We start from the raw sequence: 72,089 nt of genomic DNA on the forward strand, positions 1-72,089 counted from the left end.
TCAAAAAAGTTTGGAAATGTCCAATTTTACGTGCAAAAGGTACAGGAACACTGGTACAGATGATGCTCCTAAGTGCCAAGAACAATTTTCGACAAAGTCACTGAGTTCATCGAAGAAGAAAATTAGTGAAGGATTGATGGTGGCCGGCCAGAGTGGCCGAGCGGTTCTGGGCGCTACAGTCCGGAACCGCGCGACGGCTACGGTCGCAGGTTCGAATCCTTCCTCGGGCATGGATGTGTGTGATGTCCTTAGTTTAGTTAGGTTTAAGTATTTCTAAGTTCTAGGAGACTGATGACCTCAGAAGTTAAGCCCCATAGCGTTCAGAGCCATTTGAACCATTGTGATTGATGGTGCTGTATTCTGTACCAAGGACGAGTCCTCCAGCGGCTTTAGTTTAGCTGACTTAGAAATACTTGCCCATGTGATTAATGTTTCATGTGCATGTGGTAATTGTGTGTCAAAGGGCCTTAGACAGTTGCACAATATGGTGTTAGGTATGTGAAGTACACTCCTGGAAATTGAAATAAGAACACCGTGAATTCATTGTCCCAGGAAGGGGAAACTTTATTGACACATTCCTGGGGTCAGATACATCACATGATCACACTGACAGAACCACAGGCACATAGACACAGGCAACAGAGCATGCACAATGTCGGCACTAGTACAGTGTATATCCACCTTTCGCAGCAATGCAGGCTGCTATTCTCCCATGGAGACGATCGTAGAGATGCTGGATGTAGTCCTGTGGAACGGCTTGCCATGCCATTTCCACCTGGCGCCTCAGTTGGACCAGCGTTCGTGCTGGACGTGCAGACCGCGTGAGACGACGCTTCATCCAGTCCCAAACATGCTCAATGGGGGACAGATCCGGAGATCTTGCTGTCCAGGGTAGTTGACTTACACCTTCTAGAGCACGTTGGGTGGCACGGGATACATGCGGACGTGCATTGTCCTGTTGGAACAGCAAGTTCCCTTGCCGGTCTAGGAATGGTAGAACGATGGGTTCGATGACGGTTTGGATGTACCGTGCACTATTCAGTGTCCCCTCGACGATCACCAGTGGTGTACGGCCAGTGTAGGAGATCGCTCCCCTCACCATGATACCGGGTGTTGGCCCTGTGTGCCTCGGTCGTATGCAGTCCTGATTGTGGCGCCCACCTGCACGGCGCCAAACACGCATACGACCATCATTGGCACCAAGGCAGAAGCGACTCTCATCGCTGAAGACGACACGTCTCCATTCGTCCCTCCCCTCCATTCACGCCTGTCGCGACACCACTGGAGGCGGGCTGCACGATGTTGGGGCGTGAGCGAAAAACGGCCTAACGGTGTGCGGGACCGTAGTCCAGCTTCATGGAGACGGTTGCGAATGGTCCTCGCCGATACCCCAGGAGCAACAGTGTCCCTAATTTGCTGGGAAGTGGCGGTGCGGTCCCCTACGGCACTGCGTAGGATCCTACGGTCTTGGCGTGCATCCGTGCGTCGCTGCGGTCCGGTCCCAGGTCGACGGGCACGTGCACCTTCCGCCGACCACTGGCGACAACATCGATGTACTGTGGAGACCTCACGCCCCACGTGTTGAGCAATTCGGCGGTACGTCCACCCGGCCTCCCGCATGCCCACTATACGCCCTCGCTCAAAGTCCGTCAACTGCACATACGGTTCACGTCCACGCTGTCGCGGCATGCTACCAGTGTTAAAGACTGCGATGGAGCTCCGTATGCCACGGCAAACTGGCTGACACTGACGGCGGCGGTGCACAAATGCTGCGCAGCTAGCGCCATTCGACGGCCAACACCGCGGTTCCTGGTGTGTCCGCTGTGCCGTGCGTGTGATCACTGCTTGTACAGCCCTCTCGCACTGTCCGGAGCAAGTATGGTGGGTCTGACACACCGGTGTCAATGTGTTCTTTTTTCCATTTCCAGTAGTGTATATAGGTGATGGAGATTCCAGTGCTTTTAAGAGGGTTTTAGAAGCCAAGTTTGTGACTCACAAACTAAAACTGAAAAAAATGGAATGTGTGGGGTATGTCCAAAAGCGTATGGGAGGTAGACTTCTCATACTGAAGAAAGAAATGGAAGACACGAAACTAGAAGATAGAAAGCACAAACAGGTATTAAAAGATTGACAGGCAAGACAATTCACCCTTTGCAAACATATTATAGAAAAACTACCAGGAATACCACATGGTTTGCCACTTGCTGTTTTAGATGTTACAAATCCAACTTTCAGGTACCTAACCACTCCTGAACTGCTGAGAAAATGTGTACATGGGAAAACGTGGAATACAAATGAGGGCTACAGTACCTTATATGGATGCATTATCCAAAAACTGTATTTGTGTACTCAATTGTTGTGGAGGTAGCTGCACGTGATTCCTGTCTAGTGTTCAATAGTGGAAATGTAACTAGGATTAAGTGCCTGCAGAGACTAGGCTTCCATCCAGGTGCATTCACTGTGAAGATACTCAGAAGAATCGATGGAGTGCAACTGGACAAAACACAGGCGGCAGAAGAGAGAATGCAAAAGTTGGCTAGGCAAAGGAGGCAGGGGCAGAGATCACTCCAGGAAGACGAGGAAAAGAATAAAATGGTTCAAATGGCTCTGAGTACTATGGGACTTAACATCTGAGGTCATCAGTTCCCTAGAACTTAGAACTACTTAAACCTAACTATCCTAAGGACATCACACACAATTACCACATGCACATGAAACATTAATCACATGGGCAAGTATTTCTAAGTCAGCTAAACTAAAGCCGCTGGAGGACTCGTCCTTGGTACAGAATACAGCACCATCAATCACAATGGTTCAAATGGCTCTGAACGCTATGGGGCTTAACTTCTGAGGTCATCAGTCTCCTAGAACTTAGAAATACTTAAACCTAACTAAACTAAGGACATCACACACATCCATGCCCGAGGCAGGATTCGAACCTGCGACCGTAGCGGTCGGCCGGTTCCTGACTGAAGCGCCTAGAACCGCTCGGCCACATCGACCGGCGGAAAAGAATAAAGATAATGGATATGGGCAGCACTAGTCACTAGAGATGTAACAATATTTTTAAAAATTGTAATAAAAACTGAAAATGCGAATTGCCGTAAACTACCTTTTTGAGTTATAATGTACTTGTTCTCAGAAACTATGAAAGATAACATCCTGAAATTTGGCGTAAGAGAATAAATTAGTGACTTGCCAACGGCTTTCAAAAAATGCACCTCTCAAGCAAATTACAGGAGAACCAACGCTTATTTATATTGTGGCACTTAATGGCTTAAATTAGCAGACACTGTTTATTTGACCGCCGTGTGCAGTTTCAGATCTCGCTTGAAGTAACCCTGTAGCCGCTCCTGTGTGGCCAATAAATTAATCATCCCCGGCTGAGGTGTCGCTGTCATCTCTACCTGTCGCAGATCTCGTACATATCGACAGCACACGTCACTCGCTGCTGGGATCTGTCCCCGTGCACGTGTATTTTATGCGTGCTGGTCCCCTACAGCTCTTCACTCTCCCATCCAATATTTGTAATTCATTCTCGTCCACATGTATAATTGCGTCCACACAGCGTTAATCAGATTTCGCTACACTGGCTTTGCCCTTTTTTTGCGCTTTGGATAAATGATATAGCGCTATGGAAAGCATTTACTGATCAGCCCTGTCAGCATTAGCATTTACTCAGCTCACTAAAATTCCAATATTCGGCGCTGTAGTTACTCTAATTTTAAGGACGTTACAAGCCAGTCTAATGTGAAGTTGTCCTCCACTCTTCTCCTGTCCTTCCGCAATATTTTCAGTTGGATTTCTTCAATAATCAATTAAATTATTCCAGAGTTTCGCTCCCAAAAAAATTTCAACTTTTAGTTCATCTGGCATGTTTTCTGTATACTTACGTATTCGTTAACCTTCGAATTTCAATGAATGTCGCACTGGTTAAACTAGTGCATTTTCTAATAATAATAAAAAGGCTATTCTACTTCGATTGCAACCTCTTTTAAGATTAAAAAATAATGTTTCATGGTAAATCTAGTGATAGTTTTCTTAATTTACTTGCTACAGGGAACATGCTTAAGGACTCTTTATATCTTCTCGTTACTGTGAATTTCAGTAGTCCTAAAAATGAGATGCCTACGTTTTGCGTTGTTTGCAACACATTTTTCTCGCAGGTCTGTATGATTCGCACAGTGCCACTGCCGCTTTCTCCCTATCGTACCACTATCACCTTATCACAGTGTAGTAGGTGGAATCATAAGATTTGATTTCCCTCCTCATAAACACGATTGTGTGAATCATCTCTATCTGTGCCTTTCTCATAAGGTCATTCACTACATTTCTTCAAGTTGTCTATTTGATTTTTTCGAGTCCTTCCTCGGGCATGGGTGTGTGTGTTGTCCTTAGCGTAAGTTAGTTTCAGTTAGATTAAGTAGTTCGTAGGCCTAGGAACCCATGACCTCAGCAGTTTGGTCCCATAGTCCTTACGACAAATTTAAAATTTTGATTTGTTTCACTATAGGTTTCCTAAGATACATTTCTTATACCCTTGTACTTTTTCAGAATCATCTAGGTATCGGTATTATTCCTTAAGTTTCTTTTTTTCTTTTTTTTTCAGAGCACACATCTATTTGTCTGACGTGCGTATTTTTCTACATTAGTAGTTCCGTGTTTATGTTTCTACACTCCACACGTTTCATATGTTTAAGAATACTGTCTGCTGCTTAACTGTCCTGACGTACTATCTATCTTCCCCTTAATAGTTTTGAACTTTTCACAATCTCAAAACTACTTTGCCATTGTCCAGTCCTCAGCAAAAGGCTGTTGCTACGTCACTTGAACGATTGTTTACCACTATTTATTTTCGGATCATCTATCTCAGCGCTCGTTTTTGTGGTCGAAAACTTGTTGTGACTCTTTCTGCAGGAATGACACATTCACCTCTTACTTGCTCATTTTCCTCAGTTCGTTTTACACACCGTTTCACATTTTCTGCTAAATCACTTTCCTTTTTCTCTCTGTAACATTCCTATTACATCGAAAGGCTTCTGTATCTCATGAGGTGCGTTAATTCCTTACAAGTACATTTTGCTCTTGGAAGTCATTTTCTGTGTCACAAAAATGAATTTGTAACATCGTTGACATGACCCATCTTGGGATATACTCTGTTCTGTAAATTAGTTTGTCCCAGAGAATTCTACAGCGTAGGAAGCCATCCTGTATCACACTGTCTGTACGAAGAAACGCCAAGTATTTATTTATTTAACATTTCATCTCTTTATTCAGTGTTCTTAATTATCATTATATATTTAATGTATATCATTAAAATGTCTTAAAATCCACGCTGGTATTTCACCGGAAGTTGAGGGTCTATCTATATACCCAAGTAAGCCCGTCCGGTTAGCCGCACGGTCTAACGCGCTGCTTCCCAAGCAGGAAGGCGTGTCGGTCCCCGCCACAAATCCTCCCGGCGGATGAGTGTCGAGGTCTGGTGTGCCGGCCAGTCTGTGGATGGTTCTTAGGCGGTTTTCCATCTGCCTTGGCGTATGTGGGCTGGTTCCCCTTCTTACACCTCAGTTACACTATGTCAGCGATGGCAGCGCAAACACTTTCTCCACGCACGCGCACAACATAATTACTCTACCATGCTGACATTGTGGCTACAGTCATCTGATATGAGACGTTCCCAGGGGGGTCGACTGGGGGCCGAACCGCACAATAGCCCTGGGTTCGGTGTGGGGCGGCGGAGGGGTGAGTGGATTGCTGTAGCCTGTTGTAGGGTTGTGTACCACTGAGGCTACCGCGGGGACGAAGCCTAAGAAACGGTTCAAATGGCTCTGAGCACCATGGGACTTAACTTCTGAGGTCATCAGTCCCCTAGAACTTAGAACTACTTAAACCTAACTAACCTAAGGACATCACATACATCCATGCCCGAGGCATGATTCGAACCTGCGACCGGAGCGGTTGCGCGGTTCCAGTCTGTAGCGCCTAGAACCGCTCGACCACACAGGCCGGCGGACGAAACCTATTCGTCGTTTCTAGGTCCGCAGTTCAATACAAAACAATACAATACATCCAAGCAACTCCTCTCACTACTGCATAAACGCACATTACCTCAGGAAGATTATTTAGCACTATTTTATATTATTGTCATCAATGCTGTATTTTTACTCTTTCTTACATATCTTTTCATTTTCACTTATATTTAATGACGTTACAGCAATCCATGTTAAGTGTCTGAATCAGCCAGATCAAATCTTTCTGGAATCGCGAGCTCTGTTTCTTACGACCCGTAATGAAATCATTGTTGGTAAATAGAATAGGTACAGGAAGTAACATAATGCAGACGCTTTGTGTTAAAATACAGCTATCGCTTTATAAACGAACGAATTTCAGTAGCTTCAAGGACACAAAATATGCAAAGGAAGGAAGATTAGGTTTTAACGTCCCATTGACAATGAGAGCGTTATATACGGACATCAATACTGAATCGGCAAAGAATGGGATAGGAAATCGGTTGTGTCGTTCTAAAGAAACCATCTCGGTATTCTCCTTTAGGTAAATTACGAGAAACCTAAATCTAGATGGTCGGACGCGGATTTGAACTGCTGTCCCCTGAATACGAGTCCAGTGTTTTACCATCGCGCCATCTCGCTCGATACACACTATTCGAGAGTCATTTTAATAAAGTAAGTCATATGGAGTTTCAATAAAGTAAATTTGGAAACTACGTAAATGTTTGCCATCAGGAATACTGACTCTAAATTCAATCAGCAACCGTCAACAAGATGTATGTCCTACAACATTTGCACAGGTCGAAGGTCACAAACTTCAAGAAATGTATGATGCATGACACTGTGCTGTCTTTTTTTTTTCAGTCGGTTTCAGTTGTATACTATCTTCACGACAGGAATAAAATTACGAAGGTATCATATGTAGTACATGTCTGGAGATAAATTTAGCGAGGAATACATGAATGCTGCTAAGATCGAGACACAGTACATAAATCAATTTCAACAATAAACATGACTAAAAAGGAAGGTGTTAATCTTCTGTTTGACCACATTTGTTGTTGAAGTGCCAGCCTGCTTAGCTGACTGGTAACTTGCTTGACTCCCATACAGTGGGCCTGGGTTCATCACCGGCAGGCGAGTCGCCCAATGTGGCGGCCAAACTCCCCCAGATAGGGAATTCCAGCCAGCCATACAATAATTTGATTTTTGTTGTTTTTGAAGTCGAGTTACCTAATGTCTTCAGCTCTTAGTGGCAGTTCTTGTATTCCATGTGAAACGTCCCGTTAGAAAAATTGTACAAGACTGTGCTTAAACTGACACACAATGTTTTTAGCGCAACGCAATCTGACTTTCAAAAATCCCTACAAAAGAACGGCTCTGACTAACATTAACCTATACCTTTCACAAATCACTTACCTCACCAAAAATCTTCGTTACTCGAACTACTGCAATACAGCGAGCGCCACTACTGCCAGCTAAATAAAAGATTCAAACTACTGAAGGCACTAACTACTGATAGGCATAGTTAGGAAATGAAAGATTTTGACAGCGAACAAACAATGTATTTACCTTAATAGTGTTGAAAAGTCATAATATACATAGCAGTTCATGACATCCAGTCTTACAAATTTCAAAACTCCGCCATCTCTCTCCCCACATCCACCACTGCTGGCGGCTCACCTCCAACTGCGCAACGCTAAGCGCTGTTCACATACAGCTGCCCAACACTATAATGGTAGACAACAATGCAAACTAACCACAGACTGCACACAGCACAGCCAGTGATTTTCATACAGAGCGCTACGTGGCATTACCAATATAAAAACCTAAACAGCCTACTTACATAGCCCACATGCTCCCCACAAAAAATTTTACAAATTGTTTTGGGCACTGGCCAACACAGATTTGAAAAAATTTTCATAATTATAATTACAATAACAAAGAAATCAAATGCACACACTTATTGATACAATGTTGGTCAAAAGCAAAAATTTTCTCAAAGTCCATAAAGACAGTCCTGATCGTTCATCACAGTAAAATAGCAGTGTTTTTCTCAATGTCTGAGCAGTAAAAGAAAATGCACACAGAAGTAGAGGATTTCCGTGCAGTCTTGAAGAAGTAGTGTTGTCCTTCTAACGGAAAGACAGTGCTGACTCTTGACATGCAGGCAGGTAATGGGCCACAACAGAGCAAACCCACCGCAGAGTCAGTCGAAGTTTTGAAGAATATTGGTAGGTAGGTCATCACAGAGCAGACCCACTGTAGTCCTGGTAGAGATTATATTGTTGGTGGGCCATCAGAGGCGCAGACCCACTGTGGTCCTTGTAGAAATAATGGTATTGGTGGGGCCCAAAGATGCTGACCCACTGTAGTCCTTGTAGAGACGGCCAGCAACCATCTGTTGCGACTGTGTAGGTGCACAATCACCATCGAAGAGTCTTGCGGACAATATAGCAAGTCCATAAACCACCACTTGTGTACTCACAAAACTTTTTGGATTGTCCTTAGAACCAGCAATGCTGTTATCCAGTCCCTTGCTGAATGATCAACACACCTGCAAACACTAACAGTCCCTACTTCTCACATATTGTCCATATACTATGACCAACAGAAACATGTGCAGTGAAATGTAACTTACATGTTACTTAATTTGATGAACTGGTGTCAATTACAATTTTATAACATAAGAATACAATAACAATGGTGCAAAATACATCATTAAAGAACATAACAATACAGATAACATTTGTGGTAATGCATGCTTTACAAAAGAATAGAAATAAACATGTTCACCGGTGTTACAAGAATTATGACATAAGTACATACATAAAAGATCAGAATAACTTTTGAAACATCAACTTCACACATGAGCATTAAAACAAAACAGAATAAATAATGTCTAAACATCTTTACAAAGTAAATAACATATTATTAGAAAAATTCTACAACATAACTCTTATTAGCTAAACACATAAAGACAGGAAAAACACAAATTCACATAGTGTAATAACACAAAAGTACAGGACAGGGTTTGTTTTCAGTGTGACATTTGGTACTGCAGTCCAACCCAAAACTTCATTCCATAGATCTTTCCTCTTATTTCAACATTCGTTTCCACGAAAAAAAATCCTATCCAAGCATTCTTTCTGTATTTATATGTTCACATATTTCTTACTGCATTATTTATTTTCCATTATCTTACCTCATCATTTATTTCCAAGAAAATCCTACCTAAACTTGTTGTCCCTAAACCCTACTTTTTTGTTCATATCTTCTTTCAAAATACTTTTTTGGCCAAACCATTTTCTTATAGCTTCTCAATGCATTTCTTCCAATTCATCACAACTCGTTCTCTTATATAGAGTACCCCATCTTAAGCTAACTTAAATCTACTGTGCTCAAATGCTAAACTAAGGGACAAGGCAATGCAGCAGCATAAAACAATTAACACAAACAGCAATGAAAAAAATCCAATTTGGCAAAGCTAGCAGCAGTAAATGTAATAACTTATATCTAAACATGACAAAGCCACAAGCAGAAAAAATAGTACACTAAAGACAACAACGCAGATACGGGAAATGTCTATTCACATCTTAATGTCTATGTAAATAAAGTGGTGCACCACAACTTATTCTACCATAAAAATTACCAAGTACTTGAAAAGTAAATTATGTATGCAGTTACTGTTATTAGTCCCTTCTTACTGTGGATCATAAAATTATTATCTAACAGATCTGTTGACAGAAAGCGTTCACATTAGCAAATGCATTTAATTTTATTTTATAAAAGCAATGATGCAACACACCTGGTAAACAGATATCAAATAAAATAAGCAACTATGTACAGAGTAAAGCATAACATATCAATCAGTAGTCATGAGGCATTTCATAAGTTAGTAGAAATTCTCTCAGTTCTCGTAGAAAGATACTTGTCATAATCAGGTGTGCAGATGTACGAATATTTCCCATCAGTTTATAAGCATTTCAGTAAGTAGCACAAAGTATGAGTAATCATATGTTTTCAAGTAATGAGCGTGTCATATTTGTGATGCTCTCTACAAAGGAACGTCAATAGCAAGGTTAATGGTCTCTTTCTTTTTCTCCACCTGTGCCTCTGAAAGGCACACACTAACTGCTTTTTCCCAGGCGACTATCGCACAGCTGGGTGCCCACCACACATTACGTGAAGATCATTTAACTTTCCTACCAAAATATTTACGACAGCAGTTTCTGCTGCAGCAGCAGTCTCATATAAAAAATTTCACAGGTCGAGAATTTCCGTTACAAAGGTGTAGAAACAAAATCCTATAAATACAACAGTGTCCAAAAAATTTTCAGTGGCATTGTGATACATTCACACATGTACACACATTTCATAATTCTAAAGTACGATTCTTGGTTTCCAACATCCTTTTCCACAAATCAGGGTCCCTAACCACTACTCATTATTCCTTACCTTATTATACACATACATATTCGTCAACACTTCTTTAATATTTCATCATTAGAAATACATAGCATAATCAAATTCCTCATATACGGTATCATCATCTTATTGATCATAAACATACCTCAACAGCATAATACATATAGTCGTTTAATAATATCATAACATCTCAGTCAATTCTCAAAATCGTTGTAGATTCCTCCAATAATTTCAAAGCCTAAAAAAATTCTCTCCTCATTTCAATAGTGTCATCTACCTCAAACATACTTTAAAATCATGATCCCATACCAAATACATCATTCAGAGCTCTCATAGTATCACAATGGTTCCGAAATAAAGTACAGACGAAATACAATTTCATGAGTGTGAAGTTATCCAACTGTGTAATTGTGTAAACATCTGTCACTGACGTAGTAAAAAAAATGTTTGTTTCTCTTTTAAATAATCAGATAGCTGCGAATTCCGTGTTAGAGGAATATGGTACCGATGTGTAAAGTTGTATAAGCAAATACCATATTAGCTAGGGCTCCTTGTGCTTGCCAGACACATGGTACACAAAGTAGGCGTGTACCCCCCTGAGGATTAATGTAATTATACCCTCAGGTGTTACAGATTATTGCAATGGAATGAAATGTATCACGGAAAAACTTTGTATCATTGTACTTCAAATATCTTTAAAAATAAATGTTTTAAGTACAAAATTAATCACTCAAATACGTGTACTGTAGCGCTAAACTGTGCGTCATGTTGTAAGATAATCTCTGTGGAAGTGTCGTAGTTATCGTCCTCCGAAAGCTAAGTTCTGCAAAATTCAATGTACTTACCTCATGATAAACAAAAGTGAAATGCTTTGCATATAGATATCTTAGTTATTACGCTTATTGCCGTGATGAAGAAAGTACTGTGCTGTAACGTATTGTTGTGCTACGGAAAAGGCTGTCTCATTGTAGCTATACCACAGAAGTTACTACTAAAACATGTTTTACTTTCCAGAAGAATTCAGAAAAACTGTGCAGATATAAAACAGATACACCACAAAAGCAACATTCTAAATTGTCACTCATTAGTAGCGTCGTGATAAAATCGTGTAGCTGTCACATAAACTAACCACTGTGTCATCTGGTATCTCACAGAGAGTACTTTAAATCTAGAATATATTTTGAAGTAAACCAAAATGTTGCATTAAAATCTCATTAGCAGTACTGGTAAATGCTCTAAGTATGTGAGCCTTGTAGTCGTTACGTAATCGTGCAACTAAGAAGCAAGAATGTACACACACAATAACACTGTGTCGTCTGTTCACAATAACAATGCATTCGTAGTTTCTGTTTAAATAAGTTCTCTTGGTTCTTGACTGGATATTTAACTTCAAACATTGTTGCATGTTAACAGATTCTAAGTCTGACAAAGCATACTAGTAACGTGAAAAGAAAAATTTTATGCCAAAGACAAAGTTAAAAAGCCGATTATCTCTCAATAAACGGTCTTACATGTGAAATGTGGTGCAATCTTTTACCCTTTCTAGTGCGCAGACTTTCAACTTCAAAGCAATTATCATGTTGTATACGTCGGTAAGATATGCTAAAATTTTTCTCAAGGTTAGTGTGTATGTTACTTTTCTCTGAGCCAGCTGGCGCACGTGGCTGCCTGCGGTGCGAGTCATTGTCTGCTATCTCTTTGTTGGCGTGGGGCGTTATTGGGGTAAGGAGACCTAACTTCTACAAATTCACCTTGTCGAGAGTGCCCTGCTCTGTTTGAATCTCGCCAGTTCTGATGCAATTCAGGTCTGTCGTTACGATCATATCGTCTGTCGTCATGTCGGTACATTCCTTAGTTTCTTTCTTGTCGGTCACGTGGTGGAGAATTTCTCCCTGAATCGTAACTGCACGCTGGACCGTTGCATCTAAAGTTATTCTGTCTCCCTTGATAATAATTATTTTGGTTCCCATATTGTCTGTTTCTCTGACTGTCTTTGTGATAGTCATTACTGCAAAAGGGTGATCTTTCCCTGTAATTATTACTACTGTGCCAACGGTTGTCATACGGGTGGTGTCTGTTTTGGTCACGATTTGTGTTGTGAGAATAGCCTTGTCGTGTCCAGTTATTATTTCTTTCATCACGGAATTGTGACGGATGTGACCTGTAATTGTTGTGTTCCTGTTTTCGCGTTCCGCGATTGTCAGCGTCAATTTCCAATTCTTGTAACAGTCCCTGAAAAGCTTCAATGTCATCTTTGCAACAACCTGCCAAAATAATATGTCGTAAATGTTCAGGTAGTTTGATTAAGCAAATGCGGATAAGTTCTGAGGGGCTGTATGGGTTTGACAGGTACTGATACTTGTGCAACATGTCTTCAAAATATTTCACAAGACTGGAAAATTCAGATTGTTCGAAATGTTTCATCATTATGATGCTATGTTTTACTTGGTCTTGTGTAGCTTGAGACCAATATGCAGAGAGGAAGGCATGATAAAATTCTCCTTCACTGTGGCAATCGTGAATGACCGATCGCATTCTTACAGCTGGTTCATTCTCTAAATAGCCACACATAAATTCTAATCTGTGGTCTAATGACCAGTTGGGGGGGGGGGGGGGGACAATGAGAGAATTGATGAAGCCACGCTTGTGGATGAATGTCGTTGCCAGAATTCTTAAATGTTTTGAATTTGCGTGTAGTAATGAACAGCTTATAGTCGAAATCATCGTGTCGGCGAGTCGCATGTCGGTCATTGTTGCGTCGTTTCGGCGGTTCCATTTCAAAATTCGGTGCACCATGCTAATTTCTTTCATAATTTCCGAAATGCGCTGTGTTATTATTTTGCGGCTTTTCCGTATTTCTAAGTCCCTCTTCCCGTGTTGGAGCGCGAGTGTCCTCTGAAATACGTAACTCTTGTATTACCTGTGTCAGCTGATCTTGTACTTCCCGGATTTCTCTTTGGTGTTGTGTATTAATTTGATTCTGATTTTGTCTGAATTTCCTAACTTGTTCGTACTCTTTTGTGTCATTAAAGACTACCGGTCTTGCGTCATTCAGATTATCATCTACCTTCGTAGATAAATTATTTAGCTGATCCGAAAGTTCGACTACTTTCTCTGATAGTGAACTAATTTCCTCCATGTGTCTTTCTGAACCAATTTTCAGAGTATCTACTGTGTCCTTTAAGTTTTCCTGAGTTTTTGCAAGTTTCGTAACCGAAATGGTAGATGCGACTGAGTCAATTTTAGCTTGCAAGGTCTCATGATTTTCATGAACAATAGTTTGCAGTTCTTTTATTGCTGGTTCGTGATTCTGTAATGCATTTTTATGCCACGACAAAATAGGTTGGAAATGCTCACAAATTTGTGTTTTTACGTCATTACAGACTTTTTGACATTTCTCTTCGATTTTATGTAACTCAGTAATTAAATCTTCACGTGTTTGTTCAAGCGTGGTGTCTAAATTCCGAAGATTTTGTTCCATTGTGTCTAACTTTTGAAGCTTTTGCTGTGTTTGTCTCTGATTTTGTTCCATTGTGTCTAACTTTTGAAGATTTTGTTCCATTGTGTCTAACTGTTGCTGTGTTTGTCTCTGATTTTGTTTCATTTGCTGCATTAATTGCAATGATAATGTATTAGCTTCTGGAATTTGTTCCTCTATGCTTTTCGGCAGTGCATTTGCACAGGCAACATTTACATTTTGATGAGCTGAAAAAGTGTCTTGACTTATTTGAGAAAACGGTGAGGACCCAAAACCTGAGTCTACAGTATTTGCAATATTGTGTTCTGTCATTTCGGATTCCTGAGGCGAGCTGTTGCCGACCGATCGATCGATAATGCTTCCCTGATCACTACTTGTTTCACTGTTTACACCATTATTTGTCGCCCACTCCATTTCCCTATGCACAACTACCAAATTACTAGTTTGAACATTAGTTAATTCATTACACGGTGGCGCTAAAACACTGCTTTCGTCTTCACTGTCATTTCTCAGTTTACTTTGGAGCCTAGTATTACGTTTTTCACACGCCATTATTGTCACAATATTTCACACGACAAGACAGAAAAGCACAATTTGAAGAGCAAAAAGAGAAAACACATTAGCATAGCACTGAAAATAATATCTAGTTAATTGCAAGCGCAGCTGCGAAATACTTGGTGCAAATCTACATGCATGCCACAAGTGTTTTACTGTACAACAATGAAAATCTACAACTACAAAGGAAATTCTCTCTATAATTACGCGCTAGCAATAAACAATAGCTACACTAATTACACAAACTACAAGAAAAAATCAGAAGATTCCAGTGAGGTATCCTCGGCTGAGGGTCGACATATGAAACGTCCCCTTTGAACAATTATACGCGTACATGACTGTGCTTAAACTGACACACAATATTTTTAGCGCAACGCAATCTGACTTTCAAAAATCCCTACAAAAGAATGGCCCTGACTAACATTAACCTATACCTTTCACAAATCACTTACCTCACCAAAAATCTTCGTTACTCGAACTACTGCAATACAGCGAGCGCCACTACTGCCAGCTAAATAAAAGATTCAAACTACTGAAGGCACTAACTACTGATAGGCATAGTTAGGAAATGAAAGATTTTGATAGAGAACAAACAATGTATTTACCTTAATAGTGTTGAAAAGTCATAATATACATAGCAGTTCATGACATCCAGTCTTACAAATTTCAAAACTCCGCCATCTCTCCCCCCACATCCACCACTGCTGGCGGCTCACCTCCAACTGCGCAACGCTAAGCGCTGTTCACATACAGCTGCCCAACACTACAATGGTAGACAACAATGCACCAAAATCTCCCACTAATCCTTCATAACACTTCTTATAACTGTGTCACTTTATATTGATACGTGTATGTATGTATTAAACCGGGGACCTAGAAACGACGGAGAGACTTTGTCCCGCCATAGCCCTCAGTGGTTCACAACCCCACAACAGGGCTACAGTAGCCCACCCACCCCACCGCCGGCCCACACTGAACCCAGGGTTATTGTGTGGTTTGACCCCAGTGAAACCCGCGAGAACATCTCATACCAGACGAGTGTAACTCCAAATATTTGCGTGGTAGAGTAATTATAGTGTACGCGTACGTGGAAGTGGTGTTTGCGCAGCAGTCGCCGACATAATGTAACTGAGGCGGAATAAGGGGAACCAGCCAGCATTCACCGAGGTAGATGGAAAACCGCCTTAAAAACCATCCACAGGCTGCCCGGCACACCGGACCGCGACACTAAATCGCCGGACGGATTCGTGCTGGGGGCCGGGCACGCCTACCTGGTTGGGAAGCAGCGCGTTAGACCGAGCGGCTATCCGGGTGGGATTACGTATCTGTACCTCTAGACATCTGATTAGCACTCACTCCACTCGGGTTTCTGTCAGTTTAGTCCACTTCCAGAGCAAGATTCCATTACCTTCACAAAGTTGATATTTTGTTCATATTCAGTTTGATTGTAATTAGTGCTTTCCAGTGAACAGCTAGATAATAATTTGAACCTTCTTACGAACTGAGTACAAGATTCACAGAGACAACCTTCCCCTCAAAGCATAATTGCTCGTTACAGTCATTAAAAAATTCTGGGTTATTTGTTATGCAGTGGTCCTATGAATTTCTCAACCAGTGATGGCCGTTGTCGGCTAGTTGTGCGGGACCTGTGGCTAGGTCCCTTTCTTCCAATGTTTTGAAGAACTTCAGCGGCTTTACCCCTGGTGTCATGATGTGGAGAATGACTGCATATCACGACTGGTAGTGACTGACGTAACTATAACGATAAAACAGAACGTCACGAACATCCTGCGCCTTCATACACTATGTGATCAAAAGTATCCGGACACTTGGCTGAAAATGACTTACAAGATCGTGGCGCCCTCCATCGGTAACGCTGGAATTCAATATGGTGTTGGCCCGCCCTTAGCCTTGATGACAGCTTCCACTCTCGCAGGCATACGTTCAGTCAGGTGCTGGAAAGTTTCTCGGGGAATGGCAGCCCATTCTTTACGGAGTGCTGCACTGAGGACAGGTATCGACGTCCGTCGGTGGGGCCTGGCACGAAGTCGGCGTTCCAAAACATGCCAGAGGATTCAGGGATGGACTCTGTGCAGGTCAGTCCATTACAGGGATGTTGTTGTCGTGTAACCACTCCGCTAAAGGCTGTGCATTTCGAACAGGTGCTCGATCGTGTTGAAAGATGCAGTCGCCATCCCCGAATTGCTGTTCAGCAGTGGGAAGCAATAAGGTGCTTAAAATATCAATGTAGGCCTGTGCTGTGATAGTGCCACGAAAAACAACAAGGGACGCTAGCCCTCTCCATGAAAAGCACGACCACACCAAAACACTACAGCATCCGAATTTTACTGTTGGCAGTACACACGCTGGTAGATGACGTTCACCGAGCATTCACCATACCCACACTGATGACCTTAGCAGTTATGTCCCATAAGATTTGACACACATTTTGAACACCACACCCACACCCTGCCATCGGATTTCCACATTGTGTACCGTGATTAGTCACTCCACACAACGTTTTTCCACTGTTCAATCGTCCAACGTTAACGCTCCTTACACCAAGCGAGACCTCATTTGGCATTTACCGGCATGATACGTGGCTTATGAGCAGCCGCTCGACTATGAAATCCAAGTTTTCTCACCTCCCGCAGAACTGTCATGGTACTTGCAGTGGATCCTGATGAAGTTTGGAATTCCTATGTGATGTCTGGATAGATGTCTGCCTATTACACATTACGACCCTCTTAAAATGTCGGCATTATCTGTCAGTCAGCAGACGATTTTGGCCTACACGCTTTTGTGCTGTACATGTACCTTCACGTTTACACTTCACTATCACATAGGGAACAGTGGACCTAGGGATGTTTAGGATTGTGGAAATCTCACGTACAGGCGTATGACACCCAATCACCTGACTACGTTCGTGAGTTCGGCAGAGCGCCCCTTCTGCTCTCTCACGTTGTCTGATGACTCCTGGGGTCGCTGATATGTAGTACTTGGCAGTACGTGGCAGCAAAATGCACCTAATATGAAAAACGTATGTTTCTGGGGGAGTCCGGATACTTTTGATTCACATAGAGTAGAAAGAGGGGCGTGGCAGGCGCAGACGCTCAAACTCTTTTATAAAACATTTCTAGCCAGAATTCGATTATGTTATCTCTCGTTGATAGTATCTGGGTCCATTTTACAGCAGGACAATGTTCATCTTTAAGTGGTACGTGTCTCCATGAGCCACATACGTAATTTTTAGCCACTTCCGTGGCCAGCAAGTTCCTCGTATTTGTCCCAAATTGAACATGTGTGGGACCAGCTCGGACATCACCTCCGTCCCAGTGCCAGTATCCAGTATATCAACAACACAACAGTTGTGTGCCAATTTGGCTCATCAGAGGATACAACGTCCTTATGACACCCTTCCCGAAGTAATTCGAGCGTGCATCCAGGCCAGAGGGTATTCAACGTCATGCTGGTAATGGGCTCATACTGCCATGATCATCGTAAATTTGACTCAATTTACCGAAATACACTGTCCAGTCACGTTAATGTGCAATACCTATTCACAGACGGCAGGTGACAGCACCTGTAGTGAAGAGTACATAAAGCGTGTCGGGAAGGACGCGGAAAACAGTGCACTCGTTATCATAATGAGGAATATGGAGCGATTTATCGGACGTCCAAAAGGACATGATCATTGGCTTAGAGCCATGGGTAGAAGCATTTCTAAAAAAAATGGGTTTGTTTTTAAAATGTTCCCGTTGTGCTTTTTGCCAAAATGGCGCTTTTCAAAGCTGGTGCCGAGGCAAATGTTGCACCATAGGCAATAGATGACAGGGGTGAACCATGGCAAGTGTTGACTAACTGACTGCCCACGTCAAGCAAGGGGCTACCAACAGTGTTTCCTCAACGACCACTCAGCGAACTCCCAACCACACACAACACAACGATGGCAATCTACGCGGATGACACAGCCATCCTCGTGCAAGATTGGAAACCATCAAACATTACGTCACGCTTACAGACTGCACTCAGAGTGGCTGAGCCTTGGCTGGAGAAATGGCGTGTTAGAGTAAACGTCGACAAGTGCTAAGCCGTTCTGTTCACTAGAAGACCGAAGCAACTGCGCAGCACCGATACTGCAGACCAATAACTCTACATGCATGCCCAATACGTTTCCGTGAGAAAGTCAAATACCTCGGTGTCTGGGTGGACCCGAAATTACTCTGGGGGAGGACCACATACAACACGTGACCAACCGAGCAAGCGCGAGGCTCAGACAGCTCTACCCTATGCTCAACAGGCGTAGCACACTGAACAGAACGGTGTCGAGGTCCATGTACATGACACTTATTCGACCCCTGATGACGTACGCAGCTCCTGTCTGGGAATACGCTGCGCCCACACGCCTGCGCCGTCTGCAGCTCATACAAAACAAAGTACTCAAAATCATAAGAAATGCTCCACGATGCACACCCATCGCGGACCTTCACCGGGAATACCGACTTGAGACTCTCACGGAGGTAATCCACAAACTCACCACAAGGCTATACAGAAACTCCACACATTTGCAGAACCAGTTTATTCTGAATCTGGGGAACTACGACCACAACCATAGATGGAAACATAAAAGACATACATGTAAGGACCTAACATCTATGGCCAAGCACACCCAAACACAACGGTACAGGTGATCCCCTGTTAATCAGACGCCATTACTGGATATCTTGCTGGAACACACTGCCGAATAACTGGCACCACGCAGAGAAGCCTTACTGTATACTGCGTGCAGACAAGCTCCAGCCCCCCCCCCCTCCCCACGCACACAGTGAGATGATCTATGGCCGATCCCCCACTACTATATAACAATCTTGATTGTTCCAGGAATGCAGCGGCTGCAGCAAACTGGGATACATCGCCATCGGTTGCCACGATAATGATGCATGATTCCCATACTAACAAACCCAACCTTGCATGAACTATCGCAGCTAGTAAGCCACTACTGCTCTTACTACCCATCCCACTGTCGCAGAGGTTTTTTTCCCACGGCACGAGCCTTGGCACTTTTTTCCCTCTGCTCTTCAAATTGCTATCCTCATTCACGTTTCGTCCACTATCTATCACCTGATGGACCGTGTTAATGCGTGGTCTTACCCAGGAGCACGGATAACATCACGCCGGCCGGTGTGGCCGTGCGGTTCTAAGCGCGTCAGTTTGGAACCGCGTGACCGCTACGGTCGCAGGTTCGAATCCTGCCTCGGGCATGGATGTGTGTGAAGTCCTTAGGTTAGTTAGGTTTAAGTAGTTCTAAGTTCTAGGGGACTGATGACCTCAGTAGTTAAGTCCCATAGTGCTCAGAGCCATTTGAACCATTTTTTGATAACATCACAGCCCAGCATCCTGTGATCCACTTATTAGATAACTAACATGTTGACGGAGGTGACAGTAGAACTTTCGGTCTGGTGCGGGCGTGGAGGGGCCCCATCTCTATTTTGATGCTGAGTATATGCCTCTGCAGCACCCAAGTTGACTGCAGTTCATCGGTGACAATGGCTGGAATTTGCACTCTGTACAGCATCTGGACGTCCACTGAGTGGCGAATGGTGACCTTTTCAGCTGAATCACGTTTTATGCTCCGTTGGTTAGATGGTCATTGGCGTGTACGGCGCGAAAGCGTGAAAGCGAGGGTGCAGACCTGAGCACGGAGCGTTATGGTTTGGGTAATGTTTTCATGGCATTCCCTGAATCATCTCGCCACTCTGGACGACACATTGCATCATCAAAAGCATTCATCTATCCTTGGGAACCATGTTCACCCTGCGCGCAGTTTGGTATTTCCTAGGCACGATGGAATCTACCAACAGGACAACGCTACGTGTCACACAGCTCAGAATATGGGCGTGGTTCGAAGAGCACCAGGATGAGTTTAGCGTACGTCCCTGGCGACCAAATTCCCCGGATTTATACCCAATCGAGAATATGTGAGACCACCTCGATCAGGCTGTTTGCGCCATGGAGCCTCAACCGAGAACCCAGTGCAGCTGGCCATGACATTGGATATGTCATGGCTCCATGTCCTTGCCGGCACCTTCCAGAATCTCAGTCCTTCTTCCAGCACGTCTCGCAGTTCTACGCGTTGTAAAATGTGGTTATTGATCCGTCTGACACGTGGTCACATTAACATGACTGGGCAGTGTAATATGACACACCCTCTCCGTGAATTTTCATTTCGTGTCCTCCTCCCGCTCCGGGTGCTTCACTTATTTGCCAGACAATGTGAATGTGACTTTTCCGGCAGTGAAAATTTACATTTTACAGTTCTTCTTCATTATAGGAGCCACTCATACACAGAACGACGGTCCTCTGAAACGCCGAAAACACCCTACCACTTGCGCCGCATCAGGAAGTGGACGTTGTAAAATATAGTATGACACAGCAGTATGCCCTGCAACGAGATTTGCCGGGGCACAGCCACGAGAGTTCCGTGCTTGCCTTCCTGTAAGCTTTACATGGTCCGAAGACGTGGCAGCAGACGTTTTGTTAATAGCCCCTGCAGGCAAAAATACATTTGGTACCAAGACTTCTAACGGAAATGTAATTAAAGGATATAGCCGCTTTCTGATCCATGTCCTGTTAAGGCAGTGGAACGAGCTGGCAGTCTGATTTGACATTTATACCGTATAGCAATTTCTTGTTGTGTGTATAAAGGGACCACGCCTGTATAATTCAGTCAGAATATGATAGACCCATTGGAGAATCATTCCCTTTGTTGCTTCGTCAATAATCCTGCCTTATATCAATAGATGATGTAATCGGTCCTGAACCAATGAAGACAGCTGCGTTAATGGCGTTGCCGGACAAACAGCTTCTTCCATTGTCTCGCGGCACTTTCTGTTGACAGTGGTAATGCCCACTTTATTCTTTGACCTCAAGCTTGCATTGAGTAGATTTACTGATGAAGAGTTGGAAGAGCAACACGATAACACTGTTCCCGCAGTGACGGCACTCACATCACAGTTCAGGTGTTTAATCTGAGGATTGATGGACTACTCTGTGTTTGATACTTTTGCATCTGTACATTGGCGCTTACAAGAAACCCATTCCTTCAGTGGTGGAACCGATCCTGTCTCTGTTAGATATCCCGGAACACCTGATTTGGAAGAGAAACTGTTATACCGGCAATCGATACGTAGTACGACCTTTGAAAAAATTCCAAACAACATCATCTACGTCTACATCCATGCTCTCGAAACCACTGTGAAGTGCATGTCACAGAGCACGTCCCATCGTACCATTTATTAGGCTTCTTGAGGTTTCATTCACTTACGTGGCGCGAGAATAATGACTACTTAAAAGTCTCTGTGCTCGCTGTAATTCATTTAATCTCGTCTTCACGATCCCTTCGGGAACGACACGTAGGAATTTGTAGTATAACCCTAGATTAATCATTTAAAGCTGGTTCTTGAAACAATGCATGTAGGTTTTCTCGGCATAGTTTGCGTCTATCTTCAGCCGTTTGCCAGTTCTGTTCCTTCAGCTTCTCTGTGACACAATCGCGATGGTTGAATAAACCTGTAAACATTCGTGCAGTTCTTGTCTGTATCTGTTCAATATCCCCTGCTACTCCTATTTGCTAAGCGCCCCGCAGACTTGAGAAATACTCTAGGATGAGTCGCACAAGTGATTTGTAAGCAGTCTCTTTTGTAAACTGATGAATTTTTCTACTAATAAACCGAAGTCTGCCACGTGCTTCACCTACGTCTGTGCCTATATGATTGTTCCATTTCATATTCCTACGATGTATTACACCCAATTATTTGTATGAGTTGACCGATTTCAATTGTGATTCGATGCTGTAGTCTAGGATGCATTTTTCTAAGAGGTGTACAATTTTAAATTTCAGAACATGTAAAGAAATTTGTCAGTCCTTACACCATTTTGAAACCTTGTCATGATCCGACTGAGTATTTGAGTAGGATCCTTCAGACAGTACTTCATTATAGATAACTTGATCATATACGAAAAGTCTCTTACTATTTACATTGTCCGCAAGGTCAACATGAACAGCAAGGGTCCCAACACACTCCTCCTGGGACTCACCCGTAGTTACTTCTAAATCCGTCAATGATTTTCCATCCAGGATAACAAGTGCTGCGTCCTCCCTAACAAGAAATCCTCAGTCGAGTCACAAATTTCTATTCATAACCAAGACGATCACACTTTTGATGTAAATGTTGGTGTGATACAGAGTTAAATGCTTTTCGAAAGACGAGAAATACTGCAACTACCTGACTGCCTCGATCCACGGCTTTCAAGACGTCATGTGAGAAAAATGCGATTTGGTTCCACATGTTCGATGTTTTCGGAATCCATTCTGGTTGGTATGGAGGAGGTCATTCTATTCGAGATACGCACTTGTTTTTTGATTTAACAAGAATAGTTGCACCTATACCGACCACATAAGGTGCATTATTGCCAACAGCTGATTTCTCACGTCAAGTAGAGTTTGTAAATTGGTTCTTATACCAATGGACACAACACCTCAAATTTCCTACTTTAGTGTTGTTTACAGACCAAACCATGTTTACATTGCATTTCGGTCACCAGACATAACACCAACGATCTATTTCTTCTGGGGGCATGTGAAGAGCTCAGTTAAAGACGCACCAGTGGATATTGGCTTGGATGTAATTGCTAGGATTGCCGCAATCAAGTAGTACGCCATAGGATTCTAGGGCGTGTAACATAGTCGATGGTGTATTGCTGTACACCCTGCCGTACTTATTCAACATTAAGCACAACAATATACAATACGATGAAAACTCACAAATACAGATGAGCCAAAACTACCAAGAAAATCTCGCTATGACTGTATGGGGTGATAATGTGAAATGACCTTACATAATTCCATATAAACTGAACGGAGTCGTATACAGAGCGTTCTTTAGACACGTCTTCACACGGTTCCTAGAAGATGTGCCGCTGGAAATCCATCAGGTTATGTGCTTTGAACATGACGGGTCGGCAGTACTCTGCACTCGATATCACCATGTTGATATCCTGTGCGGAGGAGAATGAATAGGTTGTGGTGATTCTGTTTCATTGCATTTCGGTCACCAGACATAACACCAACGATCTATTTCTTCTGGAGGCATGTGAAGAGCTCAGTTAAAGACGCACCAGTGGATATTGGCTTGGATGTAATTGCTAGGATTGCAGCAATCAAGTAGTACGCCATAGGATTCTAGGGCGTGTAACATAGTCGATGGTGTATTGCTGTACACCCTGCCGTGGTCATGGTTGTAAACATTTTGTGCAATACCTATAAGAGGAGCAGTTCTATATTTGTAACATACTGTACTGAAAATTGACAGAACATGTTACGTAAATTGTGATAAAAGTGCATTGTTTCAACTGAGAGTTGTTTTCTGTTGTATTTAGATGATTGCACATTAGAGACTTTATCATTGTTGTGAACGTATTGGGGTAACAAACGGAATAAATTGTATAAGGTGACCATATTCTCGGAGACCTCGGATGTCACCTCTCATTTTTATTAATGCACAAATAATTAAAATTCTTCACAAATAAATAAAAATATAAATTCCCCCCTGAACGCATTGTCGCGTTATGTATCTCGCCGATTATAAAAATTCTGAGAAAAAATGAAATGTTCAGAAGATTATTACACTTTTCTACCGATCACGTGAAAGATCACTTTTGTTGCTGTTAGGCAATGTCTGCTGCGCACTTTATGACAGTATTGGCGTGAGAGTGTGTGCAAAGTATTGATAGAATTATTACCTGTAATAGAATTTCGTGGGTGCAAGAAATACGCGAATGTCAAGTAAAACGAAAAAATACAGAAGTGATGATAATGTTCGACAAAATGTGTAACGTGGTTGAAATGCCTAGGCTAGCAGGACAGAGCGGATTAAGTTGTAGAAAGGGGCCAAAATAAGTTGCTGTCAGTTGCACTAAACATACAAACTTTATTTATCAATAAACAATATCATAACAAGGATTCAAAACACTCAAAATTTTAGTCGACCTCCTTTGATTAACTTTAGATCGGCTGGAGGCCACACTCAAAATCCAAGACACACTGTCTCAGCAAGAAACTGAAGTACAAGGTTCTTCTGGAGGTTTCACCCAAGAATATTTACTAAATCTTTAATCTAAACAGGCTGAAGGCCTTAGCAATTTAATTTTAATGGAACTTGGCTGCATATTAAGCAATAAGAAGAGTTTCAATCAAAAGGCAGAAAGCCAAAATATTTCATGCAAAATTCGGCTGATGGCCCCATACAAAAGCATAACAATCTTATGCCTTAAGGGCAAGACAAGAAAATTAATTTAAGAAATATTGATACTCGCCTGAAGGCCACACACATCAACCAAATAACTAAAACCCAAGCAGGGAAATTACTGTGACACACAAGGAACGGCACTCAGAAGTTTCCAAGGGTCGTCCTGGGAATGTAACACTAACGCCCGTTTAGGTGAGACAGGCAGCCTGTCCAACGACTTCTTAATCTGAAGGCAACCCAAGCGGCAGACAGCCGACCGGCCAATGAACAAAATCAGTTCCGCTCCACACAACCAGCAAAACGACCACAAAATTTCAATATAACGACACACAGAATATTGGCACCCACAACGACCAACAACACCTCAGCTATCGAACTACACGCCGCGCTGGACAGCAACAACATGGCGAGAAAAATAGACTGCCGAAAATTACGTCATCGACCAGGGCAGGTAATCGGAACGTCAGCGGCCACAAGGCAGAAGATACCGCTGTTCAACTTCAATAACAGGGAATAAATTAAGTTAAATTCCACAAGAAGACGGCTGGAATCTTAGCCAACTTGAATACACACACGTTATTGCTCGCGGGAATGTGCCAAAAGCGACAACCAGGATCGAACGAAGAAATGTAAACAGTTGAGGCTCGATAGTAGGTTAAGTGAGGACTCAACTTTCATGTCCAAGATCGGTGGGCGACGAACATCTTAGCACTCGCAAGCAGCAACTCACACTCCAAACGCGCGTGCAGACCGCCAGCGGCCCTGCCAGATTACGCGCGACGGAGGCTTCCTCGCTGCTCCACGCCAACCGACCGACTGCCCAGGCCCGGAAACGGTGAAAGGACCAAATATACGTCGGCCGATGAGACGACCAACCGAACGACCAACCAACGCTCGTCCCACTCCAATCTCCCTCCGTCGGACAGATCATGTGTGTCGCCAGTGGTCGGCGAGCACTGGCTGTCCGCGCCTTACTGGCGCTCCGTCCCCGACTTCACTGCTGCTGCGTCCCGACTGCACTGCTGGTCCGTCTCCAACTGACTGCCAGACACACGCCGACCCCGAAATACAATCGGTCGTCTCAGAGATGCTGCTGCTGAAGCTCAGGGGCAAGTAAAGCAGGAAGTTAGCGACGCCAGTAAATGGAATAAGAAAACGAGGTGGCAGTACCGTAATAGAAGACGACAAACAATAAATGGCATGAACAAGAGCCGTGCACAGCTTAGTGGTTAATCACAATTATGCAATCGGTACTAATTTTGTGTATTAACAGTTGGTCCCAACAAAAAAAGTTAACAATAATAATTTACAACTCAAAACGACTAATTACGAGTATCTTCTTTAATTTAATCATCTTGCCACAAAATGTCAGCACTAAAGGAGCGAGGCACTCGAACAGGTTCACCGCCATTTTTCAGGTGGAACAGATCTCATTATTGGCATGCTCCTCAACCATCTCTTGGAGCGTAGAAGACGGATCACGACACACATTTTACGCCAAAAATAGTGGGAGTCAGTGCTCAGCAACAAATATTGCATGTTGCAGTTTCTCTCACTAACATTTTCTTTTGCATTCAGATGAGATCACTCAATAACAAAACAGTTGCACAAGTAAAAAGTTTAAAAAAAGTTGCAGTGCATAAACATTAACAGACTTTTTTGTACTATAGAGCAAACATTCAAAAGTGATACAATTAATTAACTATACACAAATTGCATTAACAATTTCACATCGCAGATTGCAGTCGTAGTGTAATTACTATCACATTATTACTCTGTAATGAACCGCCGGAGGCCACAACTGCTTGCGATACTCAGAAAATATTTCTGAACGTTTGCCGAAATTTTACTGATGTAGTTCGAGCTCTACCTGTATTTTGAATATATGTGTGGATAACACATCCTTTGTGTCAGAAACCAGTAAATACCAAGAAAATTCATGGAACAGTTTCCGTGGCAATGGCGGTAAAATTATTTCGTCCCCTGTCAGTGATATCAGGCTGCATGACAGCTACGTTCAAGGTAAATCCACTACCGTTTATTAATATTATAACAGTAGAAATAATTATTCAAAGTTCTGAAATTCCGATGGTGTGTAGGATAGTGGACAAGAAGTCAGCACCACTTTTCCACTGTCTCTGTCCATGCCTTCCAAGCTTACTACTCTCAGATTCCCGCTGGAGGTTGAACGTAAATATGCATCTGCACTAATGGTTGTGCATTCGTAGCCCATCGAGGCATTCCAATTATATGAATGCATGGTATCTGTTCTTTTGGACAAGTCTGAAAGAACAGACACCAAGTGGAAACCACAGCTGTGATACATATTGACACATATTTTTTAAACTGAAGGTGGAAGGAGGAGAAACGAATGGAAAGAGAAGGAACTGTGGATAAGCGGTGGCGCTAGGTGGGAATGCGGGTCGGCCGAGGAGCGTGTCAACACAGTCTGCACACGTGTCCCAATGGTTAACACAGGAGATTCCGGATTCGAGACCCGGTACGGCACTCATTATCACTCATCGCTGCTGATTCCACATTAAGTCCCGATTCAGCTGATATCATAAGTTCCTTCCCTTTCCTTCACTCCCTCCACCTTCAGTTTACACGATATGTATCACAGCTACAGATTATGAAGGATGTCTGCCCTTTCAGACATGTCAGAAAGAACATACACCACGTATTCCTCTAAGATATAAGTGATTAATGCTGTGATTAATACTGCAAAAACCACGTTCACGTGGACCTCACAGGTGGTCACTCTCGTATTACGCCATACATACTGAAGCGCCCTCAAGTGACGTAGAAGAAGAATGCAAGTGCCATCTTCCGAGAAAAAAAGGATCATTGTTTATTTCTTGATCTTCATGTAACCGCGACTTTACAGGTGTCACTCGCAACAGTTTATTCAACATTCTATTTAACTGCTTCCTTTTTAATCGCTCTGCAGATAAGACTGCTGCCTGTAACTCAGCACCTCCTTTATGTCCAGGCTACAACACCCCACTCAGTCTCCCAGTTCTTATGCGACGTCTTTTGTCTACAGTAATTAGACTATAGGACTGGTGTACAAGTCATACTTGAAGGCTGAGGTCAGAGAGTGGAAACACAACCGAATTTTCATGGATTCCAACACTGGGCCGAAAGGAAAATCATCTGAAACAGAATGGAATCTGTGGATGTCACAAAACACCAACGAACCGAGTAGAAAACAGACTGGCTTACCTCCAGAATCCAAACTAAGGAAAGGAAACACATATGACACTTACACGGTTCAGTTTGAAAAAGGAGATAAGGCGTCACGACCCGAAATCAATATGATAAGTTTTGCAGCAGCATTGGAATGTGGAGTGAAAATGTCTGGGAGTTGTGAGGACGCTAATATTTTTTCCTAGATGACATAACTGTGTTACAAAAATGAAACTGACCCTAACTTATACACCAGAAATCCGCCTGGTATTAAGAAACAACAATAATAAAATGAGAGTAAAATACGCTCAAAGGCTAAATTACAGTCAACGAAGCAACATTAAAAGAATAAAGGCTGTTTGTCACCTAGCCGGCTGGAGTGGCCGAGTGGTTCTAGGCACAACAGCCCGGAACCGCGCGACCCCAACGGTCGCAGGTTCGAATCCTGCCTCGGGCATGGATGGTTCAAATGGCTCTGAGCACAATGGCACTTAACTTCTGAGGTCATCAGTCCCCTAGAACTTAGAACTACTTAAACCTAACTAACCTGCCCGAGGCAAGAATCGAACCTACGACCGTAGCGGTCGCGCGGTTCCAGACTGTAGCGCCTAGAACCGCTCGTCCACTCTAGTTGACGGGCATGGATGTGTGTGATGTCCTTAGGTTAGTTAGGTTTAAGTAGTTCTAAGTTCTAGGGGACTGATGACCTCAGAAGATAAGTCCCATAGTGCTCAGAGCCATTTTTTTGTCTGTCACCTAACTTATTTCAACAGGAAATCTGACACATCACAACAAAATATCATCACTTGTGGTGGTCTGCCTATCGGGTGGTGAATACTGAATGTTATTACACTGTCTGCCTACCTTTCATACACCGCCGATCTTGTTCCAGGTGAGATCATCCGCAATTTGGGCCTAAAATAAACTCCCAGTGAATGCGCAATGGTTAATTAAAATGATGGCCCTGACTAAAACGTTCTGCATTGTATTGTGTTAATGTCAGCTAATCTCTTTCCCAACAAGCTAAATGTAAAAGTTTCAATTCTCTAAGAGTCCCTGCAGTTTACAGAAAAAAGGTCCTGCTTTGTTCATAACTATTTTTCCCACGGTAAAATAAAATTGTTCAGTGTATTTAGCCTCAAATAAGTCATCGTACTGCAGTACTATCATTGAAACATCATCAAACCACAAATCACAACCAAAGAACTGTCGTAATTTAGTTCTGGTACATTCCGAAAAACGCTTGTTACGCGAAATCCAGCATTTATTTACCTATCTTTGAAGTGTTTCAAATATTTCAGGATTCAGATCAATAAATTAGAACAACTGTCTCGTCCTGGTACAACATAAATATATTACGTTAATCTATCTAATAAACAAACGCGGGACTTAGGGTACATTATTTCATGTCTCTGGTTCAACAGCAGTGGCGCCCTGACACTCATGCTGGCAGAGTATTGCCACTCTCCTGTTGCTGCTCATGCAGCCCAAGCCAGGTAATTTCACCTTCCCCAGCAGCTCTCAGTACTGCATGGCGCCGTATTATTCACTTCCTAGTACATATTTTCACGCACATTAACTCATGACACATCTCTTACTTCATTAGGCCACTCAGCAGTATATGAAGTGTGATTCAGCTGCCGTTACCTGTGGATTTTATGGAACCTCCAACGCCTTCAAATGCAACGTGCAGGAATTTTCATGTTCTCTCGCATGCTACGTGCTAATTATTAGCCCTAAAAACTAACCATAACCTTTTTGGGAAATTCAGTGTAGTTAAATTTTGTACTGGCATATATTTTTGCTACAGGCCACAGTTTTCGAATTATTCAAGAAAAACGTACGAAAGTTACCTTCACACGCGTTTTTCTTGAGTAACTCGAAAACCGTGGCCTCCAGCGAAAATTAAATTTCCTACAAAAATTTCTATTAATTTTTTCTGTAGGACTAATAGTTTACATGTAGCGACAGAGAGAATATGAAAACCTCTCGTGTGGTTCTTGATGGCGCTACAGGGAGCACAAAACCCAAACGCAGGGGCAGATGAATCATTCTGTATATTCACCTCTCATTATCAACTGTAATAGGAATAAGATCACTATAGTAACGGCCGCTCTAGGCTAAATGTTACAAAGTGAACTAAAGTACATCAGCATTCCACAATAAGCACTGCCAGATGGCACATATAAACTTTGATAGAGCATCGGAGAGGATCAGGAGTGTTTCATTTGAGAATCATAAGTACTGAGCACAAGGCACAGCCATTGCCAGTGTCCTTTAATCACAAAAATTCTGCAGGCAGCCGGCCGGAGTGGCCGTGCGGTTCTAGGTGCTACAGTCTGGAGCCGCGAGACCGCTACGGTCGCAGGTTCGTATCCTGCCCCGGGCATGGATGTGTGTGATGTCCTTAGGTTAGTTAGGTTTAAGTAGGTCTAAGTTCTAGAGGAATGATGACCTCAGAAGTTGAGTCCCATAGTGCTCAGAGCCATTTGAACCATTTTCTGCAGGCAGCAGGGGCCATACAGGCCGTAACACTTCCACTGACGTTCTTCTACGCAGTCCCGGCCACCGCTCTCCCCCATTACTCGATCGTCTTCCCACTAAGCGGCCAGCAACCAGCCGACAGCCGCCAAGCGTCTTTCTTGTGCGTCTTCCGCGGTCCACTGGTTCCTCTGTCACTGGTAAAACTCCGCAGGGTCAATCCAGACGCTACCTCCTGGACACCGGTGCCAGCCCCCTTTGACTTTCCAGTGCTCTCTTGCATGCAGTGAGAAAACTGCATGCTGATTTGACACTGGAGATCAGGAACGGAGCAACTAAGAGACTTGTGTTGAGGGTTGCATAATCTACAAATCAAGGCGCCGCTGTTGCATCAGTGCTATATCGTCTTTCTTATGTCCCGCTGTAGTTCCGCAAGTAGGAATAATCGGTGCACCGAGGCGCTGCGGTGGCTTCATACTCGCCCACTCTCTCTTACTAGTCGTGACTTAGTACAGATGTTGAATAGACGAGCTTGCTGTTGTCAAGTGGCAGTGACAAGGCGAAACGAACGACTGCGACTGTCGAGATCAGACGGATTTTAACGAAGTTGTGTTTTATGACACTGCGGAGTATGTAAGGCGAAAAAACGTTATGCAAAGCGTATGATTGCAAATGTTTAATGTTTTCAACAGGTGAGTTTTAACCACCAGCTGTTTTATTTAACCTGTATACCATAGACCAAATTGGTTAACACATATCCTGTTTTCCTTTTAAGCTGATACAACAACAAGGTTGTCACAATGAAACCAACCAAACAACAACCGCAACCCGTCTTTGAAATATTTCAGCCCGTATGTTGGGACCAACCCTCCGACTGGGGGGGGGGGGGAGGTGCCAAGTTTAATGGCTCATGTGCACGCGAAAGCGATAGTATAATTTCGGCTCAACCACTTTATAGTGTAAAACACCAAGATTGACGCGTTTCGGAAGTCAAGCTTCCATCATCAGAATAATAAAAAAGTAAAAGAACCTGTTAAAACTCGCTAAAACGGAACATGCACCAGGCACGATAAAACTGATAATAAAATTAAAACATCGTGGCTACTTCCCTTGTTGCAGCCGTGTCATCCAAGGTGCATCTCTGCATAGACGTCAAAATATAATAAATTTCTAAAATGGTGTCGCCTATGGTGTTTAACATCTACCCACAAGGCTCTCTCCTCTATCGTCGTAAACCTCCCGTGCGTCTTCGTTGATACCACACACCACGTAGCCAAACACGACACTGAAACGCGAGTGAGCTCACGCGCAAGTAAACAAGGAAGTCACAGAGATGTCCATACAAACAGATGACGTATTCATGTTCCAAGGACCTCATGAAATGATGGTATCCTGCCAATTGCTAAAAATGTAGTTACTAGAAGAAACCAGTGAAATGTTTGAAAAAGTTATTTGTATCACCAGTCAGCTGTTCATTCAGTGTGTTCTGACTATCCAAGCTATGTATCGTAATTTCCAGCTGTTCTAGTAGATCCAGCTTTTTGCCTTTCTCCTGTCTATGTAAAATAACGAGCTCCTGATCTATTCCCAACGTGGGGTGTCCCGTTTTCCAAATATGCGTGGTTACAGCTGACTTTTCGAAATTATTAAGCCGGAAAGCATCGCTATGTTCTTTGTAACGTACCTTAAAGGACCTACCAGTTTGGCCTACATAGCTTGCCTTGCACGTGTTACACTGAATTTTATAGACCCCAGCTCTCTCATATTTATCACTTTCCTGCTGTAAATTATTTCTTAGTTTAAATCGCAGCGTATTATTGGTCTGAAAAGCGGTATCAACTTTAAAAGGTTTGAAAATGTTTGCCACTTATGGGAAATATCACCGAAGTATGGTAATGTGACTCTCGTAATATTATTTGCGGTATTCTTCCTTGCATTCGCAACGTTTTGGTGATACCCGTTAGCTCTGCCTAGTTGTTTCACGATGTTCAGCTCAGTCATTCTGTCTTCTTCAAACATAGGGCCTCTAAATGCTCTATCTATCAAAGATCTAAAAGCAGAAAGTTTCTGGCTATTAGGATGGCAGGAATTTGCGCTTGCACGCCTCAGCTAATAATGCGATTTCGGTGTGTGTGTGTGTGGGGGGGGGGGGGGGCATCGCTATTATCTAACGCCAATATTATCGCAATATTGCAATATTGAATACAATCATGAAAGGTATTTCCAACTTAAAGGAAAAACAGACAAAGAATGATCAACGCATTTAACAAAGACCGAAGAAAGACTGACGCGATTACTTGACAACATTAACCCTCTTTTGACAAATCAAGTAAACAACTTGGCGAAACATTCTCAAAGCTTATTTTGCAGCACGATTGGACAATATCAGATGCCAATGCAGTCAAACATCAGATAAAAGACGTAGTGTAACATCCACGAGATAAATGTTAGCTACAGTGCGACGAGAGGAAATTATGCCTCTAACAGTTATCAACATTATGTATCCAACATATGACGATGATAAATATTAATTATTTATATAATATTTTATGATGTAATTGGATATATCGATGTGTATCATACAAAGACAGTGATAATTGTAAATTCCTTTTATGGTCTGCGTTTGTCTTCCTTTGTTTTTACCTTCCGTTGGTTGGCTTTTGTAGGTTGCGGACGCAAGACGCATATCAAACTGAGGTCTGTTAAGAAATTGTAATTAGTTGTTAATTATTACTTGAGAATAGAGTTCATTATTAGAATAGAGTTCATTAAATATGAGTGAATAATTATTTGTAACTTCAATTCCTCTCTCAATAAGCATCATCTGTGTTAATCATTTCTTTCCGCTGCAAGGAGCGCAGCCATTGATGATAACTATTTGTATCGCGTTTTTATCTGTGTTTCTTAGGAAAAAAATCAAACGTTTGCTTGATGAAAATTAGTCTCAATAGTGCACAATATGAAAGTAAAGTTTAATAAGCATTTCAAATACTTATCCTGTTAAAAGGAAAGTTCATCTAACAATAGAAAGTCTCTATAAACTGTCTGCCGCCATCTTAACAGTTATCTCAGCGGCAAATTCAAATTACGCAACTCCGCAGACATAAATGCCGAAGGTAATAAAATTGTGTAAAAGTAAATGTGCACCGGTGGTCCCGAACTCATTTTAATGAAAATAGTTCGAATCAGATTGGTTCTTTAAAAACAGTGCTCGTAGCACGATCCATATAACAAACTTTTCTTGCTGATGTATGGAGCCGAAATAAATTACGCACAAGTTGCGAAGAATATTGTTTCAGGTAATATACGTCAGTGTTGTGCGCGGATGATATTCGGTGGTTTTAATGATCATTTTGATGAAGATAACTGTTTCCATCATAATCAATAGTTGTATAGAATCTGTTGTATGAACTGTGATTTAGTGACACTTACACAACTTACAGACAACACTTTAACACAACGTTAACTTGGAGTTCTTTAGTAACTTGACCAAATCTTTAGCAGGGAGAAAAATTATTTAGTAATTACTCACTGTAATAAAATAAGATTATCATTTTCATTTACAAATTAGTTAAGTACCAAACCACTGAATAACACAGCGAACGCCACACTAGCCACAGTCTGTGAAAATATGATTACTCAGATTAAGACCAGTACTAGCGCAAACGAAGAAATACACACCAGAGTGAAGGATGTTGAATGTAAACTCAATGAGGTACACTGACATATACACGACACTGTACAGAAAGAAACTGACACACACTTTGCGAACTTCAATAAACAATTTCGGACTTGGACAGCACAGAAGAATAAAAATTTCGATACATGTTTGAATGAGAAATTGCCAGCCATAGTGCAAGACACAGTGATTGATTATATGTCAAGAAACAAACAGGTGATCGACCACACAGTACAATATACCGCATCTGAACAGACACATACATACAATCCTTCACCGACATAACAGTCTGACACGCGATTTGGTAACAACTTTTATCGTCATGAATCGCAGTGCACAGGAACACCGAACAGTGACACGAATCGACAGTTACAATTACTGCTCAGAAGACATTCACAACACCCACAAGAACACTATACATTCTCGGATCTCAGCAGGTGCAACGCCTATAAGGAAGAAGAAAGCCTGTTTAAACACAGTAAGTTTCAACCCTTTATTTCAGGAAAGAATACCATACATCCTGTGACATTCCTTAAAGTATTCAAAAACGCCTTTCCTTGCTCTAGCAGCGATAGAAAGAAAATTTCCCAAATCGTTGATTACATTCAGGGCGAAGCTGCCGTCTGCGTCTGGGCATACAAAGAGAGTGACATATGTAACACATACGAGCAATTCGAAAATGCATTCCTGGATAGATACAGGTCATAGACTGTTCAGGAACGCATTAGGAAACAAGTAATGGAACCTGAGCACTTCAATCCAAGAAACGGAAATCTTAGACGATACTTTGAGAAATATCTCAACATGACCCACATCCTCGACGAACCAGCCACACCTCGTGACATAATCCGTTCACTCAAATCCAATTTGCCATTTCCTATAAAAGAAAAATTAGTCCATCTCCCAGAAGACGACACAGAATACTTTTTAGAAAGACTTGACGCTATTGATTTACTCTACGAAGAGAACCAACAACGCCACTCCCGGAACAGAAATCATAATGTTTACGTTGCGCCTACGCCGAACTTACAGGCTAGCCAACTCAATTCAGGCGCGCAGTCAAATGTTTCTTTCGTGCAGCCACAAAATACACAGAACAAACACAATACAATGCAAATAACAACAGTCATCAAAACAACTGCACAAAAGGGGGCAATCCCTACAAAAGACGAAAATTTAATAAGTTCAGTCCCAGAAGAAATCACAATCAATACAAACAAAGCGCTAAGAACTTCCGTAATGAACAATCTTCAAACAGAAAACAGTGGCAAACACACAATACGAATTGCACACCATCACAAAACCACATGCAGAACCAAACCTTTTATCCACACAATCAATTTCGCTACAATAAACAGTAGCAGCCACCGCCGCAGCCGATACAACATAACAATTATGCAAACCAAAACTACATGACGACAGCATGTCATACATCAACACCAATATCACCCCGGAAAATGGAGACGCCAGTACCCACAGGTAAATATAACTGAAATGCAAAGCGAAACGCCACTTCCAGCTGACACTGACACAAAGAATTTAATTACCCTAGAGTTAAACTAGACGCAGTCATTACCGTGCCCCAAGGGGGGACTGAGGAATATTTCGGGGGCAGCTTCGACACGCAATAACTATTTGACATACCAAACACTAACACACTACACAGTAATACGATCAGATTCACACCACATGGATCATACACGCTATTCTTGAGATACAACGAACAAGGAAACTTGGGTGTTGACCTCACGAGTGATAACACACAGTGTCGATCTATTTATGAAAAGACCCTGTGTGATCAAAACTTACACATACACCATTGAAGTGAAGCCCCACCATATATATTTACATAAGTCTTATAACGTACCTATACCTCTACAACTTGCAGTTTGGCACTAGTTAAAGCAAATGCTAGCATGGAGAATTACAGAACTATCCACTTCATCCTCTTCTAGTCCGTTACACATAGTGAGAAAACCTAATAGAAACATACGCTTTGTACTTGATGCCAGAGCTGTTAACCAGATAATATCACCAGTCAGAACACAACCTGAGCATTTAGAGGAACAGCTACAACAATTTTTGGGGGCAAAGTACTTTTCTTCACTTGACTTGACAAATTTATTTTGGCAGGTACCTCTCACACCTGAGTTCAGGAAGTATACTGTTTTTATGTTTGCTGGTCGTACCTATCAGTTCTCTATATTCCCTTTCGGTCGGTTGATGGCATACTCATAGCCACAAAACCATGGACAGAACATGCTGAAACACTAAATACCTTACTACACAGATTTACACAAGCAGGAGTAACTGTAAACGTTAATAAGTCAAATGTGCCTGTTCAGAAATCAAATACCTAGGGCACATAATCAATACACAAGGCATTAGCCCAAATCCTACAAAACTTGATGCAATCAGACACTTACCAAGCCCTACCACTCAGGAACAGTTAAAATCATTCCTCGGACTATGTTATTTCTTCCGTCGTTTTCTTCCTGAACAACTTCTCAACAGTAGACGCCTCTTAAATTTGTTGAAGAAAAAGCAGATATGCATTTGAGATCAAAACTGTTAGAATGACTTTAACAGACTCAAAGAAGATTTGGTAAACTCACATATTCTTGGTCACCCAGATTGTAGCTCAGATTTCCGCATGACTTGTGATGCTTCAATGTAGTGGCCTAGGTTGTTGCCTATTCCAGATTGTCAAAACTGGTGATTCTGAGCAGATCAAAATCATTGGTTCCGCCAGCAGAACTCTTGCAGAATGTGAAATAGCGTATTCTACAAGATCGTAAGAGATGGAAAAGAGCCACCGTGGTACAACAACCGACTTAGAAAACTGCTGCGGAAGCAAAGGGAACTTCACAGCAAACATAAACATAGCCAAAGCCATGCAGACAAACAAAAATTACGCGAAGCGAAATGTAGTGTGAGGAGGGCTGTGCGAGAGGCGTTCAATGAATTCGAAAGCAAAGTTCTATGTACTGACTTGGCAGAAAATCCTAAGAAATTCTGGTCTTACGTCAAAGCGGTAGGTGGATCAAAACAAAATGTCCAGACACTCTGTGACCAAAATGGTACTGAAACAGAGGATGACAGACTAAAGGCCGAAACACTAAATGTCTTTTTCCAAAGCTGTTTCACAGAGGAAGATTGCACTGTGGTTCCTTCTCTAAATTGTCGCACGGATGACAAAATAGTAGATATCGAAATAGATGACAGAGGGATAGAAAAACAATTAAAATCGTTCAAAAGAGGAAAGGCCGCTGGACCTGATGGGATACCAGTTCGATTTTACACAGAGTACGCGAAGAAACTTGCCCCCCATCTTGCAGCGGTGTACCGTAGGTCTCTAGAAGAGCGAAGCGTTCCAAAGGATTGGAAAAGGGCACAGATCATCCCCGATTTCAAGAAGGGACGTCGAACAGATGTGCAGAACTATAGACCTATATCTCTAACGTCGATCAGTTGTAGAATTTTGGAACACGTATTATGTTCGAGAATAATGACTTTTCTGGAGACTAGAAATCTGCTCTGTAGGAATCGGCAAGGGTTTCGAAAAAGACGATCGTGTGAAACCCAGCTCGCGCTATTCGTCCACGAGACTCATTTTCAGACCAATTGTGTGATTGTATTGAAGAGTTCCTAGATAACAAAACGTAGCATGTCATTCTCAATGGAGAGAAATCTTCTGAAGTAAGAGTGATTTCAGGTACGCCGCAGGGGAGTGTCGCAGGACAATATACACAAATGACCTTGTGGATAACAACGGAAGTTCACTGAGGCTTTTTGCGGATGATGCTGTAGCACATCGAGAGGTTGTAACAATGGAAAATTGTACTGAAATGCAGGAGGATCTGCAACGAATTGACGCATGGTGCAGGGAATGGCAATTGAATCTCAATGTAGACAAGTATAATGTGCTGCGAATACATAGAAAGAATGATCCTTTATCATTTAGCTACAATATAGCAGATCAGCAACTGAAAGCAGTTAATTCCATAAATTATCTGGGAGTAGGCATTAGGAGTGATTTAAAATGGAATGATCATATAAAGTTGATCGTCGGTAAAGCAGATGCCAGACTGAGATTCATTGGAAGAATCCTAAGGAAATGCAATCCGAAAACAAAGGAAGTAGGTTACAGAACACTTGTTCCCCCACTGCTTGAATATTGCTCACCAATGTGAGATCCGTGCCTGATATGTTTGATAGAAGAGACAGAGAAGATCTAACGGAGAGCAGCGCGCTTCGTTACAGGATCATTTAGTAATCGCGAAAGCGTTACGGAGATGATAGTTAAACTCCAGTGGAAGACTTTGCAAGAGAGACGCTCAGTAGCTCGGTGCGGGCTTTTGTTGAAGTTTCGAGAACATACCTTCACCGCGGAGTCAAGCAGTATATTGCTCCCTCCTACGTATATCTCGCGAAGAGACCATGGGGATAAAATCAGAGAGATTAGAGCCCACACAGAGACATACCGACAATCTTTCTTTCCACAAACAAGACGAGACTGGAATAGAAGAGAGAACCGATAGACGTACTCAAAGCACCCTCCGCCACACACCGTCAGGTGGCTTGCGGAGTATGGATGTAGATGTAGATGTACAGCAGAATTAAAGACCTCATCCGTAGTCTGGGGCTTTAAGAAGTTTAATCACTACCTTCATGGCAAACACGCCAAGCTATATGCAGATCACCAAGCTCCAACCTTTCTCCTTATAGGCAAGCTTATACAGCCCAGCTTGACATGCTGGGCGCTATCTTTACAAAGTTACTTATTTGAAATAATACACATCAAAGGGAAAGATAACATCATTGCTGACACTCTCCACCAATGTTTGCACGGCAGACAATGTGTGAGGAAATAATATTGTTTAATCTTAATACTTGGAAATATTATTCATTATCTGTTTTATATTCTCATCCTCACACGCAGAAGAATATTACTAATTATATTATTTAAACAAGCCTAAGAACTACGTTCAAAGAGAGCGCTGAGGCTCCGGAGGATGTCCAAGGTCACGCTAGGCTGTGGGGAACACGCCGACCGCCGCTTCTCACTGTACAGGGCGCGGAACTGACGTTGACAGCGAGCAGAGATTTCGCCACAGGTCCTGACGCGCGACTCGGCGCGTTCCTGCGATGCGGACGCAGCATGGCTGTCACCTGGCCGCGCTGAGGAGCAGACTGAATCACTGTAAATCATCAATAAACTGATGTTCATTTAATGCTGTCTCATTGACGCCCTGGGTGCGACACACGTTGTCGCCACCGCCTCTCCGCTATACCGACCTGTACCCTAGTAGGCGGTCACACCCAGCGAACTCCTATAGTTTACAGTCACCGGTACAAGTACTTCTGGGTACACTAAAATGATTCCTCGAACCGCATTGCACGTGTTGCAACAGTGTGGTGTTTTAAATCTTCTTAGGTCAGCTTCTGCATAGATTTTATTTTTGAGTTCACCTGAAAGAAAGAGACCAGTGGCATCAAATCAAGATAACACTGAGGCCACTGATAAGATTTTCGAGTCGTATCCCGTGACTAGACAAGAGCTAGGCAAGCGCTATCCTAGGCACAAACGAGTATTTAGCTGGGCAGCCGTAGTGCTGGTACTGCAACACGAGAGCCTGAAGTATTTCGACAAGAAATTGTGTGCGTCTTTTACCCGTTTAAGTTTCTTCTGTGAAGTTAGGACAAGTCACGAACCAAAAATCCACCCTGATGTTCAAGCTGCCTCAGATAGTGCATATTCTCAGCAACTCAGTAATCCATATTTCTTGCTTTCAGCTTTCCATGCTTTGTGATGGTAGCTTCATTGGTTAAGGGTTTTTTTTTTATGAAAGTACCAACTGTCCCGATGTCGCAACAGAGCCGAGCGACAGAACTGCACGCATCTTCTGCAGTCCTGCAAGTGAATCTAGTGGGGGAGTGACGTGTGATAAGTATGGAAGCTTTTTATGCACAAAATACGAACAACACTTACTTGATTTATTCCAGCAGAACTCGCAGTTTCTTTGGAGTTAACATGGGTTATGAGCAACAGAATCAGGAGCATTTATTTCGTTCGCTCCGCTCGTTACAGGTTTGTTCCTTGCCTTCCGTATAGTATCACAGCGCCCTTCCAATAACGGTTTTCCCATATTCGCTGAATTTTCATTCTTGTTAGACACCGTCTGTCGGCGGAACGCATTTGTGCGTTGTCTTCGCGTTCCTTCACTGCTGTTTGTAAGGAAGTGGCATGTCTAGTTTCTCTCTCTTTTTTTCCCAAACTAACCAACACTCGACACTGGTGAACAAAGCAGAATTAAAGCTATAACTGCCTCAAAAAAAAGTGAAGCACCTAGAAAGGGAGGAGGAAACGAAACTTCAGAGGCCGAGAGGATATGTTTTATTATTTCCGTCATTACAAAATAGTGTCTAATTTATAAGCAACTACATGGTATGAGCCCACTTACTAGTACGACGTTGCACTCCATGTGGCCTGCATGCATGCAATTATTCAGCTGGGACTTATAAGGCCGTTGTATCGTCTTTTGAAAGAAGGTGGCCCACAAGTAACTGGTCCTTGATATCCTGGTCAGTGACAATGGGACAAAGTTGACATCCGAGTTGTCCCACACAGTTTCTATTGGGGACGCATCTGGGGATCTTGTTGGTTACGGGAGTACGTCAGCATCACGCAGACAGCTCTTAGATAAATGTGCCGTGTCCGGACGAGCATTTTCCTCTTAAAAATTGTACCATGATACTGTTCTATGAGGGCATAGGATGTCTGTGACTGTTGTGCCGTCAGAGCTCCCCGAATCACAACCATTGTGACCTGGAGTCATACCCAATGGTTCCCCACACCATGATGCCAGGAGTAATATTACTGTGTCTTTCCAGAATAATGAAAGAATCAGATCGCTCCCCAGGTCGCAAGCATACGCGCCGACAATGATCGTCTGCGATAGTGGGAAACTGCGACTCATTGTTGAATACAATGTGACGCCATTCATCGGCAGTCCACACTTCCCCGCTATGTACTACTCCAAACACAGCCCTTTGTGTTTTAGTTTAACGGCAGCCTACGCATAGGACGGCAATTCGCTAGTCAGGCTTCTGCTAGTCTACTAATGGTGTGGGATGACCCACAATGTTGTAGGGGATTGACTGCCTTTCCTCGGATGCAAGGCGCAGATGTGAAATGGTTACAATACACGTGGTGCACAATACGCCGATTATATTTTGCGTCGATCAGACGTGGTCGATGGGAATCTTGACGATGAGTGTGCCTGCCGTCATGTTCTCACAGAGTCACTCGCTGGGCGACAGTCACATCTAAATGCACAACAAATTCGGATTTGTTTGATTTCTTCAGCTGGTGAAATGGAAGCCCTTGTCACCAAGCCTGGTAACAATACAAAACACGGACAACACAAATGAGTACTGGTGGCTGTCTACCTGTCGGAAAGAATCGCAACGCAGATCACTTACGTACCCGCCGATGATGTGTACGTATAACGAACCTACACTGATATCCGACCATGTCTTCTGGATGCTTCTCTTTTTTTGTCAGGCAGTGTATTTCCTTTATCCTCCTTTTGTATCGGTATCTTGGTGTTGAAACACTGTTTCATTATTATCCGACGAGATGTAATCCGTATGCGGGAATGAAATAACGAACCTCTGTATAAGACAGTAATCGGTTACATATTCAAAAAAGATAAATCCTAAGTTCTAAATTTTGTAATTACTCTGAAACTAGTAATAGGTTTCTGAAGAAGAAAACTTCATTGAATTTCTTTCTCTCAAAACTACAACACTAACGGAGCACTTGGAAAAGCTGTAGATACCGATAGTAACATAGCCGTGAAAGAAATCTATAAGCCTAGGACTGATGGTCTCAGCACTTTGGTCCTATAGTAACTTACCACAAATTTTCAGTTGCAGCTGTTTACAACGTACCACAATGGTGTAAGGGATGTCCAAACGAACAGTTTCGCATAAGACACTTTTGGTCTATCAAGCTAGGAAATAACCTCAAATTGGCCTGCTAAAGTCTTCTAGAGCTACATCTACACACATGCTCTGCAAGTCACGTATGGAGGGTGCCCTGTACCACTACTAGGCATTTTTTTTCTGTCCCACTGGCAAAGGAAAAACAGCTATCTATATGCCTCTGTATGAGACCTAATTTCTCGTAGCTTGTCTCTGTGGTTCTTACGCAATCAGCTTAAGATGCCGATTCTCTAAGTTTTCTCAGTAATGTTCCTCGAGAAGAACGTCGTCTTCCCGCGCGGGATTCCCATTTGAGTTCCTGAAGCGTGTGTGTAATACTTGCATGTTTCTCGAACCTGTCGGTAACAATTCTAACAGCCCGCCTTTAAACAGCTTTTATGTCTTCCTTTAATTCTAAACACTCCAGCAATACTCAAGAATAGGTCGCACTAACGTCGTATATGTGGTCTCCTTTACAAATGAACCACAGTTTCCCAAAAATCTCCAAAAATTCTCCCTGATACAATCCTCTCACGCTCGTTCCACTCCATATGGCTTTGCAACGTTGCGGCCAGATATTTAAACGATGTGACCGTGTCAAGCAGGACGCTGCTAATACCTGTATTCGAACATTACTGATTTGTTTTTCCTATTCATCCGTATTAACTTACCTTTTTCTACATTTAGAGCTATCTGCCATTCATCATACCGACTAGAAGTTTTGTCTAAGCTATCTTGCATCCGTCCACAGTCACTTAACGACGAAATCTTCCCGTACACCACAGCATCAGCAAACAGCCGCAGTTTGCCGCCCACTCTGTCCGCCACATCATTTCCGTATATAGAAAATAGCGGTTCCAACACACTCCCTTGAGGCACTCCTGACCATACCCTCGACTCGCCGTCGAGGCAACATATTGGTTCCTATTGCTTAAGAAGGCTTCGAGGCACTCCCATATTTAGGAACCTATTCCGTGTGCTTATACTTTCGTTAACAGTCTGCAGTTGGGCACCGTGTCAAATGTATTTCGGGCATCTAGAAATATGGAATCTGCCTGCAGTCTTTAATCCACAGTTGGCCGTATACCATGTGAGAAAAGGGCAATCTAAAATCCGCACGAGCGATGCTTTCTAAAACCATGCCGGTCTGTAGACAGAAGCTACAGGATACGCTCGCCGCGCTTGATTTCGAATATCCTGCCTCCTATTCTGTCCGCTGTCAGTCTTAACCGTTTGAAGTTCATTTCTTTTTCCTCACTAAAATAGTCCTTGAACCTTAAGGATACTCTGATCTTGATTTTACAAATTATAGAATTGGTTTTGGTGTAAATTCTACCTCAAAATTTTGTGAATTTTAACAGCGTAAAATTAACAATCAACTCGTTTTATTTCTCTGGCCTTCTTACTGAGAAACCACTTTGCTTGTAAAGATTAATCTATACATAGACCGAATTGTGAACGTAATACATTTTTGCATAACGTCTAGACCAGTAAACGAAGACTGAAAAAGTCGATTAAGGGAAAATTTCATGTAGTGTAAAGGCGATACATTTATGAATCCAATCCCTCTTCCTCCAACATTACACAGGTCACTCACAATACCACACTTACAAATTAAACAGTTCTCAGCCATTGTTTACAGGGACATATTTTACATTATAGCTCACTTAACAAATGCAAATAAGTCTCACTTAATAAACCGAAGATAGAGGCAGTACATAAACATGAGCTCCGTAAAGGTACGTTGTATATTCACTGGAAAGGAAATGCTGGAGACGTATAGTCTGTCTGTAAACTCAAAAGGAGCAGCGCTCGTGGTGGCCGAAACTGCCTTTTCTGGAAGATCGCTTCAGCTGCTGTGCAGGAAGAGTAACAAGCAGTGTAGAACACTGCAGAGATTTTCACAGAATCTATACATATCCGTTTCTTTCGTCAGTATTATTAGTAACTCACACCTGTATTCCATACATTGAAACTCACTTTGTGAAAAATACTGCGACCCCCGCTCCTGCCCTCCGGGAGTGTGTACATACTGCGCCACAAGTGATTCATAAGGCGAGATGACGAAGGGTAGGTGTAACTCAGTGAAACACTCTGTACTTGCCTCTTGTCACGTAGCAGGGTTGACAGTCAGATTATTATTTCTTTTTTGCCTTAATTTTTACTCTCATAACTAATAATGTAATTATATGTATAAAAAAAGGATGATTCACTCGTAAAAAAAACAGATTCTGATAAACATAGTTAAGAAATGTTAAAAGACTAGTTAACATAGCATAACTTCCAGAATTTCTGAAGGTGATGAATGCAAAGTCACTGAATGATTTAAAAGTAAGAACTTCACTTGTCTCCTGTTATATCGCCTTATGAGCTCAAGTCGAGCAGATGTAAGTTTGGTAGTTGTAAATACATTTGATCGATAAAGGCTATTAGCTCCATCGTTGATTCAAACCTCAATCTATCACACTCAGGGCACATTTTACCTCAATACGGTTCTACAGACCCTACAAATGTAGGCATATTTAATATATGAGAAGAAAAGCTTTCGCGACTGCACTTTTGTCGAAAACATTCTTCGATTTCTTGCTGCGTCTTCTTGTGTGATGGTACATTTAATGAAATAACGGACGAAATGGCTGTGAGATCTCCGTTGTCTGCAAAGCGGCCACTTTTTTATGAAATATTCTTTGGAATGTGCACTGATTTTGGTTCCTCTTTAACCATCTTCATTTATCCTTATGGTGACGACACTTTTATAGTCTGACCACACGGAGTAGAAGCTCTTGAACACTTCCTTGAACGTATGAACAGTATGTACCCAGACAACCAGTTCATTGCCGAGACAGAGAAAGATGATTGCAATTTTTAGATGTTTTGGTAAAACGGAAGTCGGATGGACGTCCCGACCACTAAGCGTGCCGCAATCGACGTACATTGATTTATGTTCTAGCGCCCAGAGTTATCGTCATCCAGTCCAGAAGAGAGCAGTTTTAAATAGTCAACAAAATTCCTCTGTGTTTGAGGCCGCATTGTCATCTGTAATATCCGACTTTTCGGTGACTGTTGCAAGGAGCCTTCCTCAAGGTGTATTGCAATTAGCAATACACGCCGAGGAAGGCGCCTTGCAACAGTCGCTGAAACGTCCGAATTTTACAGATGACAACGCAGCCTCATACCCAGAAGAATTTTACTTACTGTGACAACGGCGGCGGAAGCCTACGTTTACATTTTTAAATACATTGGTACACAGAGGATGAACTTCTTGAAATGAGAACCACTTCGATTCTGAAATCATTCATGTGAAGTACGTGTTCCCAAAGAATGGCTACGATTCACGTGATATTAAATCAGCGTTCTCCATGAAAAGGAAACGTGAAAATGTAGGACATTCACGTTGTGAGCCACCGACTGTATTTCTTTCTTTCTGAGACGCCACATCCAGCAAAACAGGCAAAGTCCTGGGAAGACGAGACATAAGATCTATTTTCCAACCTGCTAGGAAGATAAAGGGTATGCTACGTCCTGTTAAGCACAGTCTCGGCCTCAGCACCCCTGTCATTTCCAACACCCCTTGTGAGTGCGGAAGCAATTCCATCGGCCACTTCACCCGCACCGTCTCCGACCGCTGTGCAGAACATCAACGGCGTATTAAAAATCGGGAACTAGAGAAGTCTGCAGTTGTCGAGCACAGCCTCACAAAGAAAAAATACTCTTTGACGAGTGAAAAGTTTTGTCCCAGACTACTGCACACTGTGATATTGCAATTGAAGAGGCTGTAGAAACAGTAATGTGCGAGAAGAACTTCAATCGTGAAATCGGATATAATCTTAGCGCTGCATGGAAGCGAGCTCCCGATGCAGAAGGGGCAGAGATATTCGTCGATATGTTTACGCTACAACGGGAATGGTGGAGCCACCAATGCAGACGTTGACAGCATGTGTAACAGCATTACTATATAAGGCCACCATGGCAGTAGTTTTGACAGTCAGTTGCTCCCGACAAGGAAGACGAAGGTAATCGACGGAAGCTCGAGGATTTCCCTGAACTGACGCGATACGAAGTTCGAGAATGTTTTATACAACATACTTAATACGTGTTCTTATCCCACTTCATATAACAATAAACATTCATTTTCTTCTATTACAAACTATTTTTAATAATCAGCTATTTTTCCAAATGCTGCAACCCGGAAACTGTTAGTACTTGTCAAAACTGAATAGGACTTTTTGTTGTGGGAAATTTAACATAGTTTAATCTTGTGCAGAGAAATGTTTTCGCTGGAACTCGAGGTTTTTCAGTTGGCGAGGACAAACGTTAAAAAAGTAACCCTTAAACGTACCCCCACCCCCAACATCGGTCATGATTTTTACTATGTTCTTCCTGATACTCCCGCCACCACTGTGAGAAAAAAAATGCAACTACACGAATTTTTCCGCTAATTTTCCTTATCTGACTGGACCAGCTTCAAGTCCTTTTTCTTTCATTATCCTCACAGAAAAGTTTTAAATTCCTAATGCGTTTTAAAAATTTTAAAAATATGCTCATAAAAGCCGGTGACGTAAAAGGGCGACAATATACAGGGTGATTCAAAAAGAATACCACAACTTTAAAATTGTGTATTTAATGAAAGAAACATAATATAACCTTCTGTTATACATCATTACAAAGAATATTTAAAAAGGTTTTTTTTCACTCAAAAATAAGTTCAGAGATGTTCAATATGGCCCCCTCCAGACACACGAGCAATATCAACCCGATACTCCAACTCGTTCCACACTCTCTGTAGCATATCAGGCGTAACAGTTTGGATAGCTGCTGTTATTTCTCGTTTCAAATCATCAATGGTGGCAGGGAGAGGTGGCCGAAACACCATATCCTTAACATACCCCCATAAGAAAAAATCGCAGGGGGTAAGATCAGGGCTTCTTGGAGGCCAGTGATGACGTGCTCTGTCACGGGCTGCCTGGCGGCCGATCCATCGCCTCGGGTAGTTGACGTTCAGGTAGTTACGGACAGATAAGTGCCAATGTGGTGGCGCTCCATCCTGCTGAAATATGAATTGTTGTGCTTCTTGTTCGAGCTGAGGGAACAGCCAATTCTCTAACATCTCCAGATACTGTAGTCCAGTTACAGTAGCACCTTCGAAGAAAAAGGGACCAAAAACTTTATTGGCTGAAATGGCGAACAAATGTACAACTAAATGAAACTTTATAGCTCCCTTAATTCGCCGACAGATAGTGCTTAGCTCTGCCTTTTGTCGTTGCAGAGTTTTAAATTCCTAAAGTTGTGGTATTCTTTTTGAATCACCCTGTATACAATCTCGTGCGGCACACTTGCGCTATAACTTACTTCACTTTTGTACTCCCATTTGAGATTCAGGTGAAATATTCGCAGTTACGAATATGGGCAACCTCCATCTGTAGAATGGAAAGGCGAAATTAAAAATCTGTGCCGGACAGGGGCTCGAAGAAAGTTTGCCCACTTGCGGCAAGCGACCGTCTTAAGAATTTCGATTATGCGTATACACTTCACAGTCCATCCCAAACTTCGATATATTGTCGTGCACGTATCATTAATCTGTTCTTGTACACTTACAGTAATTCCTGTACATGAGAGACATTTGACCAGAAGTCACTAGCATGGTATCGACGGATAAATACGATATTTCATTCCCTGTTTTTGTAAGAAGTACGATGCAATGTTCTTTCGGACATGAATGAAGCGCTTCAGTCCGGAACCGCGCTGCTGCTACGGTCGCAGGTTCGAATCCTGCCTCGGGCATGGATGTGCGTGATGTCCTTAGGTTAGTTAGGTTTAAGTAGTTCTAAGTCTAGGGGACTGATGACCTCATATGTTAGGTCCCATAATGCTTAGAGCCACTTGAACCATTTTTTGAACATGAATGAATGTCCAAAGAAACATGAAAGCATACTTCTTACAAACGCAAGCATACCAATTTGAGATTGCTTCCCCACTTGGTCCTCCTCCGTAGCCGAGTAGTCAATGTGACGGATCTCATACAGGGGCCCTGTGTTCGATTCGGAGTACTGCCATGGATTTTTCCTTGATGGAAGAACTGGGACGGGATGTACTCAGCCTCGTTACGCCAAAATAAGTCCTACCAGATTGCGAGGTAGTGGCTCCAAGGTCGAAACGTCGACAACGGCCGGGAGAGAGGTGTGCTCAACCCATGCCCGTCCATACTGCATCCGATGATGAATGGTGAGGATGACACGGCGGTCGGTCGAGTATGGCGTGGCCTTCAAGGTCTTATCGTGGAGTATCCTTTCATTTCCCCCACATAACAGAACGCTTAGCAGATGTCGTCTACACCCCGTATGGTACAACGGGTATGAAGAGCCTATGCCGTATTCTTGAGGAAGGCTTGTAGGCGCACTGCCGAAAGGGTGAGAGACCCTGAGCAGGCGCCGCGGCTGGGCCGTCATTTGCTTACAGCCGCGCACGGCGCGCGCCTATATCTCCCCATCATGCGGCGCGGCGGCGCAAAGTGCGCGGAAATCGCCCGGGAGCCCGGGCCATCACTCCTGGTCAAGACGTCTCCTTAACTCGGCCGCTCTGCGCGTCCCCCGCTTCGCGCCCCCATTTCCTGCGAGTGCTATCTCTGCCGCCCACAGCGCTCATCCGAGACTCGGACCGCAGAAAGCAGAAAATAATGGAGCCCGCAGATATGTAAGGCGGCCCATTACTTGGCAGGGCCATTTACTGAGCTAACGACGCCGCGCCCAGTCGATACTGCCGGCGTGGCGCCCGCTCCGCGAGGAGACCCCGCCACTGTTCTCGCCTCGGCGCCGATTGCTTCCCTCTCCTCCAATTGCTGCCTTAACGATTGCTTCTCTGATTACTGGAGCCCATTTTCCGCTTCTCGAGCTCCACCGAGTTCTCGAGTTGCCCTCCTGTGCACCTTGCGGACAGAATCTACCAGGACTGTGGGCAAGGCTAGTTAAGAACCATTATTAAGTGAAAATGTTTTTGAAACTGTTGCAGTATAGGTCTTGACAAAAAGATGTGACAAAATTATGTCACCTTTGTTTTCTTTATAGTTTGTTCATTGCAAGACACGTGGCAGCGTGTCGTTCATATGCTGACGGGGAAAAACTTCGTAACTCCAAGGAGATGGTAGGAGTGTTTACAGATCTGAAAGATGAAATCTATTCAAATTTCGCGCCAGTCGCATAAGAGTGACGCTAGTAGAGTCACTATAAGGGTGCAGATCAGGTTTGCTTTAAACTCACGCTATAACGGTCGTGATTGTCTTCTAGATTTGGCGTGATGAGTTGATGTTAGTCAAGAATGCCTTTAAGGCAACAAAGACGCCATCATCAACACCTCAGTGAGTTTGAACCAGGCCGTGTAATAAGGCAACGAAATGACAGATGTTCCTTCTGCTACACTGCCTAAAGACTTGGCAGGAATCCAGCTACTGTGCATGTTTACTGGCAGCGGTTCTCACGAGAATGCAAGAAGGCCGGGCTCCGAATAGTTACGTGAGCATGTTGTTCGGTGTGTGGCACTGGCGCATCGTATTGCATCTGCAGCAGCAAATTTTAGCAGCATATGCACCGCAGTGACACGACGGACGGTTACAAATCGATTATTTCAAAGATAGCTCAGAGCCAGGCGCCCTATACTGTCCATTCCACTGACCCCAAACCACCGCCATTTGCGACTTGCGAGAGCTCATATGAGGGTAATGTGGAGGTCTGTTGTGTCTTGTGATCAAAGCTGGTTCTGCCTCAGTATCAGTGATGGCTGTATGCTTGCTATAAGGGGCCAGTTGAAGGCCACCAACCAGCCTGTCTGCGTGCTAGACACACTGGACCTAAACTTGGAGTTATGCCATTTCGTATGACAGCAGGACCACTCTCGTGGTTCTCCCACACACCCAAACTACAAATTTCTACGTCAGTCTGGTGATTCATTCTGCTGTGCTGTCATTCATGAACAGCATGCCAGAGTGTGTTTTCCAACTTGATAATGCCCTCACACTAACAGCTGTTGTAACCCAATACGCTCTACAGAGTTTCAGAATGTTTCCTTGGCCTGCTCTATCACCAGGTCTGCCTCCAATTGAGCACATATGGGACATTATGGGACGATAACTCTAGCGTCATCCAAGTACAAATGGCTCTGAGCACTAGGTTAGAGAGTCTCAGGAAGCCACAGAAAGGGCGTCCGTCTAAAAGGGGCAAGGTAGAACACAGTAAGGTAGTTGTAGAAACGATCGGTATTGTAGCTGTAAATTGCCATAGCTTTGTTGCGAAAGGATCAGAGCTCCAAGCACTGAAGCTCAAATAGTTATAGGTACGGAAAGTTGGCTAAAGCTGGAAATAAGTTCAGCCGAAATTGTTTCAAACGACCTAACAGTGTTCAGGAAGGATAGACTGAATACTGTTGATGGAGGAGTATTTATTGGTGTCAGAAGTAGTTTACCGGGTAGTGAAACTGAAGTAAATAGTTCCTGCGAAATAGTATGTTAGAGGTCATACTTGAAAGTCGGACTGAACTATTAATTGGATCGTTTTACCGACCCCCGACTCAGAAGATATTGTTGCTGAACCGTTCAAAGAAAACTTGAATCTCATTTCAAATGAGTATACTGCTCATACAATTACCGTCGGTGGCGACTTGAGTCTACCCTCGATATGCTGGAAATATTATACGTTTAAAGCTGGCGACAGGCATAAAACGTCATTCGAAATTGTACTGAATGCTTTCTCAGAAAAATTATTTTGAACAATTAGTACATGAGCCCACTCTATGCGTAAATGGTTGCGAAAGCCTACTTGACCTCTTAACCCTGGACAAATAGTGAGTATCGTGACGAATACATGGATTAGCGACCACAAGGCAGTTGCTACTAGGCTGAATATTGTAACGCCCACAACCATCAAAAAGAAACGCAGAGTACATCTATTTAAAAAAGCTGATAAAAATGCTCTTTACGCCTTTTTAAGAGACAGTCTCTATTCCTTCCGTTCTGATCATGTAAGCGTAGAAAAGATGTGTAATGATTTCAAAGCGATAGTATCGACGGCAATTGAGAGATTATATCACAAATTATAAGTGATGGTACTGATCCCCCAAGGTACACAAAAAGGGTCAGATCGCTGTTGCAGAAGCAACGAAAAAAGCATGCCAAATTTAAAAGAACGCGAAGTCCCAAAGATTGACAAAGTTTTGCAAAATTTCGAAAAATAGCGCGTTCTTCAATGACAGTTGCTTATAATAATTTCCACAACGAAACTCTGTTTCGGAATCTGGCAGAAAACCCAAAGAGATTCTGGTCATACATAAAGCACACCAGAGGCAAGACGCAACCAGTACCTTCACTGATGACAGTGCCACAAAAGCAGAGTTATTAAACACGGTTTTCCTAAAATCCTTCATCAAAGAAGACGAAGTACATATTCCTGAATTCCAATCAAGAACAACTGCCAAGACGAGAAACATGAAGTAGATATCTTCAGTGTAGCAAAGCAGTTTAAATTACTTAATAAAGGCAAGGCCTCAGGTCCAGATTGTAGTCAGGTTCCTTTCAGTGTATGCTGATACAAGAAATTATATACAACCGTTCGCTCACAGAAAGATCCGCACGTAAAGACTGGAAAATTGCCTAAGTCACACCAATACCCAAAAAGGGAAATACGAGTATTCCGTTGTATTACAGGCCCATATCAAAATGGTTCAAATGGCTCTGAGCACTATGGGACTCAACTTCTGAGGTCATCAGTCGCCTAGAACTTAGAGCTAATTAAACCTAACTAACCTAAGGACATCACACACATCCATGCGCGAGGCAGGATTCGAACCTGCGACCGTAGCGGTCGCTCGGTTCCAGACTGTAGCGCCTAGAACCACACGGCCACTCCGGCCGGCATCCAAGTACAACAGGCATGGAGCTCCATCCCACAAACTGACATCCTGCACCTGTACAACTCAATGCATGGATGTTTGCATGCTCGCACTCAACATTCTGGCGGTTACACCATTTATTAATATACCAGCATTTCATATTTGCAGTGGCTTATCTCCCTGTTAGATTAATCTGCGATCTCGTAATGTTAATCATTTAAATATGTTACCGAGACAAAAGTAGGCAACGGCCTTGCCGCAGTGGATAGAATCACCGAAGTTAAGCGCTGTCGGGCGTGGCCGGCGCTTGGATGGGTGATCATCCGGGCCGCCATGCGCTGTTGCCATTTTTCGGGGTGCACTCAGCCTCGTGATGCCAATTCAGAAGCTACTCGACCGAATAGTAGCGGCTCCGGTCAAAGACAACCATCATAACGACCGAGAGAGAAGTGTGCTGGTCACATGCCCCTACTATCCGCGTCCTCGGCTGAGGATGGTCCCCATGGGCCACTTGTTACCTGAAGACGGAGAGCTTTAGACAAATATATTCCAGAAAATTCATTACTCTACATTAATTATTACTTGACGCTGCGATTTTTCTTTCGTCAGTATATTTCAGTAATGTGCAACAGCCCGATTCTCTGGATAAGTGTCTGGTTGAAGTCATGGAGTAGGAGCAAGTCAAGTGGGTCCACATCCATATTAGGACCGACCAGTGAATTTATCACAGTACAATAATCAATGGAGACAAACGAGGAAATCCAGAATCATTTTTCACACCGCAGTGGAGAATGCACTGATCAAAACTGTGTCCCAGCCTGGGATTAAAACCTGAGTCCTTTGCTGGCAAGTACTCTACCTACTGAGCTCTCTAAGGCCGACTCAACACCCTACCTCGCAGCCAGTAACTCATCTCCTACCTTCCACACTTCACGAAAGCTCTCCTGCAAAACCTTATGGATGTAGCATTCCCGGAAGAAAGGATATTGTGGAAACTTGCTTAGCCACAGCCTGGGGGATACTTTTAGGATTAATTCTCACTCTTCAGGGAAGAGTACGCTGATTTGAAGCTTCCTGCCGAATTAACCCCGCTCCTTTCATTAATAAAGCTATAAATATATGCTCATTCGTGTCATAATGACCCGAGAGGTACTTTGGGGTATACTTCTTACAAATTATTAAAAGTCATTACGACTTTAAATTTGGGTTGTATTTGTTCTGTTACGCTTACTTCTATGCTAGGATAATATAGTTTCGAAAGTATTTCCACCCACTTTTCCCACAGTTAGCACCTACAACTTGTCATTTGCTCTTCACGTTCTTCGATGACTTGCCATTGAAGCATAACGCATGTGAGATGAGACATGGAAACTCCTTGCCTTACTCTTCTTTATATGATGATTTTCTTAGTAGCCTGGTTAACGCTAATGTGTGGTGTATCATTCGCAAATACACTAAGGCGCCAAAGAAACTGATACAAGCGTAAGTCGTCAAATACAGAGATATGAACATAGGCAGAATACGAAGCTGCTGTCGGCAACGCCTATATAAGACAACAGATCTCTGCAGCAGTTGTTAGATCCGTTACTGCTGCTACAATGGCAGCCTATCAATATTTAAGTTAGTTTCAACGTGGTTTTATAGTCGGTGCACGAGCGATGGGACACAGTTTCTCCGAGGTAGCGGTGAAGTGGGGATTTTTCTCGTAGGACTATTTCACGAGTGTACAGTGACTATCAGTAATCCGGTAAAACATCAAATCTCCGACAACGCTGCGGCCGGTAAAAGATCCTGCAAGAACGAGACTACCCGACTGAAAAGACTCTTTCAACGTGTCATAAGTGCAACCATTCCGCAAACTGCTGTAGATTTCAATGCTAGGCCATCAACAAGTGTCAGCGTGCGAACCATTCAACAAAGCATCGTCGATATCGGCTTTCCGATCCGAAGGCCCACTGGTGTACCCTTGATGACTGCACGACAAAAAAGCTTCACGCCACGTCTGAGCCCGTCAACACCGACATTGGACTGTTGATGACTGAAAACTTATGCCTGCTCGGACGAGTCTCGTTTCAAATTGAGCGGATTTACGTGTACGGGTATGGAGACAACCTCATGAATCTATGAACTCTGCATGTCAGCAGGGGACTGTTGAAATAGTGGAGGCTCTGTAATGGTGTGGAGCGTGTGCAGTTAGAGTGATATGGCACCCTGATACGTCCAGATACGACTCTGGCAGATGACACGTATGTAAGCATCCTGTTTGATTACCTGCATCCATTCATGTCCATTGTGCATTCCGACAGACTTGGACAATTCCAGCAGGACAATGCGACACCCCACACGTCCAGAATTGCCACAGAGTGGCTCTAGGAACACTCTTGTGGCAACCAAACTACCCAGATATGAACATTATTGAGCATATCTGGGATGCCTAGCAACGTGCTGGTCAGAAGGGACCTCCGCCGCCTCGTTCTCTTATGGATTTATGGACAACCCTGTAGGATTCGTGGTATCATTTCCCTCAAGCACTACTTCAGACATAAGTCGACTCCATGCCACGTCGTGTTGCGGCACCTCTGCTTGCTCGCTGAGGCCCTACACGATATCAGGTAGGTGTACCAGTTTCTTTGTCTCTTCGGTGTATATTCTTCAGTATACTAAAAGAAGTTCAATCAAAACTTCTTCTATCAAAGGCTGTTAAGATATATTTGCTCTCTTGAGAACTATGATTCCCATGAAAGCGCTGAAGCATATTCATTGCTCCGTTGTAGAACGTAGTTGATTTACATTTGGTCCATTTTGCTGTGTCACTTCTAAAGTCAACTTATTGCTCTCAGTGTTTAAAATGTAATGTATTTTCAGTGCCTTTGATATTAATTTTGGAGTGTTATCTTGGTACCTCACAAAGAGGCGGCTGATAGGTCTGTACTATTTTTCGAGTGTCGTCAGTCTCGTTACTTGTGAAGTAAAAGCAACTGTAGCATTGTTCCAGTTTTGGAGAATTATCTTTCCCTGCAGACATTCAGTACACAGAACTTTCTAATCCCTGACGTGGTACAACGCATGACGCTGAAACTGTCTTAAAGAACAAGGACTGTTCGCGTAAAGCACATAGTTTTGTGATTAACTTTAACGTCACTACGCTTCGTCGCTGAAGGAAATCGTACTGAGCGCAGAATTTTCACAATTATCAACAATCCGCTGAAGCCACCTGCTATAAGTCTGAGCTGTTTTTACCACGATTTTATTAGTTCACTTTCTTGTCTGTTTAACTGTATCGCACAAATTTTGTAATTGATTGTAAACTAACTTCGCTATGAGCTAGGTACTTGAAATTTTAAACATAACTCAGAAATGGATGACAAGATAAAATTAACTCACTTCCTTGTAACGTGTGTGGCGGAAGGTACTTTGTTAACCACTGGTCATTTCCCAATTAGCCAGAGACTAGAAACTTTCATCATAATCGAGAACTAGATGATAATTTATTTTCTGAAGTGTGACGGAGGGAACTTTGCGTGCCACTACTATTTCCCACTTTTCCTTTTCCAATCGTGATGGTTCGCGGGAAGAACGATTGCTGATAACCTTTCTTCACAGTCTTTTCGCGGGATATTCTCCTGGCCCTATACAGATTCCTAACGCCATACAGATATTCTTGAAAATTTGTGAGTGTGAATTTTTAACAGCTATTTAAGTACTTGTAAGCTTTAAAATGAAAACCTTGGGCTACATACAATACATCATTTATGCAAGACTAGTTTACGTTTATACTGTTATACTACTTACTAAATGATGCGTGAACAGTTCACCTCCTTAGTATTAATTATTGCAGGCGTCTCACGTTCTTCATTTTAAATCTCACAAGTATTTTCAAAGCTATAAAAAATTCGTAGTCACAAGTTACCAGGACCATCTGTGTGGGGTCAGGAATCTGTATGGGCCAAGGAGAAATTATTCTATCCCTTTTAGTCTGATTTAAAAACGTGTTATACGAAAAATTAATTTTATTTAAATAATTATTTATATTTCATTGGTCCATCAGTTTATGCACTCAACGAATATAATGGGTTCTGGAGCACTTCCACACGAAATACTGACCGCGTTGATACACGTATACATCTCTCAACGTTTGTAAATGTGAATTCTGTGTCACTGTCCCGACTGCTGTGAGTTTTCGCTATCCTGGACGTTTTCCCGACTTTGGCCTTATTCTCGAAAACGATTAATGTTGCCGGTAAATTATTATGTACTCTCGCCTCAGAATATTTATGACGAAAATCGACTTCAACGCGTGCTTGAAAACGATAATGAAATATTGTTTCATAGAAAAAACAAGTTCCCCTTGGCGACTAAATTACATTTACAATATTCCGCTATGTCTGGTGGGTTTCGTCGCTGTTAGCATGACTACAATTCCGCCTGTTTCTAGAATACATGATTACAGGGGATCAGCATTTAGTGCAGACCAGGCAGTTGACATTCAACACAAATAAAAGTAATGGTTCAAATGGCTCTAAGCACTATGGGACTTAACATCTGAGGTCATCAGTCCCCTAGACTTAGAACTACTTAAACCTAACTAAACTAAGGACATCACACACATCCATGCCCGAGGCAGGATTCGAACCTGCGACCGTAGCGGTCGCGCGATTCCAGACTGAAGCGCCTAGAACAGCTCGGCCACTTCGCCCGGCTAAAAGTAATGTATTGCCCGTAGATAGACGTTCAATTACACGACTGGCGCTCAATCACTGGAAACAGTTACATCTGTTAAACACCCAGAATTAGGTGGCACAAGTGATTTAAAGTGCTACGACCAAATAAAACTACTTGTGTAAAAGGTAGATATCAAACTAAAAGCCAGTTTTAAGAAAAACAGTTACACTCGCAAATTTAACTTTCTGGCAAACCCTTTGGCCAAATCTTGAATTTTCCCCGTAAGTACTGGATCTCCACCAGATAGTTAACAGATATAGAAGATGTAAAACAAGATAAGGACGTATAGTCACGGGTTTACTTACTTAGCCGAGAGTGCCACTGAGACTTTCCAACTCCAGTGCAAGAAACTACAAGAGCGCATCATGGAGAGACTTTTCCTTAAAAATTGTCAGAGTTTCCTTTCGAATACCACACAATCATCGTATTACTTAGTTATATACCTAACGAAAAGACCAGAACAGTTAAACCAGTGAAATTCGACCACATTCGTGTTTTGACCAACATTCGCTTTTCCAGCATGAATGGTAAAAGGAGGAAATGAAAGTGACACTTGACGTAACCTCCTCGTTTTCTGAGTAGCCCATAGATGCAAATTTTTATGTCGGTTACAACCACAATTCGACTTAAAACTATCGTTGAGTTGATGTGCATGGCTTTTAAATCTCAATTTTACATTAAGACTGGATTCCAATCTGTTCTCTATTCAGAATTTAAGGTTAATTTTCACTGTCTTATGTCGAAGTGCATTTCAGTAATACAATCATTATGCAGGAGACAACTCTGCCTCAATTCGCTTTTCTTACCCCTCAATGACTTGATGTCCATTTACTCGAACGCTGATTGTTTTGTTAGGAACTATTGGTCCAGTCGTTAGGGAGTCGCCTCCGAGGCTCCAACAACAGCAAGACAACAGCATCCCCATCAGTTTATAAAACTGACTTAAATACAGTGCTGCTTTGGGGAATTTTCATAATAGTTTTAGCGTTGTGCTTCTTTCTGAAATGCGACGTGACTTTGTGAAACCCCGTGGTTGTTGAAAACAGTCTGTGTCGGAATTAAACGTGAGAGGGATCCACCCTTCAGAACTAGGACTGGATTGAATGTACAAAACGAATTAAATTTACGTCTTAGAAATTTGCGGCCCTAGCAGTGAATCTTGAGTCGGGGTATTCGCAATTCTTTCGTTCAAAAACCTGATCACGATAGAGGCTTTGCTAACTACTTTAATCGAAAACAGGATTTGCACAACTGAATTTATTGCACAACTTTAAATGCAAAAAACATGACATAGGGGTAACACGAAATTACTTGGCGCACAATTAAACATTGATTAAGATGAAGTTCAGATAAACAACTGTTGGCAAAGTTAATTGGTGCGGAAATGGAGCTTGCTACCACCATCTCCATTTTTTAATGAATTTACCGCTACCTGTCTACACATTTTAACAGTGATTGTATGGCGCGATACTGAAGTTATCCACGCTACTGTACAGTACTGCCGGAACTGAGAAGGCTGTTTCGTAGACGATGTTAAATCCCTAAGTGCCATTAATCCTAATGTACCAGTGCTCCAAGTTACTCTCACTGTGTTCGTTGATACAACGTGAGTAGACCGCTGACGGCGTGGAATGCGCTTTTAGAAGTGCTCTGCTACGAACTCGAAAATTGGACTCAGTCATACTCCACTGCAGAGGAGAGCTGCCTTCAAAATGTGCCGTCGCGGTTGAGTGTAACGTCACAAACGTTTCGTGCCGTCTCGGAAGCTGGAGTCCCTTTACGTATCGTGTCCGAAGCGCAACTCCTCCATTTTTAGAAGCTAGCATGAAGTCTGTCCGTATAAAAATACGGCATTTCAGTCTTTGATCGCTATTTTTTCATTTTTAATAACCGGTTTCAGGCTAGCTACCCATCTTCATATCATATATTGCAGTTACAGAGTAACTGTTATGTTATGACAGCGAACCAGTAGTTCTGTGCGGACAGGTTACTCTGTAACTGCAATATATGATCTGAAGATGGGGAGTTAGCCTGAAACCGGTTATGAAAATAAAAAAATTGCGATCAAAGACTGAAATGCCATATTCTTATTCAAAGAACGATCGCAGCTATCCCTGTAAGACAATTATGTCTAGTTTTGATAGAAGTCTGTCTGTGTTTCGCGCCTCGAAAACTTAGTCTGTCGATGCTCAAAAAGTAACACCTTCTCCACCAACGGCGTAACTATTTTGTTGTTAAAAAGCTCCCACCAGAAACCGACAAAATGCCAAACCCAATAAACTCGCTTTTCGCCCATATATTCTCCAAAAAATCAACTCAAACTGTCATATTGAAGTCACAGTACAGCCACCAAACTATGGGCTTTCTAGCTGCTCACACAATTTCCTCTTGCTATGGGAAAAGACGCGGGGAAAGAGAAGAAGGCAACTTCTTTCCCTGACGACAGCCAGGGAGCTACAGGTATCTTGTTTCCAAGTATTTTAGGATGTCTAAGAGATGTCTGTCTCCCAGAGTGATTCTTTGGCACAGCTGCCGCCCCATGTGTCACTGAATTTCCTGCTGCATAACTCAACCTTTCAGGGCATCTTACTCCAACAGGGCGCAGGCTGTAGAAAGCACCTTCCCCCAGATGGAACTCATATTGTTCCAGAGTCACTGGCTCAGCCACGCTAGTGCCGCTAGGAATTCCTCCGGTCCTCTGCTTTCATGTGGACAATACGTACACCCCAGCCACCTTTACCTGTGTCGGCCACTGGCCAATTCTTATGACACATTACCCCTTAGATGCGTGGCTACGTTTCGCTTGTTTCTCACTCAGGAAGTCCTCTCCTATGAACTGCAGCACACCACAGCTTACAGTTCATCTAAAGCTATTATTATAACAGCATGCACTAGGTTAACCGTAGTACATAAAGAAAAGTAAGTGAAACCCCTCGTTACAATCGCTGCTATACTTTTATCCAACACGAATAAATATATCTGCAGAATCTGCATAAGTTTAATCACATTAAATCAAATCTAGACACCAAGCTGAATGAAAGTGATCAGCCAAAACAGTAGGAAGCTTTTCAGCTGTAAATCTGGAGGAGGTCGTGTTTAGAAAATGATTATCTGAGTCTTTATTTATACTTGAAAACATCCCCTCGTACTGTTGTGTTCAAATGGTTGAAATGGCTCTAAGCACTATGTGGCTTAACATCTGAGGTCATCAGTCCCCTAGACTTAGAACTACTTAAACCTAACTAACCTAAGGACACCAAACACATCCATGCCCGAGGCATGATTTGAACCTGCGACAGTAGCAGCCGCATGGTTCCGAACTGAAGCACCTAGAACCTCTCGACCACAGCGGCCGACTACTGTTGTGTCACATCGACTGTGTCTCTTTGTTAGGAACCATCTGACGTGGAAACGCTGATCTGAAGACGGATGTCACTGTAAAATTAAAACCGGCGATTGCCTTCATAAAAGCAGACAAAAGAAATGCTGTTTGTTTTATGAAAATTGATTAAGAATTAAATTTTAAACAGGAAGGTAAATCTCATCCATCATGATGTAAGATGACTGTATCATCGGAGATATCAGATGTCATATTACATTTTAGTTAATGCACGTATGATTAAAATTATTTACTTGCAAATGTATATAAAAACCCCTCTGAGCTCATTGTCCCTATGATGTTGGTGTTTGATTATGGAAGTATCGTAAAGAAAAGTAATTGTCCAGAAAAGTATTGAACTTCTCCGAAGATCACGTAACAAGCACACGTTTTGTTGCTGTGAGCCCCTGCGTGCTGTTCACGCAAATACAGCATGCGACGCAAATACACTCCTGGAAATTGAAATAAGAACACCGTGAATTCATTGTCCCAGGAAGGGGAAACTTTATTGACACATTCCTGGGGTCAGATACATCACATGATCACACTGACAGAACCACAGGCACATAGACACAGGCAACAGAGCATGCACAATGTCGGCACTAGTACAGTGTATATCCACCTTTCGCAGCAATGCAGGCTGCTATTCTCCCATGGAGACGATCGTAGAGATGCTGGATGTAGTCCTGTGGAACGGCTTGCCATGCCATTTCCACCTGGCGCCTCAGTTGGACCAGCGTTCGTGCTGGACGTGCAGACCGCGTGAGACGACGCTTCATCCAGTCCCAAACATGCTCAATGGGGGACAGATCCGGAGATCTTGCTGGCCAGGGTAGTTGACTTACACCTTCTAGAGCACGTTGGGTGGCACGGGATACATGCGGACGTGCATTGTCCTGTTGGAACAGCAAGTTCCCTTGCCGGTCTAGGAATGGTAGAACGATGGGTTCGATGACGGTTTGGATGTACCGTGCACCATTCACTGTCCCCTCGACGATCACCAGTGGTGTACGGCCAGTGTAGGAGATCGCTCCCCATACCATGATGCTAGGTGTTGGCCCTGTGTGCCTCGGTCGTATGCAGTCCTGATTGTGGCGCTCACCTGCACGGCGCCAAACACGCATACGACCATCATTGGCACCAAGGCAGAAGCGACTCTCATCGCTGAAGACGACACGTCTCCATTCGTCCCTCCATTCACGCCTGTCGCGACACCACTGGAGGCGGGCTGCACGATGTTGGGGCGTGAGCGGAAGACGGCCTAACGGTGTGCGGGACCGTAGCCCAGCTTCATGGAGACGGTTGCGAATGGTCCTCGCCGATACCCCAGGAGCAACAGTGTCCCTAATTTGTTGGGAAGTGGCGGTGCGGTCCCCTACGGCACTGCGTAGGATCCTACGGTCTTGGCGTGCATCCGTGCGTCGCTGCGGTCCGGTCCCAGGTCGACGGGCACGTGCACCTTCCGCCGACCACTGGCGACAACATCGATGTACTGTGGAGACCTCACGCCCCACGTGTTGAGCAATTCGGCGGTACGTCCACCCGGCCTCCCGCATGCCCACTATACGCTCTCGCTCAAAGTCCGTCAACTGCACATACGGTTCACGTCCACGCTGTCGCGGCATGCTACCAGTGTTAAAGACTGCGATGGAGCTCCGTATGCCACGGCAAACTGGCTGACACTGACGGCGGCGGTGCACAAATGCTGCGCAGCTAGCGCCATTCGACGGCCAACACCGCGGTTCCTGGTGTGTCCGCTGTGCCGTGCGTGTGATCATTGCTTGTACAGCCCTCTCGCAGTGTCCGGAGCAAGTATGGTGGGTCTGGCACACCGGTGTCAATGTGTTCTTTTTTCCATTTCCAGGAGTGTAGATGTCCCCAGCAGAAGAAACACAAAAGTCAGTGTGAGGCAGAAGGTAGCAGTTAAGGGAGGGACGTCAGCTGGCATGAAAGTGCATGACAAGTATTGATAAAGTTAACATTTGGAATAGAACGCCGAGGATGCAGGAAAGACGTGAGTATTACAAGTAAAATAATGAAACAAGCACAGAAGTGGTGTCAGTGTGCCGAAACATGATTAACCAAGGTTATGTACTAGTACTAGTTTTGTACGTTAAAAGATGGTGCCAAAAATATGAATGGAACAATAGCAATTAGGAATTCAAAACGATTAATCGTGAATTTATTCTTTAATTTAATCACCTTCCCATAAAACGTCATCGTCAAAGGAGTGACACACTTAACTCGGACATGCTGTCAATTTTGCAGGTAAAATAGAGCACATCATTGGCATACTTTGCAAAAAATTTCATGAGTTGCCGAAGATGAGTTATGATACGCTTTTAACACAAAGATTGTGGGATTCACTGCTCAATAATAAATATTACATGTCGCAGATTCTCTCACTAACATTTCCTTTTGTAGTCAGATTAGAGCATACAAAACTAAAATCATTGCACAAAAAAGTAACAGCGAATAATCAGAAACACAGTTCCTATACTACAGAGTAAATATTCAAAATTGATTCATTTAATTGTACATGAACTGCACTAACAATTTCACATCACAGAAAAGCAGTCACCGTATACTGTTCTGCACATCATTACATGAATTTTTCATTAGTCTTCAGTTATATGTCCGACCCTCTTTAACTGAGTCTACATACCACCCATAACAAATATGAAATTCTGCAGATAGGAAAGAAGCTTTCATTGAGATTCTATTATTTCTTAGAGCGTCTATGTAGAGCCTGCAATATTTTTAAGGTTGAATTATCAGTCGTCGCGCGTGCGATGTATCTATGTTAACGTCAAGTCCAAAAACAAGTTTATAAATAATTGTAATTAATGAGCTTATTGTAAATTTTAACCCGTTATGTTATGTTTACAACAGCCTTTCATTACTGATTTACATATTTCAATAACGACAACTTTTTCAAACCGAAATTACCAACTCTTCTAACGAAGTGATCTCAATCTCATCACTTCGTGAAGGTTGCACACTAGATGTGACTAGGAAGAAAGAAGCTAACATTCCATTGGTGAAAACATGAATATTTGGAGTTTAAATACTCAAGGAAAACTCTTGTGAATGATTTAAAATGAGACACAGTATCCAGAGAAAATAAGAATTCTTATGAGGGATACAAAGCAATAGCGATCGATCGTGTATCGGTGTATACAGGGCGAACATTAATGAAACCGATAGACTTCAGGGACTGATTCCTGGTTGGAAATGATGTAAAAAAGGTCCTATCAACATATGACCGGAAACGCATCGTTGGCACAGTAGGTGGCGCTGACTAATGAAAGTTCCTCTCACCACGTGCCCTGTGTTCCTTGTGTTGCAGGCTGTGTGACAATGTACTGTGAGCAATAGAATGGTACCGTATTCATGTCAGGAACAAGTCAAGATGGTGTTTGTGTACGACCAAGTAGATGGAAACGATCGAGAGGCAGCACGCCAATACTAAAACAACTACCCTCACAGACACCAACCACATGTCCGCCCCCGGTAGCTGGAGGGGAGAGAAAAAAAAAGTGGTCAGCGCGACAGAATGTCAATCCTAAGGGCCCGGGTTCGATTCCCGGATGGGTCAGATATTTTCTCCGCTCAGGGACTGGGTGTTGTGTTGTCCTACAAGTCACCATCCACCAGGCACAGAAACCATCTACGTGCAATACTCTGGCGTAAGAGGCAAAAACTATTACCTGACGACTACCCCAACAATGGTCACATTCCAGGCTTGATACACAATACAAACCTGGAGGACAGCCATCACGCAATCACTGAATGCATAGACGACCTAACACTCACAGGACAAATGTCACCAGAAGCCCCCAAATAATCAAAAGACAAATAATGTACTGGATGACGTTCCAGACGACCCTTATGAACAGGATAGACGAACTCGAAGACGAACTACTGAGAATAGACATGATAACCCCAAATCCTGATACCGACAGACCAGAAAACCTTACCACACATGGCCAACCAAAGCAACTGCACAAAACAGCGTTGCTATCGACTCAAGATCACCCATCCACTCCAGCACAACGACACTACAAAATGCGAAGGACGCATCAAACATATCAAATTCATACAAGGTGAGACCATGAACCCAACGGTGCTAAACACAACCGTAACGCAAGCCAGCACAACTGGAGCCCAAAAGGAAAACACGGACAAATCAGACACTCAAGACTGTAATCAAATCAAACGCAAAATAACTCTCTCTGACTCACTGACAGAGGAAGAAGACGACGTCTCTTACTGCCCTTACGCCAGAGATTGTAGTGTTCATAACAATGATATTCAAAACCGTAATACCGACCTTGAACAGGCCACAGCGCCGGCAGACACCACGAATGCCACACAAAAAGCCGCAGCAACAACCGCAACAAAAGTCTGCGGAGGGTCTGGCAATAGAGGCGACAGTGCGCGTAACATACCAAAAGCTGTTATGTCTGTCACAGATAGCGTAGACGAGCAGTCAAGTGGGAACCAAATCACGTCAAATAAATGCAAAATGGAGGCACAAACAACCAACACATCTGATACACATCAAGACTGCACAAACGAAACAAACACAAAAAACAAATGAATCATCACAGCCTTTAGGAAACTAAAACCGCATGGAAAACCCAAACAGCCTAAGAGAGTCAAGAAAGCGAAAGCGTGTGACGACCAATCGCGGCAATCGCAGGCTGCCTCAAAACCTAGTGATACAAAAGTGCATTCCCCCTGATGATACCAACACCTTCGCAGCCCCCCAACCAACAACCTCAATGCCGACGCCCAAGGAAACCCCCACAACAATCAACGAGGAAGCCAATCCAGCGCCCCCCGCAGAGGTGCACAGCAACGCCACTACACCATCACGACACGTCACGGCTGCAGAGACGCCAACACACGCCATCGACACCGATAGTTTTAGTTACGACAAGCTAGATATAAATGTAAAATTAAGTAGACTAGAAAAAAGAGACATCTTAGAGACGGCGCAGCGGATGCTCATCCGCACCCTACACCCATACGGCCAATCTGTTTGTTTCCGTACATCAGATCAAACAAATAGACTGATTCTCAAAACGGAGAATATTCCAACAGATCCAGGCAGCCTACTAGACCTACTCATGCATGTATGCGCCCGCAGGGAGGAACCATTCGATATGGACAAGCTTTACAAGGATCAACTAAGGGTTCATGGGAGAACATACTTCGATTACAGTCAAACTGGCAGCAAGTGCTACGCCACCGTTAAACACCCAAACTGCTAATAGCACAGCTTAATGCTATGCGGAGTATACTTGTAAATTCGGAGCTACCACGGGTCCTACGTGAACTAAAAAGTGACATTCTGTGCATACAGGAGCCCTACACTAGACAAGGGCATATCCCCAACTTTCCTCCAAGTGCGGTGACAGTTTCAGAGGGGACAGGCTGCATGGCATCTGTCATAATCCTAAACAAAGAAATACATCCAGTCAAAATTACAGAACTCTGTTACAGTTGAAGTCACACACAATGGGGATACTTGGATCGTCGCGTCGCTGTACGCATAATTCTGTCATTGCATCAAACCATACGCAGACCTCATCAGAGATGTTGCGCAATACGCTGGTAACAAAAGACTTCTCATCTGTGCAGACATAAATGCCAGATCAACCCTGTGGCATTCAGACAGAACTGACAACAGAGGTAGAATAATAAATGACATCATCCAAGAAAACAGACTACACTTACTCAACAAGGAAGGACATCACCCGACTCACATCGGACACAACGGTCATTCATCAAACATAGACATCACCCTCGTTAATAATGCCGCCATCAACCACGTACGAGACTGGGCCGTACATGACCAGATCACTGCTAGCGACCACAACATCATCACACTAACCTTAAGTGGTACACCAAACGTCAACACAGAAACACAACTAAAAATATTATTTGACAAAACAGACTGAGACAGGGTCAGACTAAAAATACATGAGCACATACCGCAAGACGTCACCGGCAGTGTTGATTACAGAGCACATACGCTGACAGCTATCATCACACACACACAGAACACCTGCATACCCACACAAAGAATGACAAAACACCAAAATATTCCCCGGACTACACAATTAACACGACTCAAACAAGACTCAAAACGTAAACGTAAGCTTTACCAACGAGCAATTTCAGATAGAGAAAGACAATTACGACTACACGACTACCGGCTTGCCAAGGACAAATATAAACTTGAGCTGAATGAGACCAGGAAAGACCATTGGAATAGCCATGTAGCAACACAAAAACAACTAAACATTTGGGGGGAACCATACAAAATCGTGACAGAGAAAATTAAGAGCCCACTGGTTCTGGGAACGCTGCGACAGGAGGATGGTGAGATGACTAAGGGCTGGAGACGCACAGCGGAGTTCCTGCTGAGCAAACTCCTGCCTGACGACATCGCAGACACGGACACACCACAACATGCAGCACTGAGACGCGAAGTAGGCACAGTAGACACCACACCAACCGTCAACTGTCCATTTGCGCAGGAAGAAGTGGCGACAGCGATCTCAGATCTCAAAAACAAAAAGGCGCCTGGGCCGGATGGTATCCACTCTGAGGTACTGAAACAAATTGCACCGCAGATCACCCCGTTTCTCACAACGTTGTTAAACGATGCATTAAGGCTGGGCCGTGTGCCTGCAGTGTGGAAGACCTCGAAGGCGGTTATCATCAAAAAGGCTCCAGACAAAGACCCATCAGACCCCAAGTCATACAGACTAATTTGGCTTATCAATACACTCGGTAAAGTACAAGAAAAACTACTCTGCAAAAGACTACAAGCACACCGAACACCTCGGGGACTGACACCACACCAATACGGCTTCAGGGAAGGGAAATCTATAGACGACGCAATTAACAGAGCACTCCAAATAGTACACGACACACCCTCCAAACACACACTTGCAATTATGATAGACATCCCAGGTGCCTTCGACAACCTCTGGTGGCCGGCCTTGTTCAAGAGGCTCAGACACCTGCAGGTACCGGGGTCTCTGTATAATAGTTTCATGGACTATTGCAGAGACAGAACGATCGTTGGGCAAATGGGCAACCAGAAAGTGATTAAACGAATTACAAAAGGCTGTCCACAAGGGTCGATCTGCGGCCCCATCTTCTGGGACATAGTTATAGAACCGCTCCTACAGTTACTAGAGGAGCACATCTTGACAGATGAAGTTGTCGCTTATGTTGATGATCTACTCGTCGTAGTTTCAGCAAACAACCGTGCCCAGCTAGAAGAAAGAGCCAATGGAACACTTCGGACAATAACCCAATGGTGCACAGATAATAAATTAAAGATAGCAGGAAACAAAACAACTTATACATTGCTAAAGGGTATCCTGCGCAGGAACCCAATCGTCAAAATCGGGGACACAAACATAAAAAGACTAGCAGTCACACGCTATCTAGGAGTATACATTGATGAACGATTGAACTTCCACGAACACATGCGAATATGCACACACAAAGCGGAAAAGATACTACACAAACTGGCTAGGCTAAATTCGGAACAATTCAGTCTACCCCTGTCAGTCACACGAACATACCATTGCGCTCTCTTCGAGTCAGTACAATGCTTTGCTGCCAGTACGTGGGCCCACAGATTAAATCTCTCAACCAACAGAACCATTGTACGTCGAGGCCAAAGACGTTTTCTACTTCGACTAACAGGGGCATTCAACACAACATCAAATGACGCACTATGTGTCGTCATGGGAACTTCCCCATAGATATCGCCATCAGGTACCGCGCAGCAATGTACTGGCTTAGGATGGGGAGAATAGACCAGGTTCGGCAAATCACTGGTGTACCGATTGAGACAACACGCCAACTCAGAGCATGACGAGTGGATACCTGGCAGAGCGAGTGGGCCAACAGCGATAAGGGCCGCCGTGTATACAACTTCTTCCTTGACATCCGGGAAAGACTGAAACTAAAACATATCGATCCCAGCCGCGGTATGGTACATTTCATCAAAGGACATGGCCCTTATCCCACGCACCTGTACCGCGTGAGTCTGCAGCAGACTAATAGATGCACATGCGGGGAAGAAGGTTCCCCTGAACATACTGTCTTCTTCTGCGGACAACGCACGAACACAAGACACACAGTACACATAAATCGCCTTAACATACAGAACGAACTACATGCCATAATACGCGACCCAGAAACGTGGACTGAACTCAACAAACTAACTGACGAAATCTCGACATGCAAATAGAATACTTGCGCAACAGACCCTACCGAAGGCAAGTCAGTCCAAACAGACATCACGATGCCCAGGGGGACACAGATATGATTAGCACCACGAGTGATGAAGAAGAAACAGATACAGACCAGGGCACCAACACAGATATTGAACCGTCCAGCGCGGCTGATCCATAGTGTCAACCAAGTCAACTTCAAAGAACAGTCTGGAACAACCGACAAGAGGTGCACATGTCACACACAATCCTAAAAACAGATTGCACCTTATATGTAAATAGTTAACAGCATCTCCATGTCTAATAAGAGCTTAAAGCTAGGTACCTGTTCAAGGGACCTACGCCTTCCGTTAAGAGGCAGCGCACAGTCTGGATGGAAGGATCTTAATTGTGGTCCCTCTCTTTTGAGCCCAACCCGACGGATACCTATGGTAGATCGGCGAAAACCACCGTTCAGGTCGTGTTGTCGGCGGGGCCGGGAGGTGCTTGCGCCTGATGTACTCTACTAGGAGCCTTGTAGGCTCAACACAAACCGTTAGCGTCATTACCTTATTACTTTTACCACAAGTACCCTTTCATTAGCAACTTTGAGCCAAGCACAAAACAGTTACCTCTCTATTATATATCGTAAATAGTTTAGCAGGCTGGACATGGAGGTCTTAGTCTTAGTTTCTAGCTTTAACGTACCCTAATCTCTTCTAGTTAAGTTAGTTTTTAGGATGGTAGATGTTAAAGGCATGGTGAGCGACGGCCAGCGTCTTGAGGGTCATTCCAAGACCCGGGCCGCCGCCCACAACCAGGTGACGGGCAATATTATACCTATCCCTTCTCTATTCAATTTCCTTCCTTCCTTCTCTATAAATATTTAATTTCGTTTTGTTTATTAATATCTCACTTGATTTTGTATTAGTTCAAAAATGGTTCAAATGGCTCTGACCACTATGGGATTTAACTGCTGTGCTCATCAGTCCTCTAGAACTTAGAACTACTTAAACCTAACTAACCTAAGCTGTGCTCATCAGTCCTCTAGAACTTAGAACTACTTAAACCTAGCTAACCTAAGGACATCACACACATCCATGCCCGAGGCAGGATTCGAACCTGTGACCGTAGCGGTCACGCGGTTCCAGACTGTAGCGTCTAGAACCGCACGGCCACACCGGCCGGCTTGTATTATAACGTTATAAGTTTTTCTATTGCTGCACAAAAAAAAAGGTATCAAATTGATCCAAACAAATAGAGCCCGCCTCCACGTGGCGGGACGCGGGCAACGGTGTGAGTGGGGACGGGAGCTGGTGTGGTGTTTCTTTGTCACTCCGGACCCCGGACCCAGTCACAGCGACTAAGTGGCAACATACGACCCACCACAAGAAATTAGACGGTGGGTCATAAAATATAAGCAGCTAGTGAAAAAAAAGTGTCCTAATTATCATCATTTCATCCCCATCGACTCACAAGTCGCCGAAGTGGCGTCAAATGGAAAGACTTGCACCCGGCGAACGGTCTACCCGACGGGAGGCCCTAGTCACACGACATTTACATTACATTTTACCAACCACATCCGGCAACATTCCAAGCCCTTTTTTGGCGTCTGTGCGACCATGAGTCCCTTCAGACAGACCAACGTGCAAGGAGGCGACGGACTGTGCGTATACCAGATTTGGAGGAGCGAGTTCTAGAGGATAGTCAAAAGAACCCCAATACGAACTTCAGGTCTCACGTACACACAGTCCGCCACCTCGCCGCACTTTCGCCTGTCTGAAAGGACCCATCATCACACAAACCCCCAAAAGGCTTCAAATGTTGTGTGATATGGCTGGTGTCTGTGGGGTACTTGTTTTGGTATGGCTGTGCTGCGTCTCGACTGTTTCCATTTGCTTGGTCGTACACAAACCCCACTTCGGGTTGTTCCCGACATGAGTACCGGGCCATTCTGCTGCTTACACTACACTGCGTTAATTACACAGCCTGCAACACGCAAGAAACACACGGCAAATAATCAGAGGAACTATCGTTCAGTCAGCGCCATTTACCGTTGCAACGACACTTTTCCGGACTCATATTCATAGGACCTTTCTTTTCCATTTCAAGTTAGGAACCATAGAGTATAGAAGTAACTAGAGGGGCCTTCGAGCAGCGCGAGGTGAGTCAAGCTTCCCCCTCTTATGTGTACCCACAACCACTGAGTTGCTCGCTCCAAGCAAACCGTACCGCACGGTAACGTCGAGTGCAATTTTATGTCATCCGATGTGTCTTTAAAAATTGTTGTGTACGTAGATGAAGCAAAGCCGAATCCGTTTCTGTAATTAGTTTCTCAGTAAAACTTTTAGTTTTCGCTTAAAAAAATTAAAAACCACTGCTTTGGGATTCGTATGCAGCCTTCGTCGCTCGATTTTGAGGAAACTATTCGGTAAAAAAATATTATATCTCTGCATCTTATGTAAGTAGGCTGTTTAGGTTTTTTTATTGGTAACGCCACCTCTGTACGAAAATCACTGGCTGTGCTGTGTGTAGTCTGTGGCTGCTTTGCATTGTTATAATACTCGCCATTGTAGTGTTAGGCAGCTGGCTGTGAACAGCGCGTAGCGTTGCGCAGTTGGTGGTGAGCCGCCAGCAGTGGTGGATGTGGGGAGAGAGATGGCGGAGTTTTGAAATTTGTCATGAACTGCTATATTTATATATGATGATATCAAGGTAAATACATTGTTTGTTCTCTATTAATATCTTTCATTTGCTAACTGTCCCTATCAGTAGTTAGTGCCTTCCATAGTTTGAATCTTTTATTTAGCTGGCAGTAGTGGCGCTTGCTGTATTGCAGTAGTGGCAGAAACGAAGATTATTGTGAGGTAAGTGATTAAGTGATTTGTGAAAGGTATAGTTTAATGTTAGTCAGGGCCATTCTTTTGTAGGGAATTTTGAAAGTCAGATTGCGTTGCGCTAACAAAATATTGTGTGTCAGTTTAAGCACAGTCGTGTATAATTGTAATTTGTTCTCTATTAATATCTTTCATTTGCTAACTATCCCTATCAGTAGTTAGTGCCTTCCATAGTTTGAATCTTTTATTTAGCTGGCAGTAGTGGCTCTTGCTGTATTGCAGTAGTGGCAGAAACGAAGATTATTGTGAGGTAAGTGATTAAGTGATTTGTGAAAGGTATAGTTTAATGTTAGTCAGGGCCATTCTTTTGTAGGGAATTTTGAAAGTCAGATTGCGTTGCGCTAACAAAATATTGTGTGTCAGTTTAAGCACAGTCGTGTATAATTGTAATTTGTTCTCTATTAATATCTTTCATTTGCTTACTATCCCTATCAGTAGTTAGTGCCTTCCATAGTTTGAATCTTTTATTTAGCTGGCAGTAGTGGCGCTTGCTGTATTGCAGTAGTGGCAGAAACGAAGATTATTGTGAGGTAAGTGATTAAGTGATTTGTGAAAGGTATAGTTTAATGTTAGTCAGGGCCATTCTTTTGTAGGGAATTTTGAAAGTCAGATTGCGTTGCGCTAACAAAATATTGTGTGTCAGTTTAAGCACAGTCATGTATAATTGCTGAAAGGGGACGTTTCACTTATAGCCAAAATTGCAGGTCTAAAATGAACTTTTCTTTCAGTAATGGCCCATAGTTACTGTGATACTTCGAAGTAAAGTATAAGACCACACATATTTTGAAAATTTTGCAATGAAAAATGTAGTCGCTGCCCAGTTTACGTTTGGAGGGTTTTAGGACGTACGTTGCTGGG

This window comes from Schistocerca americana, chromosome 5 (genome assembly GCF_021461395.2).
Source record: "Schistocerca americana isolate TAMUIC-IGC-003095 chromosome 5, iqSchAmer2.1, whole genome shotgun sequence".
In the NCBI taxonomy this organism is placed as follows: Eukaryota; Metazoa; Arthropoda; class Insecta; order Orthoptera; family Acrididae; genus Schistocerca; species Schistocerca americana.